At 37.8% G+C, this 72089-nt stretch overlaps 1 protein-coding gene across 1 annotated transcript; it reads left to right on the top strand.

Moving 5' to 3' along the window:
- Positions 1-3748: 3748 nt before the first annotated feature.
- TRHR (thyrotropin releasing hormone receptor) lies at positions 3749-56589 on the top strand. Its single transcript, XM_004457587.2, has 4 exons — positions 3749-4315; positions 4878-5755; positions 49367-49753; positions 53470-56589. Exons 2-4 carry the CDS (start codon positions 4967-4969, stop codon positions 53491-53493), a joined length of 1200 nt encoding a protein of 399 aa, XP_004457644.2. The 5' UTR covers positions 3749-4315; positions 4878-4966; the 3' UTR covers positions 53494-56589.
- The last annotated feature ends 15500 nt before the right edge of the window (positions 56590-72089 follow it).

The following is a 72089-nucleotide window of genomic DNA, read 5'->3' on the forward strand; positions in this document are numbered from 1 at the left end:
CAAAGGAGCCTGTGTGGTCTGATGCTTTTTTTTTTTTTTTTTAAGGAGGTACTGGGTATTGAACCAGAACCTGGTACATGGGAAGCAGGTGTTTAACCACTGAGCTACATCTCCTCCCCATGATGCTCATTTCTATTGATGCTAGCCAAGTGATAGAGTAGAAGGCCTACTCTACCATAAGTAAGTGGTAAAGGCATAAGTTCTGATGAATCAGGGCTTGAGAAGTCTGTATATGATTTGGGTTTTCCATCTACATTGCTGTAGATATGACTTACCAACTTTTTTGAAACAGATGCCACAGGACTATTTTCAAAGGATGTGCTTCTCTCCAGTCAGAAGTACCCAAAACATGTAATGGCCATAAATGATTAGAATTTAAAATATTATTGTGAGAAAAAATTATCAAGCCAATTGTACGGTTTGTTCCAATTTTATCCTATTTTTCTGCAGTTCCTTGTATGTGGAAAGAATTAATTATATATTAATTGTGGTTTAGCTGTAGTATTTTTTTAAAAAGCCTACTCTATGAAAACATAGCTACTTGAAAATATTTTTCTAAGAGCATGAAGTTGATTGGACAGACAAGATAATGACTGGCAGACAAGTCTGAGCTAGTTATTTCAGAAGTTTTGGCTCTTTCCAGTGTTTAGAGAAGAATGGTCAAGGGGGAGGAGGGCAGGAAAAGGAGGACAAGTTAAGGATGGCAGAGCTCCTTATCCAAAAGCCTGCTGGGTAGTCCTCAGATGGCTGTCACATCACCAGCTTAAACTCTTCATGATCAAAACAGAATCAGAAAATTGGTACCCCTGTCTCACAAAGCCTCACTGTTTTGCACAGCTAGGCCTTGCATGTCCTATCACGTCTAGTCAGAATGTCTTCCCCTTCATACCTCTGAAAAGAAAGCCTACTTTTTCTTCAAGATTGTTCTCAAATGATACGTTGCCTCTGGAGCCCTCTCTGACCCTGCAGGCTTCTACCCCCACCAACCATAAACCCCAATCCCCTGAACAAATGTTTCAGTGCATATCTTACTGAAATGCTTTTAAGTCTGCTTCCTCTCCATGAACCTTGACCTACTTGAAGACTGGACCAAATATTAAGTACTAGCTGCCTGGCATTTAATAGGAGCTTAACAATTGTTTGCTAAAAGAGTGGTTAGAGACTACGAAGGATGACCTAGCATAGACATTCTAAGGAATGCTGGTAAGAAAAAAATTGGAGCAGAAGTGGAAGCGACAGGACAAATATCATTATAGATGTTCCCTACTAGGTGTTTTCAGGAAGCCTGACTAAAATCCTGAGGTGAGGATTGCTTAATCAGGTGTGACTTTTCAAGAGGTATTTTGAGTGTAGGGTGGGATGGGATGCTGAAAGGACCTTTAATTCTAAAAAGCAGATGGTTAGGTAAGAAACACACTGTTCAGAGCAATCTCTGTCCTGTATACCAGGAAGAGTGGTAAAGGAAGCAGCAGGCATTGACCAGTCTGCTAAACCAGTTGGAGGAGCAAACTAGAACATGGGCAGAAATCCTTCTCAGGATTTTTTTAAAACTACATTTGGGAGGTCATCAGAGGGGTCACATTTATGCACATCTCAGAGACAGCCAAAGTAGATACAATCCCAGGTAGTGGTGCTCCTGAGGGCTACGGAGACAACCAGGTCCTATGGTCATGACAGTTGGCTCTGGAGTTCAGTGACTTGCCAGTGGGCCCTACTTATGAATTTGTGCTCCTGAGTATGATGGAATTGGACTCAGATGTGACCTCTCTACACATGCCTCTTCTGTCACTTTTACTGAACCTGTTGTTGGCCTTGGGATTGGCATATACTCAGGAAACTTGAACCTCTGGACTGTCCATGTGCCAGCTAGGCCCTGAGACTTAGCAGAGTTGCAACACCTACTCTCCAGTTCTTTGGACTTACCCAGGTCAGTTAACAGGGAGGTGAGGATGGTCAACCACCACACCAGGGAACTAAGAGAGTCTACAGTTGCAAGCAGAAGAACTCAATCCATCAGCCATGTGGTATTTAAGCCCCCTCTTGATTTAGAGGCGGAGTGGACATCACCATCCCAAGTGGACTTACTGGTATTCTACTATAGAGTTATTGTGACTCTAGCAATGAAAGAAACTGCATCTTTGACATGGAGACAGTGGCCACAGGAGTTGCTGAAGATAGGGAGAGGGAAAAAGAGGTGTGATGTTGAGGCATTTTCAGGACTTGGAGTTGTCCTCAATGATACTGCAGGGACAGATGCAGGACTTTATGTATCCTGCCATAACCCACTGAATGGACTGGAAAAGAATGTAAATACAACATAAACTATAATCCATGCTGTGTAGTAATGCTCCAAAATGTTCTCATCAAATGCAATGAATGTACCACACGAATGAAAGAAGTTGTCGATGTGGGAGGAGGGGGCGGTGGCTGGGGAGTGGGATATATGGGAACCTCTTATCTTTTCAGTGCAACATTTTGTGTGATTTATGTATATTTTTAAAAATGAACAAAAATTACATTTGGGGGGTACACTCTAGTTTCTCTGTCAGGAATTCAGATGTGATGAAGGTATCAAAACTCAAATGACTATAGAGGCCAGGTGTGCACTATTACTGAGAGAAGCTGGCATGTTTGACAGTTAAGAAGAATGAGGAAAATAGGAGAGCACACCCCCTCTATCAAGGGGCAACCACTCAGCATCAGATGATTATATCTATTGGAATGTGGGCTTGTGATTGCGGGACCTTTCTATTTTTTTGTGAGGAGGCAGAAATTAATATTTAATATACAATTTCTCAATTTTGAAAGATGAACAATAATGAAATTATTTTAAATCATGCCTGAGCCTACCTTATGCAGGCTAAATAAACATGTCTGAAGGTTGAATCTGGTTCACGGGCCATTAATTTGTAACCATGGATAATTTAGATGGGGGAAGTGGGTTCTCCCAGATCACCAGTGGTTCAAAAGGTGGAATTCACTCAATATGACCCAGAGCTTCATCTTTATCTCACTGTTACCTAATCATGAACATATTTTGGACACCACTATGGTCCTGTCCACTCCAAAACTGCCCTTCTATTAACCTCTTCTGGAAGGAAAGCATCTGAACTTCTTGAAAGAGAGATTTAACAATTGATTTTGTCCTGTTTTTCACTGTCAGTTCATAAAATAGACGTGAACAAACACCAATGTTTGTCATATTCAATTGGTGCATGGAGAAGGGAGACATGTTTTCTGAGAAAACTATAAATATTTACCATAACTACTTAAGAGAAATAAAAACCAGTCTGAAGAGCACTCTTTCTTAGAAGAACATGTGCCTATAAAGCTTCATTTCAGGTGTGGTACCAGAGTGACACTGGACTAGATTTCCACTAGAGGATTTTTCCACCTCTAAACAAACTGAGATAAAATGTTGCTGGGAAGTGTGATGAGTTGTCCAGAGGACAGGTGAAGAGGGGTGAGATACCCAGAGTAGTTAGAGAGATTCTACTAAATGGTCCAGAGTTGAAAAACAAACTCAGCAGTCCATATGCAGACTTAAATCAGGGTTCATAGCTTAAATCTTTTTTTTTTCCTTTTAATAGCTTTTATAAGTCTCAGAAGATTATAGCTGAAATAGTTTTAAATCAATTTTAATTCATTTTCAATTTATGTAATTTAAGAGCAGGGAGCCAATTTTACTGGTTCATTGAAGTAATAGTCTGAGGGTTTCCTCAAAAGAGAAAGAATTTGATTTCAGCTCAGACAGATATTTCAGGATTCAGGGGCTGTATCTGGACTGAGAAGAATCTGCTACCGACAAAGTCCTATTAAATAGGGAGTGTACATATATTTCAGGACTGCTCGGCTACTAGAGTTTCTGCAGAACTGCTTAGACTTAAGCAACTACCAGACCAATTGCTTGTGATTTCAGCCTACCAGATTGAGGACTGTGTCATTAGCACATTAAAAGTAAATGCTTCAAGTGAAGAAGACTATGAATCAGTGAGAAGTGACTGGCGTCTGTGAGCCTGAGTGAGTGTGTGTGTAGTGTGCGGGTGAGTGCGTGTGTGTTCTCATTAGGAGACGATCTATGATTTGACAGCCTCGCTGCTGCTGCTGCTCCTGCTGCTGCTTCTGCTGCGGCTGTATGGTCTGGCATTAGTTGGAAAGGCTGCGAGGGCTTAGAGGAACTGCAGTTCTGAAGAGTGAGCACTGCTAAGTGGGCTCCCCGTCAAATAAAGCAGATGAGATTTTCTTCAGGATTGGAAACTTGGACCCATTAGTACTTCATCTATCCAGAAAAATAACTAGCACTACGGAGGAAAAGGTAAGAGAATTATTCTCTATTGGATATGGAGGGCAGGGGGCAGGGGCAGGGGAAAATATGGGCTCAAATGCTTGCTATTTTATTATATAGCAAAGAGATCGCATCCTCTAAGAGCAAGGGAGGGCAAAGTTAAATGCTAAATCCCTACCAAGATTGATCATTAAGCCTCTTGGCTTTTTCTCCCTGGTAACATTTTCTTCTTCATTACACTTTCCCAAGCATCTAAAAGGTCTCTGTGTATTTATTTTTCAGAAAGCAGGTATTGTTTAGGTTTTTTCCATTGGGAACTCTTTCAAAACAGGGAGCTTTTTTTGCGCCTGTTTTCTTAAGCACTTTTCTCCATTAAGAGGGAAAAGCTTTCGTATGGTGGGCTAGTCAAAGCAGTTACTCCGTCCTTCATTAGAGCATCAATATGAAAGGAGTTTTCAGGAGTACATCTCAACCCTGTAACTGTAGAAAAATGGGACAGGAAAGGAGAAGAAGCGAGAGTTTCCAGGGAGTGAGTGTGACATGGTCTGAAATGGTGACCCTGTGAATGAATATGTACTCCACCTCTTCACAGGGGGCTAGAATCGCCGGGACAAAAACAGGGCATTGGAATGGAGATGTGCTGAGAAGCAAGTGATTCAGAGAAACTTCAAGCCACTGAAGATGGAAAACGAGACAGTAAGTGAACTGAACCAAACACAACTTCAGCCTCGAGCAGTGGTGGCTCTAGAATACCAAGTGGTCACCATCTTACTAGTGCTCATTATTTGTGGTCTGGGCATCGTGGGCAACATCATGGTGGTCCTGGTGGTCATGAGAACCAAGCACATGAGGACACCCACAAACTGCTACCTGGTGAGTCTGGCTGTAGCTGATCTCATGGTCCTGGTGGCCGCAGGCCTCCCCAACATAACTGACAGTATCTACGGCTCCTGGGTTTACGGCTATGTTGGATGCCTCTGCATTACTTACCTGCAGTACTTGGGCATTAATGCGTCCTCTTGCTCAATAACAGCCTTTACCATTGAGAGGTACATAGCGATCTGTCATCCCATCAAAGCCCAGTTTCTCTGCACATTTTCCAGAGCCAAAAAGATCATCATCTTTGTCTGGGCTTTCACATCCATTTACTGTATGCTCTGGTTCTTCTTGCTGGATCTCAATATCATCACCTACAAAGATGCTATTGTGGTGTACTGTGGCTACAAGGTCTCAAGGAATTACTACTCACCTATTTACCTAATGGACTTTGGTGTCTTTTATGTTATGCCAATGATCCTAGCCACTGTCCTATATGGACTCATAGCTAGAATCCTCTTCTTAAATCCCATTCCTTCAGATCCTAAAGAAAACTCTAAGACATGGAAGAATGACTCAACTAATCACAATAAGAATTTGAATTCAAAGACCTCTAATAGATGTTTCAACAGCACAGTATCTTCAAGAAAGCAGGTAAGCAAATCTGAACCTCCCAATCAACAGAGGAAATGTGGGATAGATTTCCTTGTAAGATAGGATCAACTTTGCCCTACTTAGTTGATAGTGGTGCCAAAATAAAACATGCAAATGTTTCACAGTGTAAATTTCTGCTTTACATAGTAAATCTATCTGTGAAGCTTCTGAAGATCTAAAAGTAGATGGAGAAAAATTTGATATCATATCAGCAGGGGCTATTCAATTAAGATATAAGGGAATATAAACAAAAATTCCAGAAATCCACCTTTAAAATGTATATGCCTCACTGGGAAAAGTTATCAAAATATTAAGACTATTTCTGTCTTCTGCAGGGAGCAACTATTTATTTTTAAGAATTCTTTTGCACAAAAAGGAGTTGATATGATAATCTGAGAAAAAAATAAGTGAAAACAATAATGAAACTTTTCTTGCCATTCTATAGTTGCTCACGACTCAGCCACATAACAGACAGAAGTTCCCGGGCTTATTTTTGTGAATCTTAGTGGGGGAAAATTCTATCAACCTCTCATCCTATCATCTCCTCCAGCTCCCTACATATTATCTAGCGTGTAGAAACTGAAAATGCACTTGCACAGGAAATGTTATAATTCCAACACCAAGCTCAATTTCATGTAATGAATGATTTTTTTCAAAATGTCTGTTTTCCCTGCTAAACATAACTAAAAATTCCTTTGTGTTTTCAGATCAGTTATAGTTGAATGGTGGTTTTACTAGTGAGTGAAGTGTAACTTCATTATAATATTTCAAAAGAAATATAAGAATAAAATGCTTTTACATCATATATACATCTATTCACACAATTTTTCTAAGTTATAGATATACTTGATTTCCAGGTCCTTTCCTTTACTGCTGAACAGAATAAACACTTGGTAAACATTTATTCTCATAGCTGTAAAAGCAAAGTTGAACAACCCAACAATACAGCTTCTTTCAAATGGGCTGAATTTTCTCAATTTTTCTGTAGGGATTACAGCTCTTCCTGTGTGCATTTTTTAAAATATGGAACATTCAAATTACCACTTCTTAAATTTTAGGTATGAAGAATATGGGCACATAGTAAAATAAGCTACTAATAAATGTAGGTGTTTTACAGATCTATGAATATGAACTCTGACTAAAACAGGAATATATACAGCACTTAAAATGTTATTATGATACTTGCTTTATGTAACATTTATTATTAAAAATACCTAGATGATAGAAAAGGAAGACCTGGGCAACTATTGCCAACTCTTAGATTTCTACCACTTTGTGTCTAGCAGTACTTCCTAATGTACGGCATTCTTGTCCATCTATTACCCAAAACTTGATTTATGCAAATTTAGAGAGATCTGTTGACCATCTGCCAAGACAAACATTAACAAATACAATAAGAGTAAAGAATGTGTGCATCTCAATTAGAGACCAAACATGGGTTAATGTCTTCGACAAGGAAGGTCAGCAAGTAAATTCATTCATTAGACTCCAATTTTCTTTCTTGTTATAAATTCTAAAAAAAAACATAGTTTGTCTGATCTAATGTCCTTTCTTTCAATTGCAGTCATTAGCAACTATCAGCATTAATAATATACTTTAAATGGCTAATTATGTTACACATTCAGACTCTTAATTTAAAGCTATTAGAGACATGCTGTCTTCATAGAGGGTGTGTGGCAGAAGAAAGAGCCAAAGATCTGGCCCCAAACAACACTGGCCTAAATCCCAAGGGCCCAGTCAAGCTAAATGACCTTAGATAAGCAGCACTCTCCAAGCCCAAATTTCCTCATCTAGAAATGGGCATTAGTGTGGAAGAAGTTTCTTACGACAGACACCTGAAAATGGAGTGGTGTGAACATCTTACAGTCAATTACCTTCCTTCTTATTTTTTTAATATGTTGGAACCTGTGAGGGAAGCACACATTTGTTCTTAAAGATATACATTCATTATTTAAAAAAAGATTATTCATTAAGCCGATGTGTATATGGTATGGTATGGTAACTTCTCTAGGAACTGTTAAATAATTAGGACACTTGGAAATGTATTCAGAGAATTTGGGGTTGCCCCAATAATATCACTGTTGGTTAGTTTCCAGGGATGTCCTACAATGTGCAAGAGAGTTCTGCACAGTAAAGAAGTATCCACCTGCAAATGCCAATAATCCCCTCACCAAGAAACATGGATGACATATAAGTCAATAGAATGGGGTTCAAATCAGATATTGTGTAATTTAGTCCTGATTATAAGTGAGATGGGAGTACAGAAAAAAGGGAACTTGCGGGCCTAGAGGGGTCAGAGAAGGCTTCCTGGAAGAAGTGGCATTTGAGGAGGATCTTGAGGGATTATTTAGAGAGTAAACATCAAGAGGGAAGTCACTCCACACAGAAAGGACTACCTGGATTGAGAGTGGGGGGCGAGGAGGGGTACATCGGTGCAGCTTTTAGGCGATCGAGTGACTTGGTAAACTAAAATGAATGATGTATTTGGGGCAGCAGCAGTAACAAGTAAGATTGATTTGGATAGAAGTGTGTGTGTGTGTGTGTGTGAGAGAGAGAGAGAGAGAGAGAGCGTGAGAGAGCGAGAGAGAGATACAGAGAGAGTGAGAGAGAGAGGGGGAGTTTGTGGAGGATCCTGAGACAGAGAAGGGAGTTTGAGCATAATACAGCTACAGAGGTAACAAAGCATGTGAGGGGTGAACAGGGAGCAGTGATGATGAACGTGTCCAAGTAATGTTTGTGGGTGAGTAATTGGACAGCTTTGGATCAGGCAGATTAAAAGGCCAGGGACCCAGTAGCAGAAAGTGCTTTTGAGTGTGTTGGGACTGATTCAGGCAAGAGGTGGCAAGGTCCTCCAATCAGCAGAATTTATTATTACCACTTTATATTAGTATTTTACATTTGTTATCTAGTTCAGGAGAAAGCATTCCCATATTTGTCCTGTTGACTCCAGTCCATCATCCACCACTGGATTTCCTGTGTTATACCGTCCCATGTTTTGTACAGTCCATTCAGAGTGTACACTCAGTGGTTCTCATTTTCATAACAGAGTTCTGCTGTCATCACCTCAGTCAATTCACAATCTTCATCCACCACCAAAATCACTATGTTATACATCCCCTAGATTATTCTTTAGGTTCCTTTCAATTGATATTTATGACCACAGAATACCACTTTCAGCCACAATCACATTTATAAATCAGCAGTGTTAGTTATACTCATATAATGTATTACTCTCAGGTCTATTCATTTCCACCCTTTCACAATAAACCTTAATAATACTAAGCACATTAAGCATCAGCTCCCATTTTCAACTCACACTCTATTTCCTAGTCACCTATATTCTAAAATTTACCTCCATGAGTTTACTCATCATATTTAATTCATATTAGTGAAATCATACAATATTTTTTCTTTTGTGTCTGGCTTATTTCATGCAACATAGTATCCCCTGGGTTCATCTATAGTGTCATATGCATCCCAATTTAATTTCCTCTTAAACCAGCTCTACTTCTTACATCACCTGTGATTCTGGGCCTCTGGCCAAGCTCCCTAAACAACTTACCTGAAGTCATCTGTGAAATGGCAAGAATAAAATGTCCTACCTCCTAATGCTTTGTGAGCAGTAAATGAGATAAGACCTGTTATTTGCTCAGCACAGTGTCTGGCACATGATTAACAAAGGCATAAATAAAACAGAACTCCTGTTAAAAAAATAAATAAAAATAAGTAAAGTAAGTTGTAAACCAGAGTAATATTTCAAAACAAGAGTAAGATAAAAAGTTACTGAATACAAGAGAAGGAAGGGGAATATTAACTATGACACCAGTGTTCTGAGTCTGAAGGAGCGGTAGAGCCTGATGAATGGGAATGAGAGCTGCCAAGAGCCAGTTTTGTCCAAAATCAATGACCTTTGCTCTGGCTTTTTTCTCCTCTGAAAGAATTCTCTTCTTAGACTGTGAAAAAGTTCAAACCTCCACCTCCTATAATCCATGGAATTTACTTTTAATATTTTCTCCGCCTCTTTTTTTCTTTCAGAAAACTTAAGTTTACATTTTAATAAACTCCCTGTCTGGGCCAGGTCATCTCTCTAACCAAGTTATTAAAGCCAAATATGTAGCCCAAAATAATGACATTTAAGAGAAAAATAAAAGCTTTTGTATGTGATAAATGTTTGGTTTTCCTTTAACTTGTGTCCCATATGCATAAAATTCAAGCCAGATTCTTTTTTCCCTATCATCCAGAAATTCAATTATATTTTTGGAAACCACATACATATTTGACAAATTCAATAAACTAAATTTCTCAGACTAATGGCTTGGAATTGTATAGACAAAAGAATTATCTGATTGACTCAGTCTTGCTTTACAATCGTTCATTTTGATATTGAGAAGTTAAGCCTTAAATTATGATATTTGTTTCATTTCAGCTCTTTCTACACAATGTGCCAACAATCCCTCAGTTCAGTCAATTGAACTCAGTTCAGTCAGTTCAGTCAGGTGTTCCACATTGTATACATAAAATGTCTAGGTTATTGACTATATATTTCTATGGAATTGATTGGACCCTTTGGTATTTTGATGGTAGTAACACCTGAAAACCTTGGAAAAGGATTAGATTATGAGTAGATACACTGAACTCAAAAATTTACTTGAAAAATTATGTTGCTTTCCACAGGATGCAGAGATTTACAGAATAGTTTATGAATTAGGCTACCAGTTTCATTTTCAGTTGAGTATCTCTAATGTCTATTTTTTCTTCTTTTATATAATTGGTATGCTGGTTATACAAGTGTATTGGTGGGAGAACTGTATTAACATAGTCCAAAAGAGGAGCTTCAAGAGTTTATGGGGAAAAAAAATTCTTACAGGTTTTATTTGACTAATCAGGCCTCAAAAACACCAAGTCATCTTTTTTACCATAACTGTCTTAAAAGCCTTCCGCCTGACTAGAAGGAATATTGGTAGCAAAAGAAACAAAAGCAGCTTCCCTTTTGAAAGAAATATTTGCCTTTTGTTATTGCTTTTGTTGTCACTGAATTATGAAAAATATGGAAAACTAGGAAGAAAAAAGCCACCCATCTCTTAAAGACCGCAATATTAGCGTTTTGCTTTATTCCCTTTCCTATGTTTTCACTCATCTTTTTTGCATAATTATAAACATAACATATATAAAATTTTGTATCCTTCTTTTTACACAAAATGTTGAAATTTGTATTCTCAAAGAGAAAGTACAGAGTAAAAGAAAGTAGATGGAATTTTAAGTCAGTTTCTCTGACCCTCAGTTTTCTCATCAATAAAATGGGAAGAATGACAGTTACCTCACAGAGTTGTGAGAATTATGTGAGATGCACCACACAGTATTGGTCTTTGCTCTCATCCCAAATGTCCCTTACTGCTCTCCTTGCTTGGGGACATCCCCACATCCTCCCACACCCTCCTGATTCTCTCTTCATCAATCCCCAGGAATACAAAGTGCTCGTGGAAAATGGAGCCCCTCAGATTAAGAAATGGCTTATATATGACTTTTCTCTGCTTCCCTTGTCTCCCTCTGATTCCTACTTCCAGTGTCATTTACTTTTTAAATAAGAGATCTTGAACAAGGAGAAACCTTCAAGATAGAAAGAAAAGGAGAGATAAGGTATAATGCCCACAGTGGGGCTAATATTTGGGAGCATGAAGTTCCTTAAAATATATCACATAAGCAGCTGTCAACACCATCTCCATCTCAACAAACCTCTGCCCAACCTGTTCGTCCTTCTCCCAGGGTAGATGACTTACTGATTAGTCTCACAAGGCTAGTTAATGGTACGAAACTTTTCAGCATCAGGCATAAATTGAGGGTTTCTCCAGTGTACTGGGACAATTTTTGCAGTGTTTTTATAGGAGCAGCTTTGATTTTTCATTATTGATTGTTTTATTTATTCCAATCGTCTGGGTTCAACTATATCCTTAATAGTATAAAAATCTCTAAGTTGGAAAAAAAATTCAGTGTTTATCACTTAGCACAAAGGTAGCTACATACTTGTGTCATTTTATTTTTATTGTTAATTCAATTTTCTGATTCATGTCACATGTAAGGAAAGACTTTGTAAGTGTCCCATAGTGATTCTGGGTCTTATCTGTGAACTTCTTCCCACTCACACTACCATTGTCCTGGTTTACCACCTCTCATCTGCTCTATTTCAATACACACCTCTGACTCCCATTCTACTCTCTCCAAACCACTCTGCACGTTGCTGATCAAGGATCTCTCTAACACACAGAGATTTGTTATCAAAATGGTTTTATAGCCCACTGAGACCTAGAGTTTAAAATCCTTAGCATAACAAATAAGGTCTTGGTCCCTTCCTACCTTTTCAGCTTCAACTCTTAAGTCTCTCCAGTTTACGATTCATGCTCCAGCAATCCTGAATTATTTGTAATCACCTGGCCTGCCATGTTTGCTCAGCCAGAAAGTCCCAACTACCAATTATCCTTCAAGTCTCAAATCAAATTATATCCTACCCCACCCATCCTAGCAAGCTTTCCCTGAATATCACGGGCAGATTTATATACACCTATAACTATACATGTTGGCTGTTCTTCCTCTGTTCCGCAGGACTTTGCATATGCTTTTGATTTAGTAATTCTTATGTACCCTAATTGTTAGCCTGTCTGTCTTCCATTGATACTCTCATCCTGAAGAGTCAGCCTTGTCTCCCCAGTATGCACAGCATGGAGCTTGGCATGTTGTAGTTGTATTTATACCAGGAAATATAGGAGCCAGTGAGTATAGGCTTGGCAAGAGCCAGTTGTTAACATCAGTTCCCAAATCTGTGTTCAATGACATCATACTGGTTGCTTAAAATTAGCCATGTCTGGAATACTTACTCAATGGAAATTGGCAAAAGGACAGTTTAGCCCCCTTCCTACTTTTTTTTTTTTTTTTTGGTCTAGAAGCAATTGTTAAATATTTACCAGCCTATCTCTTGTGCGTACAATTATATCATATATACACATAAATAATTCTACATACATAATAAATGAAAGGGTGAAAGAGTACTTGCATTCCTACTCATGGGCTCAATCAAAACCAGCACTGCATTTTGCTACTTGAAAAATCATTGCTTGTTTATGCAATATCCTCCTCCTTTTTCAATTAAAATGTCTTGTCTTTTATCAAATCTCTTTTGAATTCCAATGGTGGATATGTTGGCGGATGAGACATTTTAGGAAAGTTTCTCCCTTCCAAATAGGACAGGCTGACATAGAAATACGGCATTCACCAGGCGAATATGAAATATAAGACATTCGAACCAGCAGAAGCAGTCATTATAACTAAGGTGAGCCCAGGGCAGGACCGAGGAATGCCCTGCGTGTCATCTGAAGGGATCCAAACTTGATTCTAAGGCACTGGGGAACCAATGAAGTTCTATAATGACAGTGGCAAATGGGGTTCGCCTTTTGGGGACTTTACTCTTAAAGTTGTATGGTAGAGGCAGCTCAGATCTAGGGAGACAGGAACGAGGGCCTTGGACCAAACCCAGCAAGAAGCAAGGCAGGTTTGAATTAGGAGGTGGTTGTAGGGATGGTCAAGTAGGGTTATAAATGATAAATATTTAGGAGGTAAAATAAGTACGGTTTAGTGACTGATATAGAAGAATGATGTTCCTAAAGGGAATCCCAGACTCTTAGTTAGGGTAACTGGGCAGGCAAGAGTGTTCTTAAGCATGGATATTTATTGCTTCCCTACATAGTAAGATGTATATTTACTGCTTCCCTCTATGATAAGGTGGGTGGTACCAGAAGCCCCCAGACATACCAAGCTCATTTATACTTTATGACTTTACACAGGCAATTTCTCCCTACCTGTAAAGCCCTCCCTCCTCTTCACGCTTCCACACTTTTCTACAATGCTTAGGTTCCCAGCTCAGGCTGCAGCTTGATCAAGAGGTACCAAACCCTGGGTATACAATGGAAGGCAGCAGAGCATGCTCTCTGGAGTCAGACAGAAATAAAGTCAAGTCTCCATTCTTCTACTTTCCAGCTCTGTAACTTTGGGTGAATTATTTTACTTGTTGATACATCAGTTGGTTCATATGTAAAATTGGATACCAATAATATCCAATCATAGGGTTTCCATGAGAAAATGCCTGGTTTATAACAATCACTCAATAATTATTGGCTGTCTCAGTTCCAGTCTCATCATTTCCTCTCTGCTTCTGGGTGGGAATAGCCATCTAGCCACACCTGGCTAAATTGTTGTGGAGGCTTCCTAACTACTCTCCCTGCTTCTTACTTATCTTCCAGTTTCTCCCCCAAAGTACTGCCAAAATCATCTTCTAAAAAGCAAGTCTCATAATGTGACTCTATTGACTAAAATCCTCCAATCTCTCCCTTTCCTATAGGTGTAAATCCAAAGTCATTATCATGGTACCATAGGATACCCTAGGACATTTGTGATCTGCTTCTTGCTTTCTATTTCAAAATTCTCTTTCTGTCCCCCAATATAGCTAGATGATTTGCTTAAATGGCCTCACTTCATCATGTCCTTAAGCCTTTATGCATACCTCCCCAGCCTTAAGCACTCCTCACCCTCCCATTCGCCCCCAAAATTTCAATCCACCCTCCCATAGGTCACCTCTCAGAGCAGACTTGCCTGACCTCTGCTGGCAGGGTTTGTTGTTTCTCCCTTCCTCTGTAGTATTTGTTTTTCCATCTTTATAGTCACCTATTTTTTGCAATAATTTGTTTGAATGTCTATCTCTTCTACCAGATTGTGGACCGCACAATGGCAGGAAGATTATTCCATTGATTTTGTGTCCTCAGTGCCTCCAGCGGTGCTTAGGGACATACTGAAAAATAACTAACTGCTAAAGAATGGGTATAGGGGATAGAAAAGATGAAAGACTTGAAAATAACTCTAAAAATTTAATTCAGGAAACAGAAATTGGTGAATTTGCTGAAACAAATGTTGGGTTTATGTTAAGAGATGTTAACACTGTTAGAAATGTTCAATTTAGGATGAAGAGCTGTGCTTAGGAGTTGGAAATATTAGAATGTAAATTAGTGCTCGGGATCAGATATATAGATTTGGGAATCATTTGAATAAGGGAAAGAATTTAAAAGAGGGAAGGACAGACTGGCAAAAGCTGAAGTCTAGAGGAATGTTTACATTTTGGGATATAGAAGTTAACATTTTAAAAATGTGTTTTTCCCTCTGGGAATATGGCCAGATGGCCAAAGACAGAGTTTTACTGGATGCATACAGTTGGGAGGGAAAAATAAAGAAGAAAGAATGAGCCAGAGAGAGAGAGAAAAGGTACAGTGTAAAGAATAAATGGATTTATCTAAAACTGAGAAGCCATGGCCTTGCCACCAGAATCAAACACAGCTCTTCAGAGCTGCATGAGAGGCATATGAGAAGAATTCAAATAAATGAAAAATTAAGTCGGCTCTGAAATTTAAACAAAGCCAAATATATTTGCACATGAAATGGTATGAATAATGAAAAGCACCTGAGAGCCATATTAAGTTGAAATAAAAACAGATAACATTATTTTGGAAGAGAAAACACTACAACCTTGTCTATACAACACTAGTGGCTTTTGGCTATAATCCTCAGATAAATGGGCCTGAAAGTAATCATATAATAGCTGCAAGTTAGTAAAGCATCCTATGCCTCTCCATTCTGTGCCTTTGTTGTTCATGCTTTATGGGGATTTATGACTATGGGAGAACTCAGCATATTTCCTGCAGGCAGCAGCTTTTAGCTGAGAAAATAAGGCAGTGACTCAATGAGAGAGGTGGCCCTATTGCAAGAGCAAGAGAGGACAGAGGCAGGGAAAGACAGTGCACCCAGTACATTTTTAAAGAGGATTTGTCAAGTTTCTCAGGCTTCTGCCAACATGCAGGACTGACACCTTGGCATGCTCTTTCCGGTACTAGTCTCACTTTGTGATTGACTCTCCTTGGCACACATTTGAAATATTATTTATATAAAAAATTTGAGTGGTATGGGGAAGTAGGAAGGGAGGGAAACATAGCAATAGGCTCAGATTCAGGGTAATTTATGGGAAAGTATTAACCAGGGATAAAAAGTGCTAGTATGAGCCAGGTATTTCCTCATGAATCAATTAAACATCTCTCTGAATAAATGAAGAGCAATAAAGTCAATATTTTTGTATAGACCAACTGTGGTGGACAGTAGAGATACTATCCTGGAATTAAGGATGATTTAGTTAAATTATCGCAACCTCTTCGAAAGTATTATTACATGAAATGGAAAAATAGTGGAAACAGGAGCAGCTATTCATATTCAAGACAGATTTGCATCTATTCACCTATGATTTAATGGAAAGGCTATTATTTGTTAGACACTGTGTTTGGCAATAGGATATTAAAATGAACAAATCAGAGTCCTGCTTATAAGAAGTTCACAGTCTAAAATAGGAAAAACAGAAAGTTAACTATAATTAAAGCCCCAAAGGAGTGCATAATCATAGCAAAAATCACAGATCCAGATGGCTTGGGGAGAGGTAGGCATCAGAAAGACTTGCTGGAAAGAGGACTTCTACACTGGGCCTTGCAAATTAATAGAATTTTCATTGTTCTATCAAAAGAAGGGAAAGATGTTTCAGAGAGTGGGCACCAAACAGATGAAGGTCAGGAGTCTAGAACAAACATGAACAGTCCAGAGAAATGCAAGTTAGCGCTATTAGGGTGCACAACAAAAGATAATGTTAAAGATGTAAGCATGGACTAGGAAATAAGGTCATTATCTAGGACTTGGACAATATTCTAAAGGCTATGGGAAGTCATTGAAACATTGCAAAGCAAGGAGCTTTGTAATCAGATTTATGCTTGAGGAACATCACTCTGTCTGCAACATAGGCAAAAGATCGGACCAATATCAAGAACCTCAGTTAGGGGGGTGCTGGAATAATATGGGCAAGTTTATCTGAATGATTCTGCAAAGAGCCAACATGATTAGTTTATATAGCAATGAGGATAGAGAGACATTTGGAGTAGAATCAATAGACTCACACAGAGAGTGGAAAAGACAGTAGTCAAAGTTTAGTTGCTTGAACCATTGAGAGAGAAAGTGGTGTGGTAATTGAAAGCCTGAATTCTGAATCTGGAGTCAGATTCAGGGTTGAACACTGACTATGTGCTATGAACAAATTAATTTGTGACTCTGAGCCTCAGTTTGCATACCTGAAAAAAGGATGATGATAATAACAGTACCTATGTCACAAGGCAAGTATTAGGATTTAATGCAAAAAAAAAAAAATCCATACAAAGGAAGTACTTCATGGTGCCTTAAACATGGAAATAATAAATGTTATTTATAAAATAATAAATAACATGGTTATTAATTGGATAGTACCTTCTATCTAAAAGAGGTCTAGATGTAGAGGAACGGATTTCAGAGGGGTTAGGAAGGTGTTATGTTTAGTTTTTCCCAGATTGTATTTGAAGTATATATAGAATATAAAGGTACAGTTAGAAACACAGATCTAGAGTTTGGAAGAGAAATCTTATCTGTAGATATAGATTTGGAAGCAATAAATGTTTGGATGATTTGTTGAAGACATCAGTGTGAATATGGAATAGAAAAGGAATTCTAGGCTATTAATAGACTTCTGGGGAAAGGAGGATGGAGGACACAGAGAAGAAATGGCCAGAGAAAGAAAAAAAACAGGAGAAAGTAGTCACAGAGGCCAAAGGTAGAGACTTTTTCAATAATTGTCAATAGAAAGTGCTAACAATAATGGAGAGAGCACCCACAAAGGGCATTGGTAATCTTTGCAAATGTCATTTCCATTAAATGTTGGGGGAATATGGGTTGCACAGAACTACTGAATGAATAGATGCGGGGGAGGGGAGTGGAAAAAGAATAAGAGTAGACACCTGTTTGCATCACCTAGCACAGTGTCTGGCGTATAGAAGCATCCAATAAATGCTGTCACATGAATGAACTGATGAATGAATAAAAGAAGTACTGAATAAAATACAAGGAAAAGAAGTAAGGATGCTCAAGGTTGCAAATACATTTTAGCTTATGAAGCAGGAAGTGGTGCGTTATTACAAGCTGGTCTCTATTTTCTCACTGATATAAAATGTAAAGTCATTAATTGAGAAGGAGAAGGGCAATGGCAGGAGCAAGGGCAAGGGTAGATTGTGGTCATTCATTGTGGTGGATGGGAGAGGTATTTGACAGGTAGAAAGAGAACAGCATCAAATCCCATTTGTGGTTAGGAAAAATAAACTGATATGGTGGTAAATTATAAGTCATTTGAATTTCTTATTGATATCTAAACACTTTGCAGTGGATCTGCTCTGGAATTCCTTTTGAATAAACATCTTACTCAAACTAATTAAGAAAATGAATCCCTTCATTTGGAGAATCAGAAGCACTGGTCCTGAAGGTCTTTACAGGCAGTGCCTATGGTTAGTGCCTATCTTAGTCAGCCAAAGGGGTGCTGATGCAAAATACTAGAATTGGTTGGTTTTTATAAAGGGTATTTATTTGGGGTAAGAACTTACAGATACCAGGCCATAAGTCACTGCCCTCAATAAAGTCTGTTTTCACATGTTGGAGCAAGATGGCTGCCTACAGCTGTGAGGGTTCAGGCTTCCTGGTTCCTTCCTTTCAGGGTCTTGCTTCTCTCTGGGTTCAAAGTTCCTTCCTTCCCAGGGCTTGCTTCTTCCTGGGCTCAGCGTTCCTCTCTTCCTGGGGCTGGCTTTTCTTTCCTCTGTGAGCTTACTTCCTGGGGCTCCAGCTTAAGATTTCAGCATCAAACGCCAACATTAAAACTCCAATGTCAGAAAATTCTCAGTTCCGTCCTTTGCCATGCCTTTTATCTGTGATTCCCCACCCCTTGGTGGGGGGGAGGCAATCAAAGCCCTAATCGTAACTTAATCATACACAGGTAAAGATCAGATTACAAACGTAATCTAGTATCTATTTTTAGAATACATAACCATATCAAACTGCTATAGTGCCATATTTAGTTGAGCCATTTTCATTGACCCAAAGCTAACTGGCATTGTCCTCAGGGTTGTTTCATTTTCTGCTGCAGTTAGTGAAGACATCCCCAACCAACACATTTTCGCATTCAGCCCTTCACTCCTTTCTTTTAGACAAGGATCCCATGATAAAGGGCCAGATGGAATCAGATTTGAGCACTGCCACAGGGAAAGGATTTTTACATTTGCCCAAAGTTCTATCAGATGCTCTGACCCCAAATCTATAGAAGCAAGGTGCTTCAATGGATCTTTTACTCAAAAACAATGTAAACAGGACCAGATCATTGCTAATAACCCCTTCCTCCTTGTAGCAGTTTGACATAGTTATGAATTCTAAAAATAGATATATTGGATTATGTTTGTAAACTAGTCTGAACCTGGGCATGATTAGGTTATGATTAGGGCTTTGATTGGGCCATGTCATTAGGGCATTAAGTCCCCACCCCTTGGTGGATGGAGACTCACAGATGAAAGGCATGGCAAAGGACAGATTTGAGGGTTCTTAATGTTGGAGTTTTGACATTGGAGTTTGATGCTGGTGTCTTAAGCTGGAGCCCTGGGAAGTAAGCACACAGAGGAAAGAGAAGCAAGCCCCAGGAAGAAAGGAAGCTTGAACCCAGAGAGAAGCAAGACCCTGAAAGAGAGGAATCCAGGAAGCCTGAACCCTCACAGCCAATGGCAGCCATCTTGCTCCAACACGTGAAAATAGATTTTGGTGAGGGAAGTAACTTATGCTTTAAGCCTGGTATGTGTAAGCTCCTACCCCAAATAAATACCCTTTATAAAAACCAACCCGTTTCTGGTATTTTGCATCTGCACCCCTTTGGCTGACTAATACACTTCTATTCTTGAGGCAAGTTTCTCTTGTATCAGCAACCCCAGCTAAAAGTCTACTTTTCCTTCCTGAAAATAACTTGGTTTTTTCCACTTCTCTCTTTGAGGGATTCTGGGTAAAAAGCACATTTAGACAAATGTCGTAGTCTCCATTTTGTACACAATTCTTGACTTTGCTACTGACTTTATCACAAAGAAAGATGTTATCATGAGGTGCAAACCCTCTTAATAAACAGGATTAACACACTCAAGGATGCTTGGCCCTTCTTGTTCATATGCAGGCATATTGGTTTCATGTTCCTCATCAAGAGTCTTGAGAGTGCTAAAGGCAAAAGCCAGAGAGGCTCTGCATGCTAATACTTTATTAGTGCACACTCTGCACACTTCAGCATCATGCAGGATGCTAATTCTTAGGGGAGTTTTCCCAACTCAAGGGGTTTGGACCAGCCACTCCAAACACAGAGCAGACCCAAAATTCTGACAGGTGGAAAACTGCCATTACTGACCATAGCTTTGAAGCTAATGAGTGAATTTCTGTTGCTTGCTACTCCATACCACTATCTACTTTCTCAGAATAATTAATCAAGTTTACTAAATCACACCAGGCTTATTGTCCCCATCTTATAAATGTTTTGAAATTGACAAATGTCAGCACATACAACTAACGTATAGAAAGCAGTCTTGATTTTCTTTTTTTTAAATCATGAAGACTGCACCGTCAGGAAACTCATGTCCCAGTTATGCCGTTAGTCAAAAGACAGAAACTTCTGGGCTGTGACAGAATGAATTCACATCTCAAATAGTTTTTTAATGGTCATTAAGAAGCTCTTGGTAGCATTTAAGGAAGGCATATTAATTTCTGCAAACTGTTACCTAAATGTAAGCCCACTGTCTGATAAGGCTGCTATCTTTTAAAGAGTTACAGGGTGAAGCTGTTATAATTAGAATTCAATTTATTCAGTAAGCGCACCTTTCTGGTTCAGCTACATCTAGTTAACAGGAGCACAATAATTAAGGATATAGAATCAAGTTATTTAGTAACACCTGGGAATATAAAGCATTCTTTCAAAAACACTGATAATTTATCATAGAGACAACGTGAAGCATGATAGTTAGCAAGGAAAAAATTCACAAAACCAGTTTTCCCTAAAGAGAAATAGAAATGTCTGCATTCAGAAGTAAATCATCTCGGTAAGCTGTTATATAGTAGTACTATGGGAAATGCTATGCACAAAAGCCCTTAGTAATGAGTAGCAATTTCCTTGTTTACTAACTAGCGAACATTTTTTATATGTGCCATATTTATAGTCACAATAAAGATTTGAACATATTGTGTCTTAGTAATGTATTATAAATTTATCAATATTTATTTCACCCCAAAATACCTGAAGAAGAGAAAATTTCCCTTTGGGAGCAAAGGCACATTCCAACACAAATTGTAAAGATGTGGCAGTACTGCAGACTCTCTAAAGTGCATGGAAAATTTGGAAAATTCCAACTGATTCCCTCAACCTTCCTCAAAACCTCCCATACCTGTTTAAGAATCACTCTTTAAATATTCTAACATAGTTTTTCCAGTTAATATCCCACAAAGACAGCTTATAAGAATATTTCAAGATATCAATTATAATCAGATTTTCTGTCTTTGAAGACCCAAAGTAGAAAGTGCTTGAGTTCAAAGTACATTCAATTCGAAGGACAAGAGTGCCTGAGAACACTGGTCCTTCCTGGATGGGTAGTTCCATGAAAGGCCTCTTGGCCACATGGTCCTCCCTGTCCCCAGACATTTGACCCAACCTTCCCAGGGCAGCAACAGCAGCAGTGGTTCTGTGTACAGCAAGGTCAATTTGTCTCCCTGAAAAGGGGTCCCTTGTACCCTCCTCCCATTCCATAAAAATACAATCCTAGAAGCCCCTGCAACATGGGAGAATATGGAATTAAGACTCCTATCAAGAAGCAAGCAGATTATTTTATAACAAATGAGAAGGAAGCACTTCTGGAAACTTCTTTGTAAGGGACTTAAATATTAACTTGCATCACTGGTTTTTCCACCATTGCCCTCTCATCCTCTCTGGCTTTGTGGAATGAAAAACTTTACTTTCTCTGGTCTTCCTCTTATCAATGTAACCTGGATTTTTGTCCCATTTGAATGGGTGTTGTTCATTCATTAACCTTTATGATAAGTAACATTGAGTTCTTATAGTGTGGCAGGCATCATGCTAAGTGGTTTATGTAGAACATCTCATTTGCACCTATGATGTTGGTACAATTTACCATTTCTATTTTAGAGTTGATGCATCTGAGATTTAGTGACATTAACTTCGAAGTCACCCAATCAATATGGAAGAGCAGAATCCAATCCTAGCATCTGATTCAAAGCTTCTAATATACTACGCTTCTACTTCCTCACACACTAGCCCACAATACTAGTATCTTGGAAATAAGGCACAGAGTGGACTATATCTACTCAACAGAAAGGGAAATTTTTCTTGTATTCGTGACTATTAAATTCATTCATTCATTCCATCAAAACATGTTGAACACCCTCTTGAATATTCCAGACTCTGTTTTGGATCTTGGGGACTCAGCAATGAATCCCTGTCCCATGGAGCTTACATTCTAAGGGGGAAATGGAGAAACAGCAATAAAGAAACAAATATACATAGTATAGCAGATTGTGATGCATCAGAATGTGGAGAAAAATTAGCAGGTAAGAGGGGGGTATGAAATGGTAAAATAGGAGGAACACAATTTTAAATAGAGTAGACAGAGATATCACATAAACAGTCCATTTTCAGAGTGTGTTGTTGTCTTGATTCTGTCTGCAGGCACTAGCAAATACCATGTATAAGTCCATGCCTGGAACCCAACAGGCTTTTCCACATGGATGCAATGTTACACAGGCTGGCAAATGTAAAGTGTTTGGCTTTCATGAACAGGACAAAGAGCATTAATGATACTATTCATATACATTTCACAAACTTTTTGTAACATCCATTCTAAAGGAAAATGCATTCTCCATTCTACTTCAGAACTGAAACGCTTCCCAGTAGTTTCAGTGGTAGGACTAGGCACGTCAGGGTAGGTGAGTGATTGAACGAGGTTCGTGATAAATATTCCTAACCCAAATGCAGTGTTAGCACTCTTCATTGTTGTAAGAGAAAATTTAACAATTGTCATCCAGTACAGTTACCTTTTAGGGAAAGATGGGACAAGAGCCTCTTCTATAATTAGTGGCAACTGACCAGAGTGGTTAAAGCACAGCTTGGGACCAAACCGCCTGGGTTCAAATCCTGATTTTACAAACCTTTGTAAGATGAGTTCCTTGATTTTCTGTTAGTGGATTCCCTCATTTGTAAAATAAAGATAATGACAGTACCTTCTTCACTTCATTATCATCAAGATTAAATAAACTAATATGTTGAGATTAAGTAAACTCTGAGCCCTGGGATTAACACTTGATATGATCATCTCATTTATCCACACAACAACTCTGTGGGATGAATAAAATTTCTGTCACTATTTTCCTGGAGAGAAAATAGAAATTCAAAGAAATCATAAAGGACCCAAGTGCTAATGAGTGGTAATTTCTGGAGCCAGGAGACCAGCGCAGACTGAGAGCCACTGCTGCACTAGGAAAGGTCCTATATATAAACCAAGAGACTGAGAAGCGGATTTGGCCCAACGGATAGGGCATCCGCCTACCACATGGGAGGTCCAAGGCGCAAACCCAGGGCCCCCTGACCCATGTGATGAGCTGGCCAAAGCGTAGTGCTGATGTGCGCAAGGAGTGCCGTGCCACACAGGGGTGTCCCCACGTAGGGGAGCCCCATGCACAAGGTGTGTGCCCCATAAGGAGAGCCGCCCAGGGTGAAAAAAATGCAGCCTGCTCAAGAGCGGTGCCGCACACACACAGAGCTGACATAGCAAGGCGACGCAACAAAAAGAGACACACATTTCCAGTGCTGCTGACAAGAATACAAGCAGACACAGAAGAACACACAGCAAATGGGCACAGAGAGCAGACAACTGGGAGGTGGGGCGGGGAAGGGGAGAGAAATAAATTTAAAAAAATAAATCTAAAAGAAAACAAAAACCAAGAGACTGACTTACTCAGGGCCAGGAGGACCAACAAGCGTCCTTCCCTTCTCCATCTGGCCCCTGTGCTGGTTCCTACTCTGCTGCTGATTTAATCAGCCATAAATCCATAAGGGTGCATGTCTTCTGGAAACGAAGCTTCCAGGGTTATTGAAAGTGCAGTATTATCATGATATTGTTAGATGTTGGTAGAGAGATAAGGAAAACCATGATTCTGTTACAAAAGAGATCAGATTTGAAATGCAAGCTTTGGTTCACAAGCTTAGGGCCAGTGTTATTAGGCCCATGTATTTCATAGGCTCTGTTCACTTTTTCCCTAATTAGATAAATAACTTGAAAAAAACATAAATCACAGTAGGAGTTTGAAATACCTTGTATGCCATTTGTCTGTTTTACTAAAAGTGTTCGACTATTCCAAGCATTTGCAAACTATGGCCATGGGTCAAATCCAGCTCTACTGCTTATTTATCTAAAAAAGATTTTACTGGAACACAGCCATGCCCATCCCTTTACATTTTGTCTGTGGCTTCTTTCACATCTACAATGGCAGAGTTGAATTGTGACAGAGACTATATGGCCCACAAACCTAAAATATTTGTTCTCTGGTCCTTTATATAAAAAGTTTTCTGACTCCTGAACTATTCCTATTTAAAAGTTTATTTGTGAAAATATTGTGTACTTAGCACAGGTACAGGAATATGATCGGGGTGCTCAAGAAGTAAATGATAAATAAGTATTAAATAAATATGTTTCAACTCCACAAAATTACCAACAAAAGGAAAGTTCAAGATTTTTGCAGGCAACCTAAATAAACATCTAATGCATCCCCTGCCTTTATTTTGGCTCTGTGATTCCTAAAGAAAATGCCTTTTCCATTATCAGAAAATACTTGATTTCAGTGGGCTCTAAAAATAAAAATTTTTACTGTAGAGAGGCAGGGTGACATCTAGAAAAAACAGTTTCTATGGCTTCATTATTGACAAGAGTGGTCATAAATGAATGAATGTGACAGTAGACAGATAAGTCAGAACAGGAATGTCTGTCAAAAGTGAGACTTGTGCATTTTGGAGACAAATTCTCTCTGACTTTTGTATATATTAACATAGTGTCAATCAACATCCAGTAATGGGAAGTCAATTCAGCATAAATTATAATGAGTTAGCATTTCCTTAGCACTTTACATGTCCTAAGTTCTTTGTAACAATATACCCAACAATTACTTAATTCCACACAATAATAGACTTTCCCAGAATATTTTCTACACCATAATTTCAGTCTGATCTAGTATGCCTCTTATTGAGAAGGACTACGTACACATTGATTTCAATTTTTAACTTCACGATTTTTGTTTTGATGCCTAATATAGTTTTAGGGACTAGAGGTAAAAAATAAATAAATAAAAATATGCAATAAATATTATTCCTGCCACCGTCATCTCACATTCTAGAGAAGAAACCAGACAAAATAATAATTACATTTGTTAATGGGTATGGAAGTATCTAACAGCCACATGGAACTCCATGGACAAAGTGGAAGTTAGAAAAGCATTAGTGCAGGGGTTCTTAACCTTTTTTGTTCCATGGACCCTGTAGCAGTTTGATATTATTGATGAATTCCGAAAAGAAATATTAGATTACGTTTGTAAACTGATCTTTTCCTCTGAGCATATTAGATTATATTGGATTCATAGGTTTACTTGATTAAGTAATTATGTAAACCTCTTGTGCCTGTAGGACATTAAGTCCCCACCGTTTGGTGGGTGGGGACTCACAGATAAAAGGCATGGCAAAGGACAGAGTTAAGGGTTTTTGATGTTGGAGTTTTGATCTTGGAGTCTGATACAGAAGCCTTAAGCTGAAGCCCCAGGAAACGAGCTCACAGAGGGAAGAGAAGCAAGCCCCAGGAAGGGAGGAACCCAGGAAGCCTGAACCCTCACAGACGTCGCCAGCCTTCTTGCTCCAACACGTGAAAATAGACTTTGGTAAGGGAAGTAACTTATGCTTTATGACCTTGTATCTGTAAGCTCCTACCCCAAATAAATACCCTTTATGAAAACCAACCAATTTCTGATATTTTGCATCAGCACCCCTTTGACTGACTAATAGAGACCCCTTTGCCAGTCAGGTGAAAACCATGGACACTTTACTAAGTCCACACTGTACTGTGTATTATTTAATAACTACCACACCCACACCAACATGTCCCCACAGGAATAATTTTTTAAAATTTCAATTCAAGCTCACAGACCCCTTATTAAGAACCCCTGCATTAGTAGTTTTTTTCTCATTCATTTATTTATTACCTGAATATTCATTGCACCTGATCAGTACCAGACCCTCAGTAGAATTTTGCTCCTCGCAGTAGGTAGGGAAGTTATCCTCAAGGACTCCTCATTCTAAGGAAGACAGAGACACAATAAATAGGTAAACAAATGAAGGAATAGGTTCCTTTCAGACTATGTTTAATAGTACAGTTGAAATTAAAAGGGAGATAAGAGAGAAAAGAACTTAGAGAAGGGTTAGCACCCACCACAATCTCCAAAAACATTTACTTCTCTGGATCTCCTTTACTTCATCCAAAAAATGAAGAAAATATCTACCTCATAAATACTAGACAGACTAAATAATTCTATAAAGTCCCTGGTGCTGTGTTTGTGTTATAGGCAATGTTCAATAAAATAACATCATCATCATCATTGCCATCAGAAGTGTGTCTCTCTTTCTGTTTAAATCCTCCGCATTTCACCAGTAAAGGGAAATCTCACTACCCAAAATGTAAAATTATAATAGCTATCACTTATTAATAATAATAATATGCCAAGTGCTTTACATATAAACCGCATTTATACTTCATACCTGCTCCTGTTTCACAGATGAAAACGGTGAGGCTTAGATGGGTAAAAGTTCTCTCCCAAAGTCATAGAGCTAGTAAGCAGACGAAAATCCAGCAATGACTGGTCTCAGTGTGTCCCCTTAACCACTAAATTAATGCTGCAAAGCAACACAGATAACAGCATCCAAAAGAGACTCTGATAAGTTAATAATCCATGTTAAAAGCACAGGCTTCTAGGCAAATAGGTAAAAGAGATAAAGGCTTCAGTCAGTCTGTTAAGAGGATGATAAAGCAATCTTTACCAAATATGCAGATTTCAAGGTGGAGTAAATAACACAGCAACAGCCCCTTATTTAGAAAGGTACAGTACTTATTACAATGTGCTTTCAGGTCCTCCTTACAATTAATCCTCAAGTGTATAGAGTCATATATTATACGCAGCCAGCAAAGCTTTGAATGATGATGACTGGTAAAGCTGAGATTAAAAACCAATTCTCCTGATTCCTTGGTTTAGCATACCATAAAGCTAAACACAGTGGAAAACACCTGAATTATTGGTTACTGGAAGAAAGAAACAAACCTCCTCCATTTTGGCTATCTCTTCTATCTCATTTGGGACAGCGAGCTAGAAAATTAGCTCTTTAACTCCGGACGGGACAAAGCATGGTACTGGCCATCTCTCCTGGGGAAGGCACAGGTGGATAGAGTTGGCTGCTTCCCAGGAACTCTCAGCCTTCTGATGCAGGAATTTGCCCAAGATCTTTAGAAGCAAGACAACTAAATGCCACTGAGAAATTGGCAGTCCTTAAGTTTTCCTTCTATTAAAGAACACCTCTGTCCCCCTGCATCATTCTCATTTTATATCTTAAGACGTCTTTGATTTCCCAGCCCCTGCTGGGTGAGCAGCTGAAGGGCCACTTGCCTATGAGGCTGTATAGCCAGGAAAGCACAGGAAAGAGATGAGGTTAGGCAATATATCCCCCAGAAAGCAAGAAGTATTATAGCTGAATTCCTCCCCCAGAGACTGCCAAGATATCCCATTCAAAATCTCTAAGGTGTGGTTCCAAAGAGAACAAAAACCATGATAAGCAAACATCCTCTGGAGAGCAGAGGTAAGAAAACTAAAGAAAAATGCATTAGGACAAACTGTTCAGCCTGCTTAGCCATTCACTGATTATTTACCTGGAAGAGGGAACACTTAGAAAAGGCTAAATAGCAAGTTCAATTCACTGCAGATGAACTGTAGCATTATTCCAGCTTGGCTCATGAAAGAATTCACAATGACATTTTATTTTCTAAATCGAGATGTTATTGTAATTTGAATCCCAATTCTGCCAGCTGATTTTTTCCTTCCCAGCATGATTCCAAATATCTGTCGTTTGTGAACAAGAAAACATCCAAGCAACAGGCGGGAAGCCAGCCTTGCATCCTGTAATCAATACAGTAGTTGCTGGTATTGTGGAAAGTTTTTTATCTATTCCCCAAGTCTAGAAGCAAATGTTACCTACACTTTTACTGAACCTATGGTTGGCACTAGGATTGGTGCATGCTCAGGAGACTTGAATCTCTGGACTGAATCTCTGGACTGTCCATGTGCCAGCTGGGCCCTGAGCCTCAGCAGAGTTGCAACATCTACTCTCCAGTTCGTTGGACTTACCCAGGTCAGCTAACAGGGAAGTGAGGATGGTCAACCACCACACCAGGGAACCGAGAGAGTCCACACCTGCAAGCAGGAGAATCCCATCCATCAGCCACGTGGAATCTAAGCCCCCTCTCGATTTAGAGGTAGAGTGGACATCACCATCCCAGGGTCTGCAGGATGGAGGGATAAAATATGGATTAGAGTGGACTTACTGATATTCTACTATAGAACTATTGTGACTCTAGCAATGGAAGAAACTGTATCACTGATGTGGCCATGGGAGTTGCTGCGGGCAGGGAGAGGGAAGAAGAGGTGTGATATGGGGGCATTTTCAGGACTTGGGGTTGTCCGGAATGATATTGCAGGGACAGATGTAGGACATTATATATCCTGCCATAACCTATTGAATGAACTGGGGGAGAGTGTAAACTACAACATAAACTATAATCCATGTAGTGTAGCTATGCTCCAAAATGTATTCACCAAATGCAGTGAATGTGCCACACTGATGAAAAAGGTTGTTGATGTGGGAGGAGTAGGGGGACGTGGGGAGTGGAATATGTGGGAACCTCTCATATTTTTTAATGCAACATTTTGTATGATCTATGTATCTTTAAAAAAAGACAATAAAAAATAAATTTAAAAAAATGTTACCTAGTGAACAGTTGCTTTCCTCTCTTAGCAGAAGAATCCTGAATTCAGAAATATTTTTAAAATTTCTTCCAAAAGGACTCATTGTCACAGTGTGACTAGGAATATCTTTGTTAAGTGCTATAGCCATAAACCCTTGGATAGATTAAGAATTAGTTTTTTCATTCTCCCTTTTTCTTCCTAGCACACATACCCAGTCACCACCTATTCCAACCTTTACACAAAGGTCTTGTTTCTCTTTTTTCTTTTTATTTAGTTTTGTCAACTTTAGGAGCAGTGTTACTTCACCAAATACAAGGTATTATAGTAAAGGTAAAAAGGAAATACTTTGGAGTCAAATATATGTCCTTAAAGTATGATTTCACTGGCATGTGACTTTTCTGAGGACCAGTCTTATCTGAGGATAAAGTAGGGCTGTTATAAAGTATTAGGAAACACATTGCCTGGTGCTTTCATTACCTTAAATCTCTTCCTCCCCTTTCATATGCTAATTCTTAATCCAAAAATGGAGCACCTTTCATTTTCACCCTGCTTTCCTTGTTCTAGACTGAAGCATGTTCAGAAGGAAATACGGCGCAGTCTATCTAACACAGACCTCTGGAGATCCTCAGAACATGAGGCTTATAACCACTCAGGTCTGCCGTTCCCCTGGGAGATTTTGTTAAAACTTTGACCTGAACCCTAGTTCCACTAATTAGGGCAGCTGAAAGTCTCATCACTTTTTCCACTCCTCGTGTGTGTCCCTCTATCTTACTTTGCTCTTAGAAGTACAAGAACAGTTCGCATCATCTCACATCAGACATGGTGCAAACCACTGTCTATTTTCCACTAGTAGTACATTCACACTTGATATTCTGCCATACTTAGTAATGTTACTAGAGATCTGGGGATGTCACAGGGAAAGGGTCATATCGCATCCTACACAACAATATCTCATCCTGTAATTCCAACTCTTGTTCATGCTCGGTTATCTTCCCAAAGGCTGTTCCAACTACTGGCACACGCAGCCCCTCTGGGATATATCATCTTGTTTCCTGTCCTCTCAAAAGTCTTACCCATGAAACAGTTCTGCCTGGCAAGGCTACCTTCCTCAGCATCGCCTAGAATTATGAAGAAAAACATTTTTTTTCTATTTCATTTCATACACCACATCCATAAATTTATATTTTAAAACAATTATCTTTTTTTCTCCCTATCTTAAATTCTACTTCTTCCCCCAGCATAACCAAATATAGCCACAGTTTCTCTATTGTGAATTTCTTCTAATATTTTCATGGACGCTTTTAATCAGAGTAGAACCCAAAAAACACATTGCAAATTCTGACCACAAAGGCACTTGACAGATGAAGTCAAGAACCTGCATTAGCCTCCCTAGGTGGCTTCTTATCAAGAAATTCATAAATAATCCACAAACAGGGTATAATGGTCCATAATCTCTCTGCAGTGAATAACCATTCAGACTTTTATTCAATTTTATTATATTTCAACTTATTTTGAGTTGGTTCCAAGACCCATTCTGGCCCCTTGTTCAGTTTGTAAACCTCACCAGTTATCTCACTCCATGATATGAAGACTTATGCATTGATTTTGTCTTTTGATTTTGTCCAGCCACTTACCAAATCAAAACAAAGGAGAACAATCTGCAAGAGGAATTCCCAGATCCCCTGCAAAGGGCAGAAGCTTGGCTAATTTCAAGTTTATTTAATTATCAAGTCAAGTTTATCCTTCAGTTGGCTCAGTTAATTTAACAAGATGTAAAGTGTCATTGATCACTTTGCCGAAGGCCTTCCTAAAAGCAAAATTTCCCAGCTGTGGAACACTCTGTTAATATGCAGCAGTGCAGAAGGACATGGACACTGTCCAAACACAGAATGTATTGTTACCCTTCAAAGAATGGCATTAGAATACTGAAGGCTAGCTTTTATATCCATTAACCCCCAAGAGATGTTTCCAGAAGGAAGTATATTTCTGAAAATGGGAGTATCCGGCTAGAATACATGCAAGAACTTGAGCGCTTTGCTAATTTAGAGGGCACTAAATCCATATACTATTCCACAATCTTATTTAATGTTGGGAACATAAGTATTTATGCGATAACAACTCAGTGATGCATTTAGCACTGACATGGCAGGCATAGATGCTAAGGATTTCTCCCAATCTTTTCTGCAGTAGAGATGGAATAAAAGTTTGTTGTTGGGGTGACATCACATCATGGCAGAGTGAAATTCTCCAGGGCTCTGTCTCCACACTCAGAATTTTTTAATAACAAGCAAAAGCTTAGACAGCCATTTTTCTCAGAACTCCAGAAAAAAAACAGTTGCAGTAACTGGGCAAGTGCCTACTCAAGAAAAAGGCAAGTCAGAATTGTGAGAAGACCTTATGGTGCCTTTGTTGGCCCTTCCCCCATTCCTTCCCTAGTTTAGAGCACAGCCTGTCACACTCCCACTGCAGGCCCCTGGTGCTGGTTCCAGAAAGACAGAGTAACCCTCACACACAGAAGAGGGAACGTGTGTGTCTGTACTTATCTGATGGCACCCTGAAGGACTGCAGTAGGATGCTCATCTCTCTCTTGTACATCATAGAATTTCCTCTCAATGTAGATGGGGCTTGTAAGGCAGCTGAAGTACACCAAGAAAGCAATCACACCACCGCTGCTTGTGGCCAAGGATTATCTGCTTTAAGACATAAATAGGGCACCAAGGACAAGGAAGAAAGATTATGAATTTCCTGGGGAAAGAGTGGCATTCTAGAGGATTCATATAAATGGGAATTCTAAAGCCACGCATCTGCAGAGGACAAGAAATAAGCTCAGAAAAGACTGGAAAGGACCCTATGCTTTCACCTCAGGCCATTTCATAGGTTCACTGTAAAACTGGCCAAACTCTGAAAGAGAACTCCCACAGAGAGCAAAGCATACCAAGATATGCATTATAGGAACACCAAAAGGAGCAAGAAAGAGAGCAGAGGGCAAAAGGAATATTTGAAGAAATAATGGTAGAAAACTTTCCAAATTTAACAAGACATGAATATACACATCCAAGAATCTCAATGACCTCCAACTAGGAGAAACTCAAAAAGTCTATATAAATTTATATTATAATCAAACTGTCAAATGCCAAAGACAGAGAGAATCCTGAAAGCAGCAAGAGAAAAGCAACTTGTCAGGTATAAGGGAACTTCAATAAAATTAAGTGCTAATTTCTCAAGAGAAACCATGCCAATGAGAAGGGAGTGAAATGACATAACGTGCTAAAAGCAAAAAAAAATTTCCAGCCGTGAATTCTATATCTGGCAAGACTATCCTTCAAATGTGGGTGAGAGATTTAGACATTCTCAGATAAACAAAAGCTAAAGGAGTACATTGCCACTAGACCTGCCCTAAAAAAAAAAAAAAATACTAAAGGAATTTCTTGTGGTTGAAACAAAAGGGCAATAGGCAGTAGTTTGAACTATATGAAGCAGTTAAGATCTCCAGTAAAACTATATGAGCAAATATAAAATTCAGTACTATTGTATTTTTAACATTTGTAACTTCACTCTTTATTTACAATTTCTAAAATATAAATGCATAAAAGTAATGATATATCTATATTTTGAAAACAGGATGTATAATGATATAATTGTGACAGGAACCAATAAAATAAAGGAGAAATGAAGGATTATAGGAACATAGTTTGTGTATGCTCTTGAATTTTTTTTTTAATTTTTTCTCTTTTTTATTTTTTAAAAGATATTTCAATTATATAAATGTTACAGAGAATATATAGGGGATTTCCATATATCCTGCTCCCCATACCTCCCACATTTTCCCACATTAGAACATCTTTCATCAGTGTGATACATTCACTACAAATGATAAACACATTTCGGAGCATTGCCACTAAGCATGGATTATAGTTTACATTATAGTTTACACTCCCTCCCATTCCACTCTATAGGTCATGGCCAGATATGTAATGGCCTGTATCTGTTGTTGTAATGTCATTCAGGATGATTCCCAAGTCCCAAAAATGCCCACTATTACACGTTTTTCCCTCTCCCTAACCCCAGAACATCCATGGGTTACTGCCTCCACAACAATGGTATTTCTTCCATTTATGCTGTTGAATTTATATTGGTATCAAATGAAACAAGATTGTTATAGACTTATGATGTTAAATTTAACTTCCATGGTAACCACAAAGAAAATATATGAAAGAAATGAATAAAAGGGACTTTAAGAAGCATACTACAGAAGATCAACTAAATACAATACTAGGTGGTAATTGAGAAATTAGTGACAAAAAAGATATGACTTATGAAAACCAAATAGCAAAATGGTTGAAGTAAGTTCTACATTATCAGTACTTACTTTTTTAAAACATAAAATTTTATTGAAGTATATATTCATACATGAACATATGTAAATAATAAGTATATAATAAATGTTGTGAACTTACAAAAAACATGCATATCTTCATACAGGGCTTCAACCCTGCCACAAACCCCCTGCATTGCTGTGAAAATTTGTTACAAACTATGAAATAGCATAATCAAAATATTACTACTAACTATAGCCAATATCTTACATTTGGTATAGTTTTTCGCCAACACACTCAAATATTAACACTCTGTAGTAGTATTACACATTTGTTCATGAGAGAACGTTCTTATATTTGTCCTGTTAACCAGAGTTTGTCTTTCACCACTGGATTCTCTGTGTTTTACAGTCCCATGCTTTCTACAATTCATTTCAAGTGCACACTCGTTGGCTCTTATTTTCATCACAGAGTTGTGCTCTCATCACCTCAGACGTTTTAGAACTTTTTCTTTACTCCAAAAGAACAAATCCCGTAGTCCTTATAACTCCCTATAGTGTCACTTAAAATTGAGATATCTTCTCTGCCATTGCTGCAAAAATATTATGATATTACTGTTAGTTATTGTCCATAAGTTAAAACTGTTGTAATTTCCCCACATATCACCGCATTTTTAACACTTTGTAAAAGAATATTCTTATATTTATACTATTAATCACAATCTTCATCTGCCACCAAAATCACTGTGTTGTACATACTCTAGATTATTCTCTAGCTTCATTTCAATTGACTGTACCTTTCAGCTGCAATTTCATTTATAAGTTAGCAGTGTTAAATATATTCACTGAAATGTTACTACCAACTGTATTCATTTCTATACTTTTACAATAAACCTTTTTAAAAATTCTGTGTACATTGAGTATTGGCTCCCATTCTCAATCCACATTCTATTTCCTAGTAACTTATACCCTAGAGCTTACCTCATGCGTTTACTCATCATATTAGGTTCATATTAGTGAGACCATACAATATTTGTCCTTTTTTTGTCTGGCTTATCTCACTCAACATAATATCCTCAAGGTTCATACATGTTGTAAAATGCAACCCCATTTCATTTCTTCCTACGGCTGAATAGGATTCCATTGTATGTGTATACCACATTTTGTTTAGCCATTCTTCAGTTGATGGACACTTGAACTGGTTCCATATTTTAGCAATTGTGAATAATGCTGCTATGAATATCAGTTTGCAAATGTCAGTTTGTGTCCTTGCTTTCAGTTCTTCTGAATATATTCCTAGTAACAGGATTGCTGAATCATAAGGCAGTTCTATATTCAACTTCTTGAGGTACTGCCAAACTGACTTCCACAGAGGCTATACCATTCTACATTCTCATCAACAGTGAAGGAGTGTTTCTGTCCAGCACTTGTAGTTTTCTGTTTTGTTTTGTTTTATGATGGCCATTCTATAAGTTGTGAAATGATATTTCATTGTAGTTCTTATCTGCATTTCCCTAATAGCTAGTGATGTTGAACATTTTTTCATGTGCCTTTTGGACCATTTGTATTTTTCTTTGGAGATATTTCTACTCAAGTCTTTTGCCCATTTTTTAATTGGGTTGTTTGTCTTTTTATCATTGAGTTGTATGATTTTTTTAATATAACATGGATATTAAACTTTTAACAGATATGTTGTTTCTTAATATTTCTCCTCTTGAGTAAGCTGCCTTTTTACTTTCTTGACAAAGTCTTTTAAATAATAAAAGTGTTTAATTTTGAAGAGGTCCCATTTATTTTTTCTTTGTTGCTCATGCTTTGAGTTTAAGGTTTAGGAAACTACTGCCTATCACAAGATCTTGAATTTGTCTTCTTACATTTTCTTCTAGGAGATTTATGGTTGTAACTGCTAAATTTAAGTATATAAATGCTCCTGATTTTTGTGTTTTAATCTTTCATCCCACCATTTTCTTGAACTTGTCTAATATTTCTAGTACCTTTGTTATGGATTTTGGGGGGTTTTCTAGATATAAGATCATGTCATCAGCAAATAGCAGAAGTTTTACTTCTTCCTTTCCTATTTGAGTGCCTTTTATTTCTTCTTCTTGCCTAATTGCTCTAGCTAGAACTTCTAGCACAATATTGAGTAACAGTGGTGACAGTGGTCAATCTTGTCTTATTCCCTATCTCAATGGGAAAGCTTTCAGGCTTTCACCATTGAGAACAATGCTAGCCATGAGTTTTACCAAGTTAAGAAACCTCCTTTCTATTCCTCTTTTGGAGTGTTTTTATCAAGAAAGGATGCTGTGTTTTGTCAAATGCCTTTTCTACATCTATTGAGAGGATCATGCGACTTTTCTTCTTCAATATATTAATGTGATTTATTATTCTAATTGATTTTCTTATGTTGTCCTACCCTTGCATTCCTGGGATAAACTCTGCTCAGTCAGGGCATATAATTCTTTTTAACTACTTTTGGATTTGGCACCATGTATTTTGTTGGAGATTTTTGCATCTATATTCATTAGAGAAATTGGTCTGCAATTTTCTTTTTTCATTGTATCTTTATCTGGTTTTGGTATTAGGGTGATGCTGGCTTCATAGAATGAGTTTGGTAGCATTCCTTCCTGTTTAATTTTTTGAAAGAAATTGAGCATGATTGGTATTAGACTACCTTTGAATGATTGATAGAATTCATCTGTGAAGCCATCTGGTCCTGGGCTTTTCATCTTTGGGAAGTTTTTGATGACTGTTTAAATCTCTTTATTTGTAATTGGCTTGTTTATGCCTTCTATTTCTTCGAGGGTCAGTGTAGATTTTTGGTGCATTTTCAACTACATTGTCTAGTTTGTTGGCATACAGTTGTTTATAGTATCCTCTTATGATCTCTCTTATTTCTGCTGGGTGAGTGGTAATGTGCCCCCTCTTGGTTTTTATTTTATTTGTGTCTTTTTTTTCTTTGTCAGTCTAGCTCAGAGTTTGTCAATTTTGTTGATATTCTCAAAGAATCAACTTTTGATTTTGTTGATTCTTGATTGTTTTTTGTTGTTGTTCTAAATTTCACTTATATCTGCTCTGATCTTTGTTACTTCTTTCCTTTGGCTTGGTTTGGGATTAGTTTTCTGTTCTTTTCCTAGTTCCTCCAGGTATGCAGTTAGGTCTTTGATTTTAGCTCTTTTTTTTAATTCCTTTTTTTTTAATGTTACATTAAAAAAATATGAGTCCCCGTATACCCCCCACCCCCCTCATCCCACTCCTCCCACATCAACAACCTCTTTCATCATTGTGACACATTCACTGCATTTGGTGAATATATTCACTGCACCACATGGATAGTAGTTCACACTCTCCCCCAGTCCACCCAGTGGGCCATGGCAGAACATACAATGTCCAGCATCTGTCCCTGCAGTACCACCCAGGACAACTCCAAGTCCTGAAAATGCCCCCACATCATATCTCTTCTTCCTCTCCCTACCCTCAGCAGCTACTGTGGTCACTTTCTCCACATCAATGCTACAACTTCTTCCATTACTAATCACAATAGTTCCATAGTAGAATATCAGTAAGTCCACTCTAATTCATACTCTATTCCTCCATCCTATGGACCCTGGGATGGTTATGTCCACTCCTCCTCTATGTCAAGAGGGGGCTTCTTCTTTTTTAATGTAAACATTGAAATTTCCCTTTCAGCACTGCCTTCACTGTATCCCACAGATTTTGATATGTTGTGTTCTCTTTTTCATTCATCTCAGGATATTTACCTATTTCTCTTACAATTTCTTCTTTGATCCACCAATTATTTAAGAGCATGTTGTTTAATCTCCATATACTTGTGAATTTTCCCTTTTTCTATCTGTAATTGATTTCCAGTTTTATTTCATGATGATCCAGAAAGTGTTTTGTATAATTTCAATCATTTTGCATTTATTGAGATCTGTCTCTGACCCAACATATGATCTATCCTGGAGAAGGATCCATGAGCACTTGAAAAGAATGTATATCCTGAGGTTTGGGGGTGTAATGCTCTATAAATGTTAGGTCTAATTCATTTATCATATTTTTCAATCTCTCTGGTTCCTTATTTATCCTCTGTCTAGATGTTCTACCCATAGGTGATAGTTGAGTATTGAAGTATTCAGCTATTATTATAGAGACATTTTTGTCTCCCGTCAGTTTTGCCAGTGTGTGCATCATGTATCTTGGGGCATGCAGTTTAGATGCATAAATATTTATTATAGTTATTTTTTCTTGGTAAATTACCTCCTTTGTTAATATATAATGACCTTCTTCATCCCTCATAACAGTTTTGCACTTAAAATCTATTTTGTCTGATATTAGTATTGTTACTCCAGACCCTTTTTGATTACTATTTTGTAGGATATCTTTTTCCAACATTTCCTTTTTAATCTGGTCTTGCCCTTATGTCTAAGGAGTCTCTTATAGACAGCATATAGGATGGCTCATATATTTTTATCCATTCTGTCTTTTGATTGGGGAATTCAATCCATTAAGGTTCAATGTTATTACTGTAAAAGCATTACTTACTTCATCCATTTTATCCTTTCACTTTCCATTTTCATATCTTACCATTGTCTATCTTTTTACACTCTAAGTTACCCTTACTAATAATCTACATTTCTACACTCTTCTTCAATCTTCTCACCCTTGTTTTCTCCTTTCAGGTTGTAGCATCCCCCTTAGAATCTCTTATAAATCTGGTATTTTGGTAACATACTCTGTCAGTTTTTGCTCATCTGTGAAGACTTTAAACTCACCCTCATTTTTGAAGGAGAGTTTTCTTGGATAAAGAATTCTTGGCTGGCAGGTTTTCCTCTGAGTACCTTAAATACATCATATCACTTTCCTCTCACTTTCATGGTTTCTGATGAGCGATCAGCACTAGTCTTATTGAGGTTCTCTTGTTTGTGATGCATCATTTTTCTCTTGCTGCTTTCAAACTCCTCTCTTTATCTCTGGTATTTGTCATTCTGAATAGTAGGTGTCTCTTTTCCATTTTTTCCATTATTTTCTCTTTCTGTTCTCCTCTCTCTTCAAGTTCAGATCTTGTACCCTCAATTTCCCTAATTCTATCCTCAAACAATTCAGATCTGCTGTTACATGTATTGAATGTATTTTAAATCTCATCCATGGTGACTTTCATTCCCATAAGCTTTGTTACTTTTCTTTGTATGCTTTCAATTTGCTCTTCATAATCACCCAGTGTCTTCTTAATATCTTTTATCTCTTTAGTTATATTTTCCCTCAACTCCTTGACTTGATTAAGGAGATTTGTGTGATTATCATTGATTAGTTGTCTTAAATCCTGTGTCTCCTCAGGACTTTTGTCTTGTTCCTTTGAGTGGGTCATATCTTCCTGTTTCTTAGTAAGGCTTATAGTTTTTTGCTGATGTCTAGGTATCTGAATATGTTGGAGAATTTACTCTGATGGTCAATTTCTTTCTCTTGTCTAGTGGTTTTGTTTCATGGTTCCTCTTTGATTTGGGGTTCAACTTATCTTGTCTTTATCATTGATTACCCAGCTTAAGTTATCAGAGTAAGACCAGGGCCTCATTAATAGGTTGCAGATCACCCCCATCCCCAGGAGTTTGGGACAAGAGGCACCTAAAAGTAGTTTTTCTCCTTGCAGTTTCCCAGCCAGCCAGTAGATGTCACTCATTGTTAAACCTTTCAACAAAGTTGTCTCAACCTCCACTTGCCTATAATTCTGGGCTGTCTAGAGCCAAATTCAAAGTGGGCTTTGCTGGTCAAATTCACTGAAGAGAAACCTCTCTCCAGGGAGGAAGACATCTGTCCCCCTTTCAGGTGGCTGCAATAAACCATGGGTTTCATCCAGACTGTTTGCCTTGAATTGGGTGGATGCATGCCATTCCTGGGTAAGAGATTAGAACCTCACAATTTTCATTTTGGCTTCCTCTCCCTGTCACTCACTCTCCTTGGGTTTGCACAGCCTTCTTCTGATCTGTGGAACCCCAAAACAGCTCTCTTGGACAGCTTCTGCCCGCCCTCCTTTGTTTTAGCGAGAGAGTTGAGACCTGCCTACCTATTTGGATGTCATCTTCCTGGTAGTCCCATCAGTATTTACTTTGTAAATGTAAATGGATTAAATATTCCAGTCTAAAGGCAGATACTGGCAGAATGGATTTAAAAACATGACCCACCTGTATACAATTTATAAATTCAAAGTATCAAAGAGGTTGAATGTGAAATGATGGAAAAATATTTCATGCATATAGCAACCCAAAAGAGACCTGGGGTGGCTAAACTAATATACGACAAAATAAACTTTAAGTAAAAAAATAGACTGTTACAAAGGACAAAGAAGAACAACATATAGTGATAAAATAATCAATTCACCAAGAAGATATAACACTTATAAACAAAAACACCTACCTGCCTTGTTATGACAACATTTTTCTTCCTAAACAGTACTTTCTTAACTGTAGCACTCTGACTTTGGGACAAAAAACAAACCCACAAGTGATCCCAGGGATATCATTTTTTCCTAGTAACAATATTAATAGTATCCTTTCCAAGTATTTCATGAACATTATTACAATAATTAGAAGTCTCAACCCAAACTCACTATAGGTTTTGATTTTTGCAACGAAGATCTTGGGTCTATAACTAACTTTGCTATGTATACACAATTTGTATGACCTTATTTAGTCTCTTGCTTCTCTGAACTGATTTTCCATTTCTTGATCAATGAAATGGGAATAATAACACTTGTCCTACAGATTTCCCTGGGATATGAGCACAAATGGTTTAATAGAAATGAAAATATTTGGTTCATTCCAAAGAACTGAAAAAACTGCTATAGACTCCATTTGGGATTCAAGGAAGTCACAAGATCAGTGGCATAGTTTCTTATGGTTTTCCTGATCTCTTAAGTGTAACTAAGATACTGAAAAAAGTAACTTTTCTCAAAAGTAATACTCTTGAGAAAAGGCCAACTCCAGCATTTGTGCAGTAGAATGTATCCCCTATTTAAGAACACAGTTCCTCCAATTGTCTCCTTTTCCTCACTCTCCAATCATAAATTTGCCTCTCTATGGAATTGTTCATTAAGCATAAATACATGCTGTAACACTTTCCATCTTCAAAAAAATAAATAAAACCTATACTTTTCATCCCCCCTCTGACAACCCCTCTAATTCTTTATTCTTCTTTTCAGCAAACCTCTCAGAAGATATATTTTTCCTCACTATCTTCATTTTTTCTTCCATTCTTTCTCAAAACCCTTAACCCCAGTCTACCCATGAGCCACTCCAAACAGGCTTGCTCAGTAAATTATAGTTTTTGTTAATAATATTATACTAAATAATAAATGTATTCAAAATGCCCATTTTTTCCTAATCATGTTTTTCTGCCTTGTAATTATTCTCTAGTTTTCAAGGATAGCCTAGGAATGTGTTCTGACCATTTTGGTTTTGATCTTTACTCTTTATCTTTCTTGAGCCCTAACTGTCTATAAAATTAGTGCTTTTTACTAGGTATTTCTAGGCATAATTATCTCTCAGGATTTTTTCAAAGACTAAATGCATGTTTAATGTTTATGAGTATTTTATAACTCAAAAAGTAATACAAAACCCAGTAATTCCATTCCTGGGTATATACTAAAGAGAAATTAAACCATAATCCACATAAAAACACAAATGTTCAAGCAGCATTATTCATGACAGGCAAAAAGTGGAAACCACCCAAATGAATGGATAAATAAAATGTGGTATAGCTATACAGTGGAATATTATTCAGCAACAAGAAATTAAGTGCTGATATATGCTACAACTTGGATGAACCTTGAAAAGTTACTAAGAGAAAACAGTCACAAAAGACTATGATTCCACTCATATGACATGTTGAAAGTAAGAACATTTATAGTGACATAAGTAGATTAGTGGTTGCCTAGGGTAAAGGGGGTGGGTAGATGCTGGCGGGTGAATGTTAATGGGTAGGGGTTTATTTTCATTACGATTAAATGTTCTAAAATTAGATTGCAGTGGTGGTTACACAACTATGAAGGTACTAAAAACCCTGAATTGTACCCTTTAAAGGATGATTTTTACAAATTGTGGATTATATCTCAAAAAATCAATATACAAGGTTAATTAATATCAGTAGTGATAAGTCCTGTTTATAACATGTATCTCCCCGACATGATGTTTTGAGAAAGGTACTTCACTTCCCCAAAACCCATAACCCTAGTCTACCCAAAGGAAACCAAACTCAAATTAGGGGATGTTCTACAAAATGCCTGACCATTATAAAACTCAACAAAGTTCATCAAAAACCAGGAAAGTCTGGGAACTGCCAGAAGAACCTAAAGGAGACATGACGACTAAATGTAACATGGTGTTCTAGATGAGATCCTGAAACAGAAAAAGGACATTAGGGGAAAAACAAATGAAACAGGAATGAATTATGGAGTTTTCTTAATTAAAACGTAGCAATACTGGTTCATTAATTGTAACAAGTGTACCATAATAATGCCAGATGTTAAAAACAGGGGCCTGGGTGCAGGAGTTGGGAACCTCTGTACTATCTTTGCAACTTTTCAATAAATCCATCACAACTTTTTAAAAAAGCAATAAACAATTCTTAGTTAATAGTTTCAGAACTTGTAGTACTAGTCATGGTACCAGTAATAGTGATAGTAGTAATAGAAGGCTCGTTAGCAGGATAGAGGAGAGACTTCAATTACCCCCCCCCCCTTTTTTTCACATGAAACACACATATACAGAGATAAGATTGTGCCCTCTTGAGGAAACATGATCTCAATTTTAACAATAAGATAGAAATCTACCCAGTTCATGTAAAAGAAAACATTCATGATCTTTTGTTAGAAGTTATATAATGATGACAGCACTCTGCCCTCTATCTGGGTCTCCTTTAGCAGCTGCATCTCTCTCTCTGCACTGGCACTGGAAAGCCAAGTACCCTATGGAGGGTCATATCTTCTCATCATAATAGAGATAATGGCATTTGCAATGATTTCTACAGGTCTATTAAGGAAAGATGGAGCTCCATTTCTTTACATGGAACTTGACATATTAAATGACTTCTAGTAGTTATGATATGCCCTGCTCTCTCATATCTCCCGATCATCATAAACGAAATCTCTGCAGGAACATTCTCCCCTCTTTCTCTACCTTCAGATTTTGGCTTAAATATCACTTAGACCAGGAAGCTCTTGTTAATCACCTTTAACCACAAGCCCAGATCAGACACTCTTAGGGAACCAAAATATTTCTCTGTTATAGCATTTATCACAATGTATTATAACTGCTCATCAGCTTATAAAGTGCATAAGGCCACTGGCAATTCTTTCTGGGTCACTGTTGCATCCTTAGGAGCCAGGACATGGACCAGTACATACTAGGTATACAAATGAATACTTTAGAGTGATTGGAAATATTCCTTCCCAATCAAAAATATATTGAAACATCATTTGCCCCCATAAATTGTGTGATGCTATTTCCCAAGGACCTTTATTTATACCCTAGGGCAGAGGCTGCTATGAAGAAGCAGGCTTCCATATTACCACATACCACGTGCACTGCTCAGGTGAAAATGTCGATGTTTAAACACAATAGCCCAAAGGTGTTTCTCAAATATGAATTTTTGCACTTTATTTAGGAAAAGGAATAGTAACAGAAATTAAGCTGTAACAATCACAGTGAAATTAATTGGGTATGAAAGCCAATCCCCAGGGCATTTCTTTCTAGAAGCTTGTTCCTATTTTAAGTAAGAGCTATTAAAATCCAAAATATAGCTATACTAAAAACTTGTGAACATTTTAGAAAGTGACAAAACTCATTCAAAGAGAGTTGAAATTAACTGAAAGCAGGAGGATTGCATCCAATAGCCATGTGGAATCTAAACCCCCTCCTGACATTGATGTGGAATGGACACAACCAAGCCAAGGTCCACAGGAAGGAGGAATACAGTAAGGATCAGAGTGGACTTAATGATACTCTATTCATGAACTATTGTGGTTAATAATTGAGAAAATGTGGGATTGATGTGGAAAAAGTGGCCATGGTGGCTGCTGGGTGTGGGGAAGGGGAGGAAGAGAAGAGATGTGGAGGCATTCTCGGGACTTGGAGTTGTCCTGGGTGGTGCCCCAGGGACAATTGCCGGATGTTGTATGTCCTCCCATGGCCCACTGGATGGAAAGTGGGAAAGTGTGGGCTATGGTGTGGAACATGGGACATGGGGTGCAGCAATGCCTGGAGATGTACTCACCAGGCGCAATGGATGTAACATGATGATGGGGAAGAGTGTCGTTGGGGGGGAATGGTGGGGTGGGGGTGGTGAGGGCGAATGGGGATCTCATATTTTTTTAATGTAATATCTTTTTAAAAAATGAATAAATTGAGTAGAATTTGGAAAAAATAAAATAAAATATAATATAATTATGGGTGGAATCAAGATGTATTCGCCAGCATCCCACTAGAGACATAATTTCCTCTCAGTCAACCTTAGAGATGTCATTATATTTGTTTCATTTCACAACTCCTTAAAATTTTTAAAATATATTTCAAGCAAAAAACTGAAATTTATTAAGGATTCATTTTACCAATTTACCTAACCACCACTTAAAGGGTTTATTTTTATTTTTAAAAAATTAAATGTTTTCAAGGACCCTCTAGCAAAAATTTGGAGTATTAAAACCCAGAAAAGGATCCTGGTTATACGTTTTGAAGTAATTCTTTCCATTCCTGAATTTATTCAACATTTCCCGAGGGCTACCTTATGTCAGGAACAATACTAAATCCCTGAGGAGAGAGAAATGAATAATCTTACCTGTGCCCTGAAGAAGTTCATAGTCTATTGGGGAAACAGACAGAAACAGCTCATTGCAGTAAAATGTTTTGGGAGTTGTATTAGTCAGCCAAAGGGATGCTGATGCAAAACACCAGAAATTGGTTGGATTTTATGAAGGGTAGTTATTTGGGTTAGAAGCTTACAGATACCAGGCCATAAAGCATAAATTACTTCCCTCACCAAAGTCAATTTTCACATGTTGGAGCAAGATGGCTGCCAACGTCTGCGAGCATTCAGGCTTCCTGGGTTTCTTCCTTCCAGGGTCTTGCTTCTCTCTGGGCTCAGGTTCCTGTCTTCCTGGACCTTGCTTCTCTTTCCTCTATGAGCTTACTTTCCAGGGCTCCAGCTTAAGACTTCAGCATCAAACTTCAACATCAATACTCCAACATCTACTCAAATGTGGCCAGTCTCGAAGCCAAACTCAGCATGTAAATGCAATGCCTTCCCCCCAGCGTGGGACATGACACCCGGGGATGAGCCTCCCTGGCAACGAGGGACCACTATCAACTACCAACTGATGATGCAACTGGAAAATGACCTTATACGGAAGGTTCAATGCGGATCAGCAGAATATCCATGTCTACATAAAATACCATGACTTTAAAATGCTGTTTGACCTAAAGTAAGGGGGAAATGGAAAGGAGAAATGAGTTTATATGGCTACGAGTTTCTAAAAAAGAGTCTGGAGGCTGGCAGAAGGTTTGCCCTCATGCACAACTGAGCAGAGTCAGAGAGACAGATAAAGCAGATACAACCCCCAGATATTGGTTCCTTTGAGGGCTAAAGAGACCCATGGGAGTTATGGTCATGGCCGATGGGGTTAACTACCAGGGCAGATGGCCCCTCTTTGGAAATGGTGTTTATGTGTGATGAATCTGGACTCAGATGGGATCTCCCTTCATAAGACTTTCATGCTAATGTGCTGGAGGTGCAGTTAATGTTGGGGTTTAAGATATATTTAGGGGATTTGAATCTCTGGACTGACAATGTGATAGCCAGATCCTGAGCCTCAACAGACTCCAGCACCTACAATCTGATTTATTGGACTTACCACACTCAGCTAAGATGGAGGTGAAGAAGGACAACCACCACACCATGGAGCCTAGAGTGATTACAACTGAAAATGGGAGGATTGCATCCAGCATCCAGGTGGAATCTGAGCCTCCTCTTGACATAAAGGTGCAATGGACACAACCAATCCAGTGTCCACATAGAAGAGGTGGCATTGGATTGGGAAAAGTGGACATAATGGACAAAGGGTATGGGGAAAGGCAGGAAGAGATGAGAGGTGGAGGCGTCTTCGGGACATGGAGCTGCCCTGGATGGTGCTTCAGAGGTAATCACCGGACATTGTAAATCCTCACAGGGCCTACATGATGGAATAGAGGAGAGTATGGGCCATGATGTGAACCAATGTATATGCGGTGCAGAGGTGCCCAAAGATGTACTTACCAAATCCAATGGATGTGTCATGATGATGGGAACGAGTGTTGTTGGGGGGGGGGAGAGGGGGGGTGGGGGGGTGGGGTTGAATGGGACCTCACATATATATTTTTAATGTAATATTATTACAAAGTCAATAAAAAATAAAAAAATTAAAAAAAAAAAAATACTCCAACATCAAAAACCCTTAACTCTGTCCTTTACCATGCCTTTATCTGCGAGTCCCCACCCACCAAGGGTGGGGGCTCAATGTCTTACTGGCACAGGAGGTTTGCCTGATTACTTAATCAAGGAAACCTCTGAATCCAATATAATCTAAGATGCCCAGAGGAAAAGATCCATTTACAAACATAATACAATATTTCTTCTTGGAATTCATGTTAAAGTATGCATGGGAATCTATGGCAACACAGTAGAGAGGAGTTACTAATCTTTAATCAGGTTGCAGTTCTTTCTTAAAGAAAGAAAGAAAGAAAGAAAGAGAAAATGTGCTCCCCTCACTGCCATTAAGTGAAAAGAAGTAAGTAGATATTAAATGTCAATTCAGTGTTTCACCTGACAATTGTAGGGAAAAATATGAAGGTGGATGAAATTTAATCCTTTTAGTTATGAAATTTAGCAGAAGTGTGTTGCATACTTAGAAGAAGCTAAATATTTTGATGGCCATAGTGGGACTAGCACAGTAGATAGCTCATCATTGAAAATGCAAAAGACTTTCATAGGGTAAAAATGTAAAGGAAAAGAGAATGGGCTTTGGCTTGAGTGGACCTAGGTTTAAATCATGACTCTGTCTCTTATTAATTTTGTGTTTTAGACAAATCACCTAAACTCTCTAAACATCAGCTTCTTCATACGTAAAACTGAAATGATTCTAGTTTATTTATTAGACTATTATAAGCATTAAATAAAATAATATTTATATTGTACTTAACAGATTGCATGGTCCATCAAAAAGGGCAATCTAATTGTAAATCAAGCCAAGGATTCAAATGTAGGGTGCTTAGTCCTTGGCAGGGAGTGAGAGGATGTTGGCAAGTGTGAAGCAGTGACTTGGTGTCAAAGAACCTGGAGTACTATGAAGGGGACAATGACAGAAATAAAGGAGATGATGATTACTATAGATCCTTCCAAAGCTCAGAATATTTATCACTGAATTGAGCCTTATATTCCCTGTGGTCAATTAAAGTATTTACTCAATCTGAAAAGTCTGCTTGGGAAAACTTGGGCTTCAGTCAAGCTCTTGGCTGAGTAGACCCTCCCTATCTCTAAAAGAAGTCAGAATCTCTGGAATGTGACAATCACACCTTCCACTGAACAACTCCTCTGCTGCCAGTGAACACATATGGAGTGTTACTATCCTAGACATACTGAGTCAGACAAGAAGCTCAATGAGCACTAAGTGGAGTAGACCAGGAGGAACTAGGATCCGAGGTGGATCGCATTCTTGGAGGACAGAGAAAGCTTGCAAGAAAGTAAGAAAAAGGTCCTGGAAGCAGAAGGGCATAATAACTTGAAATAGGAGAATGCCTTATAGGTGCCATTGCAGACAAGCAGTAGAAATAGGTGTGGCTCAAAAGAGATAAGGCTGGGTGGACTGGGGAAGAGTGTGGACTGCAACGTGGACCACTGTCCATGTGCTGCAGCAGTTCTTCAGAATGTATTCACCGGGTGCAGTTGATGTGCCTCAATGAAAGAGTTTGTTGATGTGGGAGGGGTGGCATGGGTGGGGTGGGGGGGTATATGGGACCTCGTATTTTTTTAATGTAACCTTTAAAAGAAAATAAAGAAGAAGAAGAAGAAATTTAAAAAAATTTTTAAAAAGTTTATCAAGCAAAAAGAAAAAGAAAAAGAGATAAGGGCTATGTGTGACCACAGGTGAGAAAGTCTTAGAGCAGATGACATATGGAGAACCAGGAAAGGAGACAAACAATTTCTGTTGATCCAGAGATAGATAATAACAGCAAAAGAATAACATGATCCTCACTTCGGAAGACTTGCAGAGAGTCCTTAGCTGGGCGGGAGGGGGGGACAGAGATGTGGTCAGGGATAAAGCAGGGCCCCAGGATCAGAAGACTCAGAGCACTGGGTAACAAAAGCAGACTTTCCATCATAGGAGACCAAGATGGGTTTTATTACCAGGATTAAGTACAAGGTTGGGACCTGAGTTTAGAATAAGTACTAATGATGGAGCAGGTACCTAAATGCAGAATCCCTGCTTCTACACTAAAGACCTCTCTAAGGACACGACAACCCCCTCTATGCCAGGACAAGATAGAGGTTGCTTAAGTGAGACAGCTGGGAGATTAGGACGATGAGGAAGGAAGAGGCAATTCATTCTATCTTAGGTACTTTTTAAGGTCTAGAAAATCTTCATTGAGGAAGCTGAAATCTCTCAAATTTCATGACACTGACGATAACTGAAAACTTCTCTTAAAATGTATAAGGAACCAAGTGCTATTCTTGCAGAAAAGCAGTTATCTCCCCACCAAAAGACAATCACAGCTACAATTTGAATTTGTCCTTCATATAGTAGGAGTAGCATAATCCCTTCTTGTTCTCATTATTCAAAGTATAATATTTTCTTTATACTTTAGTGCTTTACAGTTTCTAAGCCCTATCACATTTATCATTTTATTCAATTTTCTCAATAACTCTATGAAGTAAATTAGACCATATGATCAAGTATATTTTTAGATGTGGAAAGAGAGGTACAGATAAGATTGATTTATCTCATTAAGGTCTTAAGACCAATTAAGGAGTCAAAGTCAAATGATCTAATGCTGAGTCCAGGGCAATCCTCAGAATCTCACTGAGCATTTGTGCGAGAGTGAAATATGCTTAATTATTCCCATTGTTAATCTTATTCCTGGGCAATCTTTGATATTAACCTCATCCCATTTAGCATCCTACATACTGTGCATTGCTTTACATGGGAATAGGGACAGGTGTAGGTAACATTTCAGAGTTTGCTTTCTGTGTTCTCTATCTCCCTTTATCCTGCAAGAAAGCTGTGCAGTGAGAAGAGCAAAAGCTTGGAATTCAGGCCAACTTGGATTCCAATCCCACCTCTAAGACTTCACCTCTTCTGCCAAAGTACCTGCCTACATTATACCTCAGTTTCCAATTTGAAAAATGGAGGACATAATACCTATTTTGTAGGGTTTTGAGTTGTTTAAATATGATAACATATGTAAAGTGCCTCATCAAGTATCTGGCGCATAGCAGATGTTCAATAGTCATTAGCTTTTTGTTTTAAACAATTTATCCTTTTCTAATTATTACATTGCCTCATCTGAATAGGGGATAACGTTGGGTCAGTTTTACAGGGCAGCTGTAAGAAAGACAAAGATAATTTCTCAGGTCCACACGTAAGGTGCATGGGGATGGTATTAGGCCCTAGGTCTCCCACCGCTTGTCACAGACATTTTTGGTGCCCTGTGCCACGTTCTTTTGCCTGCTTTGATTTCAGGCATTGCTATAGAGGGTAGTTCCTGCATGCCAACAGCATCCACATCAAGCACCCACTGTCCCCTGTTTGTCACTCTTCTTTCCTGCCCCAGATTCTCTCTAATGCCGCAGGCATGCAGGGGACATTTAGAGGTATTAAGATCCTGAAGGGCACCCCTCAACAAATGGGAAATGGCAGCCAGTGGATAAGTGCTCCAGCCTCTCCTCCTTCCTTCAAACAGACAACTCGGAAGTGCATTGCTTGAGCTTCCACTGCCCACAGTGGTAGCTAGCTCAATAATGCCCTCTGTTTGGTTTTTCCTCCTCTGGATTACTCTCCTCTGTACTTTCAGTCCTACTTCATGAAATCACCTCCCAAATAAACTACCTGCACTTAAGTATTACCTCAGACTACGTCTTGGGGACTAAAGGTTTGGCGGGGACAGGGTGAGGGGTTATTTTGTTTTGTTTTCATTTGTGTTTACACTGCATTTCTCTTCATTTCTCCATAGGTCACCAAGATGCTGGCAGTGGTTGTAATTCTGTTTGCCCTTTTATGGATGCCCTACAGGACTCTTGTAGTTGTCAATTCATTTCTCTCCAGCCCTTTCCAAGAAAATTGGTTCTTGCTCTTTTGCAGAATTTGCATTTATCTCAACAGTGCCATCAACCCAGTGATTTACAATCTCATGTCCCAGAAATTCCGTGCAGCCTTCAGAAAGCTCTGCAACTGCAAACAGAAGCCAACAGAGAAACCTGTTAACTACAGTGTGGCCCTGAATTACAGTGTCATCAAAGAGTCAGATCATTTCAGCACAGAGCTTGAAGATATCACTGTCACTGACACTTATTTGTCTGCCATGAAAGTGTCTTTTGATGATACTTGCTTGGCTTCTGAGGTAACAAAAGTTGATTCATGAATTCAAAGATAATGAACCACAAATAATATGAGAATCTGTGCAGTTACCAACAAAGGAAAATGGGCCAATAATTTTATGTGAAGACAGAGCAAATAAACTCTTTGCTGATGCTCTAACAAGTCCTGGCCCAAGATATTTTAATCATCAGAATGATTCATATTTTCCTTCTTACCAAACTAGTATCACAAACCATAGAACAGAACCGGAAAATAATCAAACTGTGGAAACTGAAAGTATAGCCCTTTCATTTAATTTGAAAAATTCTCTGAATTTTCTTGGGCCTTGCAGTTTATATAAAATCTAGACATCATTTTACATAATTTATAAATAACCTTATCGAATGTGATTTCTTAATCACCCTTCAAAACTCATCTATACTTTTGGCAACATGCAGATTTTTAAATGCTTGCATTTAGTATTTCATTTTAACAAAGTACAGTGCTACTTTATGAATATCTAAGACTTTATGAGAAAATAGAAAAAACACATTTTTTGAGTAAATATGTGTTTTCAGGCAAACATGTTTGCTGTATTAAAAACAAATAAACCAAATGTCATATTTATTTATAAAATTCAGAGATAATTTTTAGATCTTACAGAGTAGGTGGTTATCATTCAATTTTAATATAAAATACACCTCCAAATTATCCAAAATTACAAATTAAGAAAAGCTGTAAATTTTATTGTGAGATAAATCTAGCTTTTGTCAGCTCTTCAAGACTTCTAAATGATAGATTGGACAGGAGAAATAGCAGGATTAAATAACTGTGAAAACGCAAACTACTGTGCAATTAATATTGAAAAGTAGAGCCAAGACAAGAATACGTATTTGAAATAGGTTTTAACTTTTCTCAGAAACTTTCAAGGAAAAAAAATCTTTTTTGAACATTCTTGTGAATAAACTACTGAGCCTTGTCAAGTGACTCCTGCTAGCTGAATCTAGCTTAAAAGTCTGAAACATTGTTGAAAGCTTGGTTGTTTTTCTAAGTCTGCCAAATTCTGACTTTCACATTTCCCAGCAAAGCCTTCCACTGAGCATGGAGCCCAAGGATTTTTAACTTGTCTGCAATTGTCTCTCTTTCCTGCCTTGCTTGTCCTTTGTATGTTCTTCTTTTTTTTTTTTTTTTCCCAAATGTTAGTGATATTTATTTTGTTTACAGATTCTAAACTAAAACAATGCAGAATTTCTGCTGGATTTATTTTCAATAGAGTTAAAACTGATTTCAACTTACTATCGCTATCTCTTCTTTCTATTGATCAGACTTGCTATTCCAGTGATTATTAGGGAGGTGTGAATGTGAATCTGCCCAGGACATTGTCAGGCCCTGCTTTGCTCTCTTTCAAATGACTCACCTACTGAAATCTGGCCAATCAACATCTCCAAGTGTATAAGTTGCCTTTGGTGATCATTCTGTAACAATGAATTTTAATCACTGGGTCAAAAAGTACCAGGTATATGCAAAAGCATATTTTGAGTTGTATATATATTAGTACAATAAAAAGTTTTAAAACAAAAAAAAAGTACCCTGTATCTTTAAGTGTCCCATAAGCTGGCATTTTCCCTCTCTAGCCTATATCCCTGTTGTGGATTTTTCCTGGACCCTACTTACTAATGATAGCTATCCCACCCTACCTTCTTAATGAAGAATACATCATTCTGTTTTGGAAACTTCTGCTTTAAAATGCTGCTTCATGAAGACTCTGCCATCCAGAACCCACTCCAGGATATGCTTTTTGAAAACTGGCCTCATCTATGCCAGGAAGACATTCTTATTCAGTCACAGTATCAGTAAAAAATCCAAGCAAATATTTATAGGAAATACCCTAAAAGTCTATCTGCTTGACTCTAAGCAATGCATTTTATCTGCTTTTTCATCCTGAATTAAATATTAATCTTGGAATCACATAGATAGAGTACCAGAGTAACGCAACCTCAACATCAGGCATGCACAAGTGCAGGCACATACAAGCACATAAACATATGCACATAAATTGCTTAACCAAGAGATTGAAGTACAGTAGATTTTTAAAAGTAGGGACAGAAACTAATATCATGTAGCATCTACCATGTCCCAAGCAGGCTATTAAGTACTTAATGATATTATCTTCATCACAGTCTCACAACAGCTGTGATTTCTCTAATGATCAGATCAGGGGTCAGGAGACCCTAAATTTATAAACTATAAGGTTCAGAAATAGAGAAAATTTGGTTTTCTTTTTTTCTCTTTGTTAATACCAGCATGATGATTAAAATTTCTGTGACTTGATGGCCTAATTAGCAGAAATACTTCACAGAGTGGTAATATCAGATGTTGAAAAACATTTACACTTTGTTTTACATAATGTACTCAAAACATAATATACTCTTCTCCTGTTGTAAATTTAATACATGGGCTCAGCTTTTTCATTTTAATTTTTTTCGAAGTTATTTGCTAATAATCTGTTAGCTTTGAACCATCTGGGAAATTCAAAAGAATATAGTCCTTAGTGTTTCAACTCTAAAGCAAATGCCATTATAAAATTAAATGTTTCCATGCAATATCCAATGGACATTTGAGTTTACACATAGGAGATATAACTTTTTAAAGTTTTCTTTATCACACAGCACTAAATAAAAAAAAATTTCCATAAATAATTAAAAATTTAATATAGCATCAAATGAAAAAGAGCTAGATTAAAAATTGTTATTAGAACAAAATAATACTATTAAGGGCCTTCCTTATTCATATTCCTTGAATTATTTTATTACTTCCTGTTTCATTAATTGCTGAGCATCTTTGCTTAGATCTTGCATCTGAGGTAATTAGATAAAGGGCACACATCATGAATAAAGCAAGCAAACATAAATTCTTTCTCAAGACTTCTTCGTCAGTGTCAGGAGTATATTTCTAGAATATATCTTCCAAAACAAATATTCTAAATGCTGAAGAGAAGTGGGAAAAGTCCACACTGTCATTCTTAAGCAGGTTAAATGCATAGAATTTGACAGTATACCAAGACATATGACTAGTTGAGTAAAACAACTGGTGAAGTCAAAGGAAAAACTGTAACATGGAACATAGTTTATTGTAACCAAAGTTTAACGGAAACTTGATATTTTTTCATTTTTAGAAGAATGTGTTGAAATAATAAGAACTATTATTTTAGCAAAGTCGATCTGGTGTGTTCTTAAAGGACAACAACAACAAAAAGTTATGTCATTCTAACCTATGTTAAATCTGTAAATATGATAGTAGAAAGAAAACATTAATTTTTTAGGGAAATTAGATTTTTAATAGTTCAAAGATTTGAAATGGATACCCAAGGTTCTATGAACTCTACAAGTATTATATTCAACTTGCTTTTGCCTCAACTGCAACTCACAAAGGGAGGGATTGGAATATTTGTGTGTGAAGTAAGGAAATGATATATAAATGGGGGAGCACCCAGAAGCAACTAGTCAGCACCAGGTTCAAAGAAAATTATTTTCAAAGTTTGGAATCACTGGTTACCCTAGTAAGAAGCAAGCTTGAACATCTCTAGGAATTTATTTTCTATTTATCTTAGCCGTCTACAGTTAATTAGCCACCAAACTAAAATTTGACTAAGTAAATACAAATTTTCAAAGTAATGCACATGAAGAAATCTTACAGAACTCTGTAGTAATAAGTATATTTTCTTTCCTTCCCATTTCCCCATCAAAATTTTCCTCGCAGAGCATTGCTTTCCTCAGGGCATGAAGATTCATCAATCTTTATTCAAGACTAAAGCTGGATAGGAAGTACCTTAAATAAAAGTGTAAATGTTCTTTCTAAAGTACCTATGTACAAGAAAATGTGTTGTTATTCTGAAAACTTTCCTGTTTTCATAAAATCACTTTCAAATTATGGAAAGATTAATGCTCCTAAGAATTTTATTTAACTTAAGTCCCCATTTATACTGTAGGAATCATATGTGGGATCCAACTGTTCAATGTGGCTTTTCCCTACGAGCTTAATTAACGGTTTGGCATTTCAGAGGTTTCAGTCAGAAACCAATAAAAGAGCAGCCAATATATGCAAAACTGCTGTAGAAATTTGTTTAAGAAAATGAAAGCCTCTGCTCTTTCTTGAGGAATTAACAATGCAATGAGAAAAAGAAGAACAATATAACATCACTTTATAATGTAAATCTGTGGTAATATTTAGAATGTGAATTAGAAATGTCAGAAATAAGTTTTAAAGAATCAATTGTTATAAGTCTATTTGGAAATGCTTTAATATGTCTTTTAAGGTAAAGATAATTTACATGTTGTGATTTCTATTTTCATGGACTGTAATTAGAAACATCAATTAATTTAATTCTTAACTTCCTTGATTATATAGGCAAAAAGCATAGAATAAATCCCTGCAATATTTTATTTTTATGCTTAGCTGATACATATAATCTAAAATCACACAGCAGCAAATCTCATTTATGGGAGCTGAGCGTTGGGGAATAGTTTTGTTCCTGAGGTGGTTAGCATCAAATGGACTATGCTGACAAACTAATTTTATATGCTTCTGATTTTTTACTCAAATAATCTTTTGGAAAGAGTGGCCAAAATGTTTGTACACAATGTTTTCATGCCTGTTTACATAGTTTTACACCAAGCACAGTCCAATATAAATCCATAGGAGGTAACTGATTCGTATTTCAGAAATTACATCTGAGAAAATGAAATAAAGGGGCTGGATGAAGTAGCACAGCCGGGGCAATACATTGTCGGAACTCTCATATCCAGGTCCAGCAAGAAAAAAAAAGAGATAGTTTTATGATCAATAAACAGCAAATCCGCAAAATAATTTGCTGTATGTCCTCATGGAGGAATATCTAGGTCAAGTCCATACCATAAGCTCTCAAATGGAATAATGGAAATGAAAGCATTTAGAAAAGTATAAAATTTAAACAGATGGGATGAGCAATGGCGTTAGCTACATCTCCTGTAATTTACCAAGGTTTGAAGAAAGAACCTATAAGTGATGATTTCATTCTTCACAGAAATATGAGCTTAAGGTTTGTACATATGGCTGTTCTCTGACTTACAAAGAAGAGTATATGAGCTTTCTCAAGAATGTTATAAACTTGAATTGATAAATATGGACCCTTTTCAGAAAAGAAAAACAAACACAAGACAATAGAGTAAGACTACACTAATCAGAAGGTGGAATACAAAACTCAGTACATTCTCTGTATTCCAGAAATGGCACAAAATGCTCCAGTAAGGAGGCCAAATACCTCACTACCTAATCAGGGATAATAGGTCACTTCCACCGTGGTATATGTACTTCCTTTGACCCTGCCTCAAGATACTTTCCTTTAGTATGTGATTCTGATGCCTCCAGTCTTCTGATCACATCTTGAAAACCACTGAGTCCTTCATGTATCACATAATTCTTAATAAGCCACTAAATGGAAAACTCCTTGAGGCTAAGTCTATTTTATTGTTCATATTCCATAAATCACCTAAATATGGATGGAGTCCCTAAGTATCTGGTAAACTAATGAATAAACCAGTGAATCCCAAACTAAGGATTGACAACATTCTAAAATCTTTTGATGTCACCCAATTTGCCTGCAGATGTATCCTCACAATGAGATAGTTTTTGTTTGTTTTTATTTCTTTAAACAGTTCTCCCAGCTCAGTGAAAGGCACTGCATCAAGTGTGATAGCTGATGAACAGAGTAATCCTTACATTTGCACCATTCTTGCTGATTTTAGTAACACTTTCGTATCCATCTCCTAATTTAATAAGAACAAATAAAGAAGACCAAAACATTGTCTCTGTCTTCAAGGAGATTACATTTTAGCGATAACACATTAGCAGAGCAACATATAAGAAAAATAGAATGTATAATTCAAGCTAAATTGTGTGATTTCAGACTACAAAAAAACTGAGCACTTCACAGAAAAGAAAGCATCAATAAGGCCTAGAATAGTTAAGGAGCACTTTGTAGAGAAGGCAGGACTTCTTTGAAGGGAAGATCTCATTTAATTAGTTAAAAAAGACAATCCATGGGAATAAAGAGAATTGTTGGGGGAAGGGAGACATTTCAAATTTAAGGGCAAGGCTCTGATCACTAAGGATTTGTGTTCAAAGCAAAACTGGTCCATTCAGGATTGATTAAGGAAGGCAGCTAGTCCTTTGATGTTTGCCACCACCATTAACACCCCAAGAAAAGGAAAAGTAAACGAAGCTGAGAATATACCTGTACTGATATCTGATAAGGAAATATGTACCCATTCATAAGAATAAAAAGTAGAAATGTATATGCCAGCTAAGCTTAGTTTCTAAACTTTATGAATATCATTTATCTATAGAAAATATAGTATGTTATTTGTTTTCAGGTGTTATAATTCTAAAAAATATTCTTGTAGTCCTAATTTTCCAAATGAAAATAATATATATCTTTGTTTCTGTATTGTCATCATGTATTTAAAAATATGTGAACATGTGCATATATTTCAGGGGTCCTTAACAACACTATTTATCCCATTATGCTAAATATAGAGATCAGATCTAATTCAGTCCCTTCATAAACCTGAGCTTCAGCATTAAATATGAAATTGAAAATACATGCTATTACTTCAGAGTACCTGTGACACACTTGCTAACTTGCATGTAGCTTATGATGTGCCTCTGAATATTTTTAAATAGTTTTAGAAAGTTGTACTCTGATTCACATCATCACTTGGGAACTAACCATCATGGTCTTGTTGGACAAAGACTTTTCTTTAAGCAAGCTTTGTATTCTGCAGTGGGAAATCGTGTCTCTATTCCAATGTGTACATTACAAGCAATAAAGCATCAAACTGAGATCTGGCTCTTTAGTTTTCTTTTTCTCGCACATTGTTTCCAGTGTAACTTGACCTCAATTCACTTAATCCAGTGATACCCAATGTGTAGAAATATACAACTGCCAGTTTTTGGAGATGATTATAAGTAACACAAATAGACATTTAAATTAAATGTGTATTGAAACAAATACGACTATTTCATCATGTCCATGATTTCACTGTTATAAGTCCATTTAATATTAGTATTAGATGAGGCAAAAATCATAAGAGTTAAGAAAGTGACTGAAGTCTGGGCAACACTGTATAAAAGAATTGTTTCCAATGTCTTTGTTCCTTTTTGAATGATAGCAGCACAGACTCAGATAATACACTTATGTGTTATTGTAAAGCAAATTGATCTGTTACTTTTGTAACTCCAAACTATCTCTAACTTACATGGAAGAGGCAGGGTAAAAGTGCACAGATTATAAAGTTCAACTCTGTGTGAAAGCAGGTTTGTCTAGTCCCTGGGGCCACTGGTAGAGTACACAGCAGCATTTGATAAAGTTCATTTTGGCAGGTGAAAGGAAATGCTTTCTTAAGTAGATCTCAAGCTTTGCTTGAATGACCTCATTCTTTCACACTTGGAGAACACAAGAAATAAAACAAAATAAAAAACATACTTAAGCACTGTAGCATTCAGTGAACAAGAGAAGGTTTATTTAAATGATTCAAGAATAAAGCAACCTTGCCATCACTAACACTATCTACTGTTCAAAGCTTTTTTTCCTTTATATTATTTTGTGTAGCATTGCCTATTATGTAGATTTTCCCTCAATTCTCCAGGTAATTGGTTTAATGGGATTTTACCATATTCCTCTTCCCCAGCTCTCCTGAATATGCTATAAAAATCAATGAGGATGGTCGCAGCAAGGTGTCATTGTTGACAATTAGTGATCTGCATGGAAGCCCAGCTAGAAAAAGAGAATGGGAGGGATGAACTATTTCCAGGAAAATCAAAACATTTGTCCCAGGAGCTTTGCCCTTAATAGGAGTAGGGGGGGAAATGGAGGAGTATCATTGCAGGAATGTCCAGTTAAGTGAAGACATTTTTTTTTATTTTTAAGATACCATATATTTGAGCATGTTTCTGAATTGATGAGAAAGATCCAGAGCTACAGAAGTTGGCATTACCTTCCAATGTCATGAAACATACTTTGTGGCATGTTCTCTCGAGATGTATAGTCACTCAGAAATATAATGGTTATTTATTTGATGTTATATAGGTTATACCAAAAATCTTTAATTTGAAATTATTTCTTTTCTGTTAAGGCTGAATATATTTGAGGTTGTATGAGCCATTTACTTCCTCTATCACTTTTTCTGTTCATGTCCTTTGCTTTGGAATACTAGAGTATGAGAGTTTTTTTTCTTGCTTTTGATGGCATTCATTCAAACAAACACTCGCATTTCTTTTCACCAATGCTACTATTTGCCATTTAATTATTTCAGATATATAGATGTATTGGGGAGAAATGTGTGAGTTTGTACTTTTTATGTGCTCAAATCTATCAGTGTTACATATTATGTTTTCCCCGTTGCTTCTCAAATATAGAAAGTTCAATTGCACCCTTTGTGTTAATAAAGTGATTTCCATTCTTTAAAAAAATCAATGAAGGCAGGCTTTTGTTCACTATGGGGAGCAAAGTACAGTGACTAGCTCAGTACCTGGCACATGGATGCAAATTTTTAAATGAATGTTCTTATTAAAGAATTGAATTTCATGAACAAGAAGCACTGTATTAACAGTGCAGACACTGAAAGGTTGTAGGCTTCCTCAATCTGAAGCACCGTCCAGTTATTCATATTAACCTTAAAACACATTCAGCTTCATGATTCGGGTCTGTTTTCTTCTTCTGGCATGAAAATCCACTAAATGTTTTCACCCCATCCACTCCACAAAATTGCCAACTTTACTGCGGGATTTGTTCTAAAAAGTAAGGCAATGTAGATGAAGCTATCCAAATAAGCCAGCCATAGTAGCCACTTGTGGTGCTTTGTATCACATGTCCTTGACCCTCCTTGTGATTTCAGCACAGTGGTGGTGGACAGTTCCACACATATTGCAGCTATTCCACTTCCAACAAAGCAAGGTGTTTTTTTCTGCATTTCCATCTCAGAGTTTTCTTCAAAGCTGTGGAAAGCCACTCAGCATGACTTTAAGTAGTCTAGATTTCTGGGAGTTACTGCTCCTGGAGGACATCCTCAATCACTGGCTGGACAAATATTCCAGCCTCTCATCTTCAAGTGTATTACGTCTGCAATATCAGAGCGTCCCTAGTAGGACTGAGGCCCAGTTCTCCATAGTGGTACCCAGCTGAAAAGCTCTACCCTCATTGGCTTTTCCTCCTTTCTGGTTCCACTCTGTCAACTTCCTAACATCTGCTACCAGAAATCATCTCCAAAATGTTCCATTTGTACCCAAGTCCTTGTTTCAGGCTCTGGTTTTGAGAAACATCAGTGCTACAATTTAAAAATAAACAAAATAAAATAAAAGTGGATGATGGGAAACGGACTTGGTCCAGTGGTTAGGGCATCCGTCTACCACATGGGAGGTCCGCGATTCAAACCCCAGGCCTCCTTGACCCGTGTGGAGCTGGCCCATGCGCAGTGCTGATGCGCGCAAGGAGTGCCCTGCCACGCAGGGGTGTCCCCCGCGTAGAGGAGCCCCACATGCAAGAAGTGTGCCCCATAAGGAGAGCTGCCCAGTGTGAAAGAAAGTGCAACCTGCCCAGAAATGGTGCTGCACACAGGGAGAGCTGACACAGCAAGATGAAGCAACAAAAAGAAACACAGATTCCCATACCGCTGACAACAACAGAAGCGGACGAAAAAGAACACACAGCAAATGGACACAGAGAACAGACAACTGGGGGATGGGGGTGGGGGGGGAAGAGGAGAGAAAAATAAATAAATAAATAAATCTTTTTTAAAAAAGTGGATGTCTGGTGAGTAGTGGATCATAAATATCATCTTGAAGATGAAAAATCATTAAGTGGAACTGAGAATAGATTTCACTGTATTTCCCATCAGAGATCACCTTCTAAACTCTCAACAAGCTGACATAGTGTATGTGTGTCAATTATAATACTTCTAATATAGCACAAATTTTATGAATCACAGAAAAAGAAGGTTGTTTCTCTCTACTCCAGAACCATAAAGAACCCTGTCATTTCAATACATCTTCATTCTCCTCATTCCCTCTTACATAATTTGTATTTTGTTCTTAGCACCCAGTCATTGTATCTGTAAAATAGAGATAGAAATATTTACCTCATGGGAAAACTGTAGAATTACATCAATCTACTTTTAAAAGTAGTTACGAGATACATGCCCCATGGTATGAATTAAGCATTTCCTAACAATAATTGAGCAGACTCAAGATACAGAAATCTAACCACATCAAGCCACAAATATTCATTGAGAAATGCTATATACAAAGCAAGTTCCTAGGTACTGGGATAAGGCAAAGAAGACAATAGGAGTTGACCTTAAGAATCTTACAATTGGACTTAAAGAGACCAAATATAAACATTTTAAATTAGATAACAGTGCAAATTTTAACTAGAAGTCCAAGAAGGCAAGATAAGAAAAGGGAAAGTGCATGGTCAATTACCCAATTACCGAAACAGACAACAATTGTGATGAAAATTCAGAAAAGAGAGAAATCACCGTCTGTTAAGACAGCAAGATGAGACCTTGAAGAGAGTGAGTTACGAGCTGAATGTTAAGTGGTGGTAGGATATTTTGTTAGTTAGGGTTCTTCAGGGAAGCAGAATCAACAGAATCTGTAAATAGTATGAGGTAAATAGTATAAGAGTCTCTCACATAACAGAATCTGTAAATAGTATAAGAGTCTCTCACATGACCATAGGCATTTACAGTCCAGGTTCCACAAGTAAGCTGCAAACAAGGGGCTCCAATGAAAGTCCAATGAAAGTTCTTGATGAGTTTCTGGGAGACTTTGGCTGTCCAAAGTCGAGCTGGGAAATTCTCTCTGAATGCTGAATCACTTCCCCTTTTAAGGCATTCAACAGATTGGATAAAGCATCACTCATTGCTGATGGCAATCTTCCTTGATGTAGATGTAATCAGCTATCTATGCAGTAAAGTCACTGGTGACTAAAGTCCATAAATGCCCCTGTATTATAATTAGCCCAGTGCTTGTTTGACCAAACAACTGGGCACAATTACCTGGCTGAGTTGACACATTAGCCTAACCCTCACAAATGTGAAAGGGCAAAGAAGGTGTGAGGTGATGAAGACAGAAAGGGAGGCATTTTTTTAAAAGCCTGCACAAAAGTCATGAGAAGGGGTAAGATAGCATGGAGATGATACTGTTATAGAAACCATGAGAATTAACTTGTTTAAACAGAAGATTAAGAATTGAATAACCCTTTAAAGTCAGGTAGTACTCATTCAGAAAGGGAGTTTAGTTGGGCAATGTCTTACATTTAAACTAAGAAAATTTTCTGAAAAAAAATCAAACTTGAAAATAAGTATATGATTTTGCTTAACTTGTGTCAAGTTTAAAATAATGGTAGTACTATCTTTGCAAGTTTTGAATAATCTAAAATTATTCCAAAATAAAATGTTTACTAAAAGAATAGATGTTGGTAGTGAAATTCCAGAAGGCAATCAGTCTGATATGGAATGTTTCCTCCATATTCCCCCAAATGAATATGGCACTAAGTTTTTAAAAGTTAGCCAAATGCCAAAATTAGGCAATTCTCCTTTTTGAAAGGTTTAACAATGTTCATAACTGTTGAACTATAATTAAAGCACAACAGAGCTTTTTCTGCAAGGAGCTTTATGAATACCTCTCCCTTGAAACAGTTATAATCATATTTTGTGATGTAGCAGCAGAAAAGCTCATCTTATCTTATCCCAAAATACTCTCTCTCTTTCTTCCTCCTTTCCTCCCTCCCTCCTTCCCTCTCTCTCTCTCTCACACACACACACTCCCAGATACAGAAGCTTATAAAATAATAGGAAGTTCTAAGTCTCTAAAAGACTGAAATACTGAACCATAGCATACTCTAATATTCTGATAAAACATAAAACCAGCAAAGAGATAATATTTTTGCAAAGTTGTGAGTATGCTAATAGTGTATAAACATCAAGATAAGTACAGTAATAAGAGATACCTTTCTTCATTCCATGCACATATTTATTCATCAACAAAAATATATATCTATTATACTACATGACTTTGATAGTTCTTGGGTATTAAAAAAATCAACACAAGTTGACTCCAAGGAGCTTCTAATGAATCTCTTTGCCAAATAACTATCAAAGAAACTCCAGCATTAATAATTAAAATCATGTTTCAAAGAGACACAGCACACCAGGGAGCTGAGGTGGTGCAAGAGAATGAGCACCTCTCTCCCACACCGGAAGTTCCCAGGATCAGTTCTCATAGTCACCTAGTGTAAGAAGACAAGTAGACACAGAACACACAGCGAATGGACACAGAGAGCATACAATAGTGGGTAGAGTGGGGTAGGGAGAAATAAATAAATAAGTCTTTTGAAAAAATTGTTTCACCTTTGATGTCACACTCCAAACTTGAATGTCACATATCTCATGCCCTCAGCTATTATGGCAGGTGACAAGATTGTGGCAACCCCCAAGTTTTAAAAAAAGCGAACTCTTGGGCTAAAAAAATCCCTGAAAAGTAGATGAAAAGACAACAATTATAATTTGTTTGTTTATTCATTTCACTTATAAATCTCATCAGCTACACCTGGATAGAGATTTACAGAAATATCTTGAGACATAACCTCAAAATTCAGATAAAGAGAAGATAAAAGAAAAAAAGAACAAAGGTAAATTAAAATTCCTCCAAAAAGCATATTCTGTGTTGGATATATTGGGAAAACAGTTCTTTAATATTTAATATTTAATATGAGCACTTTTATTTTATTCACATTCGTTTTCTCTGGGAGGAATGCAATTGGCCACCAGAAGGAATTGAGACAGCCAAAAGAATCATTGCCTTTGCTTGGAACATTGAACACATTCTTCTCAATGCCAAGATTACTACAGCCAAATGTTGAGCTATACCGTCCTTAAAATTGGGCAACTACTGAGTTTTCCTATATACATATTAGTAGCCTAGACCATATCTCTTATTCTCTTATTTACTGATTAGAAATGGCAGTGTATATAATTAGTATGAATTTCTTTTCATTTTTTGTGCCAGTTAAATGTGTTTGGGATTTTTGGGAAAATTAACATGACTATATTAATGATGTGCATGCTATAGTCAAATACAGTGACACTTAGAAGACGAGGAAGGATTGGACCTGACATCAAAACTGCCGTGTGCCCATGGAGCCTAGAGTGATTACAACTGAAAATGGGAGGATTGCATCCAGCATCCATGTGGAATTTGAGCCTCCTCTTGACATAGAGGTGCAATGGACACAACCAATCCAATGTCCACATAGAAGAGGTGGTATTGGATTGAGAAAAGTGGACATGGTGGACGATGGGTATGGGGAAAGGCAGGAAGAGATGAGAGGTGGAGGTGTCTTTGGGACATGGAGCTGCCCTGGATGGTGCTTCAGAGGCAATCACCGGACATTGTAAATCCTCACAGGGCCCACTGGATGGAATGGAGGAGAGTATGGGCCATGATGTGGACCATTGACTATGAGGTGCAGAGGTGCCCAAAGATGTACTTACCAAATCCAATGGATGTGTCATGATGATGGGAACGAGTGTTTTGGGGGGGAGAGGGGGGGTGGGGGAGTGGGGTTGAATGGGACCTCACATATATATTTTTTATGTAATATTATTACAAAGTCAATAAAAAAAAAAAAAAAAGAAATACAAAAAAAAAAACTGCCGCGTGCATGAGGCAAGCAGAAAGGAAATTCAGTCCATCAGGGAAAATATGGCATCAGCATAATTCAGTTGTTGGCAACAAATGGATGATGAGCCTTTACAATGTGACCAGTAGCATACAACATACATTATATATACTGGATATTGGGGTGTCCAATGTAAAGTTATTCATTGTCTTTAGAGGAAAGTAGAGAGCACCTGAAACCCACAGAAATTGGTGACATGAAAAGACCTAAGGGAGCAGATATCAACTAAATAAACAGCCACACTAAAGTAAGTATGACTAGATGTTGTACACAGCAGTACTGAATTGTAAGTGCCAAATAGACCACCTGAGATCACAACCAGTAAGAGGGCCTGGAAAGAAACTGCGCCAGCAAGGCCAGCTCAACTGAGCACAGCCCTGGAGAAAAGACTGCAGAGACACGACCAAGCAGACCTGAGCAATGTTAGGTTTCTATTTTATCACACACCTGAGCATTTTGCTTAACTAGTCAGAAGAAGGAAAAATTCAGTCTGTCTTTTCAGGGAGGGGACACACAGAAACACGTGTTGTGCCAGCTATATTGTTTATGTGTTTGCCAAAGCAAAACAGGAACATGCTTGAAGAATTTAACCATCAATATTTTAAATGCTTTAAATGAAAAATATTTTAAGAAAGATACAGAATCTCCAGAAACCACTAAAATTTTTAAGCAAGATATAGAATCTCCAGAAGCCACTAAAATTATCAAACTCAGATATGGCTGTGGCTATGGACATGAGTGTATATTCTCATACCAAAATCTCTCCCAAGTAGAAGGATCCCAAGTACTGATCAATGTAGTTTATAAAGAAGAACTAAAGGAATTGTTTGGTGTCAAATCATTTTTTACAATGAGACTTATATAGAATTTTCAAGGGAAAAAATATTTTTGTCATTATGGTGATGGTGGAAGAACCCACACCTCTTGTATGGTTCTGCAAAAGGGGATTGTGTCAGGAATTAGAGTGCAGTCTCAGAATTCCAGACAGTAGGAGAAAGAATCGAATCCAAGAGAAAACAACTCCAAGAGAAGACAATCTCAACAATTTCTTCAATATCAGATGCTACAAAAATATCAATACCACTTTCAGTAAATAGTAAATCATAACCTGAGAACTGTCAAAAAGATTTTGAGACTTTGGAATAGAGCAGACTCAGTTTGAAATTCTACCTCTGCACCTATTAGTTATGTGATCTCAAGGCAATGACAGGATTTCCTTCAGTATCTATAAAATGACCAAACCAAATATTTAGGTTATTGAGAGGTAGTGTATTAGTCAGCCAAAGGGATGTTCCTGGACATTATAAAAGATATTTATTTGGGGTAGGAGCTCACAGATACCAGATCATAAAGCATAAGTTACTTCCCTCACCAAAGATTATTTGGAGCAAGATGGCTGCCAACACTCCGTGAGGGTTCAGGCTTCCTGGGTTTCTATGTTCCTGGGGCTTGCTTTACTCTGGATTCAAGGTTCCTTCCTTCCTGGTGCTGGCTTCTCTTTCCTCTGGGTTCTGAGTTCCTGGGTCTTCAGCAACAAACTCTAACATCAGAAATCCCCAACTCTGTTCTTCGTCGTGCCTTTTATCTGTGAGTCCTCACCCACCAAGGGATGGGGACGCAGTGCCCTAATCATAACTCAATCATGCCCAGGTACAGATCTGATTACAAGCATAACCCAATATTTCTTTTTTGGAATTCATCAATTATATAAAATTGCTACAGGTAGCTATGGAGGGAAAATGGGTGTAAAGTATTTGGCACAGTGACAACTACATACATAGTCGGCACCAAGTAAGGGTAGATTAAAATAGGTATGGTCATTGTGAGCAAGTTTTGAACATTCCAAAGTAATGTTCTTCTCACCATCATGGACAGAACACAAAAAGACTACATATCCCAGGTCTTCTGCAGTTTGGCAATGTCATGTGACTAGTTGTGGCTAAATGAGCTAACATGCAACCTAAACTGTGTTGCTTCCAGGTTAGAACTACTCAAGACCCAGTGCACAATTCTCCAGGCTCTCTCTCCCTCTAGCATTATGATGACACTTGTCATAATAGAGGTGATACAAATCAAAAAGCCTGACTCACTGACAATAGATGAAGGTCAAGTGCTCCAGAGAGTCATCTAGGTTTGTAGGTGACTTTGTGTGAGCAACAAGTAAACTTTGTTGTGTTAACTCACTGAGATACTGGGGCTGTTTATGACATCAGCATCACTTACCCTGACTGATACCAGGATTTAGTGAAGACAATGACAAACTACAGACAACAGAGAAATTAGAGCACCTCTGTGCAAAGAGGTGTGGACATTAGGGTCAGTTAGACCTGTGTTTGAATACTTGCTCTACCATTTATTACCTTCATGTCCTTGGCAATTTATTGAACTTCAGTTTCCTCATTTGCAAAATGCAAATTATAATTTCTATTGTGCAATGTTGCTTTGAAGATTAGAGAAGATCTGATACAATGTGGGCCATTATTATTATTATTATTGATATTATTACTATTAACATTTGTAAATAAAATAAGCAAGCACCACTCTCATTGCTTTCTGCTTTTCCTGGCTTTTAAGGATCTTCTGACATGCTGGGCAGATTTACACAATTGGTCAAAGAAGGTCAGTGCACACCAGTGGAAGATGGTCAGTGTACTCCCTAGGGGAAGAGGAGTTGGAGGGACGATGTGAGGAACTTAAAAATAGTTCTCAAATAAAATTCACTGATACTCATTTAACAAGAAATTTCCCTTCCTCAACAATATTTTCAAGTTAGTTCCTCCTTTCTCTAAACTAGAAATTTACGAAAATCTTTCTTTGCCTTCTACAAACACATTACAAAAAAAAAAGCTTACCTGTTTTTAAGAACGTATAGTAATAACAATTAATAACATTAACTGAATATCATATTCCAGGCATTGTGTTATGTGCTTTATATGCATTGTCCCATGTCATTATCATAAAAGTCCCATAAGATATGCATTATATAGTTCCTTTTGTGAATGAAAAAACTGCACCTTAGAAAGAATTGAGAACATATCATGTCCCAGGGACTATGATTAGAGTTTTGTATGCATTGTCTCATTTGCTCTTCAATACCATCAGATGAGGTTTTATTATCGTAACTCATTTACAAATAAGGAAACTGAGGCTCAGAAAGATTGACTACATTGCTTAAGGCCACACTGCTTGCAGAGAGTGAACTGTCATTCCCACCGGGCCATCGGAGTTGAGAGCCCTGTTGTGGACCCCACACTATGCTATAGATGCCCAAGAACTCAGGGTGCATGAGCAAAGGCGGATACCAAGCCCAGCCTTATTGCACCCCAGACTCTGGGATCATTAAAATCTTTAGCAACTCTGAGTACTAAAGTTTATATTCCCTCCAATACATACACATGTGTAATTCAAAATTAAAACTGCCCTGAATTATAAAATCAAATTTATGTGTATATGTCTGCTAAAATTAAAATAATTTCTCTCTAAATTTTTTCTGGTGGCAAATTTCCGATTAACGGTATATAAAATAAACTTTTTTTTTATGAATGAGCCCATGCTTAGTTGGCTTATTCTGAAATCCAACACAGGCCCAACAATTATTCTGTCTTGCTTCCCTAATGTTATGTGATTCATCCTCCTCCTTTCTCTTTGTTTCTTCCTCCTCTTCCAAGAACATCTTGTTATATTCACTTTGCAATGGTCACTGTGACATCGCTGCTCTTTTGACAGCATCACCTTGAGAAAAGGACTCTACAATAATGTAACATCACTGTTATATTGTTACTGCTACTACTACTTACTACTATACTACTAGGACTGAGTAATAGGCATAACAGAAAGCACTGACTCCTATTTCACAAACAGAATTTTTAAGCCCTTTATTTTTAAAATGTCTACATTATTTGGAATTTTCATAGATGCATAATCTTCCTTATCAAAAGAAAGAATAAATAAAATAGTCAGAAGTCTGTTGGTCTCTAAATCAATCCATTTTTCCACAAAACAGTCATTTTAAAATATTCTGAATGTTGTTAAATAAGTGAGGAGATGAGAGTTTCGTCTCACCACCCACCTTCCCTGCCTCATCCCCTGATCAACCCTCATTTCAATCCTTGGGTGTGGCATTTACTGTGGCCAAGGTAAAAAAACAAACAGGAAATTTAACAATATTGTTCAAGACAGAGCCAGAGACCAAGAAATATTTAGCCTCATCTTATCCAGAAGAAATGCAAATAAAATGCCTAACTTAACAGCATTAAAAGTCTGATTGCCTTGCAGATCCTTCAGTAAAATCATGGATTCCTCCACCCTGTCTACTTGCTTTGAGGCAGCAATTCACAGTGGGACCGGAGGCTGGGATACAGGAAAGGCAAAGGGAACTGAGTGGTTAAAGTGAATATTCACTTCTATTCAGAGGAGAGGGAGTTTTGGTTTCCTAGTGTCCCTGGAAGAGACAGCCATGTGGGATAGCTCCAAGAACTAAGAATGACTCAGAACCTTCAAGAAACTCAGTGATGACAATGGGAAACTGTACTTGAAACCTGCATGCTCATGTGGGCCATATGAACTGGAAAATGCATTTCTAACATGATGTAAGAGGCTCTTTTATGAATTATTCTAGGTGTGCATAATTGCCTGTAATGATTACTTAACCTCCCCCCAATAATTAGTAAGGCTAGAGCACTAGAATTAGAAATATGAATGAATGTATTTTTTTAATATTATTTAAGAATTGCTAGAGGGAAGCAGATTTGGCTCAATGGATAGAGCATCCGCCTACCACATGGAAGGTCCAGTGTTCAAATCCAGGGCCTCCTGACCCATGAGAAAAGCTGGCCCACAAGCAATGCTGACGCATGCAAGGAGTGCCATGCCATGCAGGGGTGTCCCCACATAGGGGAGCCCCGTGCACAAGGAGTGAGCCCTATAGGGAGAACTTCCCAGTGTGAAAAAAGTGCAGCCTGCCCAGGAGTGGTGACACACACACACAGAGTTGATGCAGCAAGATGATGCAACAACAACAACAACAACAAAACACAGATTCCTGGTACCACTGACAAGAATATAAGAGGACACTGAAGAACACACAGTGAATGGACACAGAGAGCAGACAACTGGGGGGAAGGGGGAGGGACGAGGAAGGGGAGAGAAATTTAAAAAAAAAAGAATTGCTAGAATATTTAATTGCTGATGCTCTATACAGTTTAGAAATAATTTTAAAAGTTCTATATTAGCCCAATGTCTTAATTTTCCCTCTCCTCTGGTGCCAAACATATGGCAAGTAAATTGAAATTAGCATAAATTAAGAAGACTACCTTGAAGTCATCATGTTGAGGGGAAATAAACCAGACACAAAGGGACAAATACTGTATGGTCTCACTAATATGAAATAAACAGATTAAACAAACTCAGATTCTGAATCTAGAATCTAGATTACCAGGGGGATGGGGTGGGGGTAGAATGGGGAATTAATGCTTAAGTTGTTATTTGGTTGATGGAAAAGTTGTGTTAATGGATGGTATATTAGTGAGCCAAAAGGGTGCTGATGCAAAATATCAGAAATTGGTTGGTTTTTATAAAGGGTATTTATTTGAGGTAAGAGTTACAGATACCAGGACATAAAGCATAAATTACTTCCCTCACCAAAGTCTGTTTGGAGCAAGATGACTTCCAACATCTGCGAGGGTTCAGACTTCCTAGGTTCCTACTCTCTGGAGCTTGCTTTTCTCCTGGTCCAAGCTTCCTATCTTCCTGAGGCTGGCTCTTTTTCCTCTGCGTGCTGACCTCCCGGGGCTCCAGCTTAAGTCTTCAGCATCAAACTCCAACATCAAAACTCCAGCATCAGAACCCAGCAACTCTGTCCTTTGCCATGCTTTCATCTGTGAATCCCCACCCACCAAGGTGCAGGGACTCATTGCCCTAATGATGTGGCCCAATTAAAGCCCTAATCGTAACTCAGTCAGGCCCAGATCAAATTACAAATTTAATCCAATATCTATTTTTGGAATTCATAACCATATCAAACTGCTACAGGTGGTGATGATGGTAGCACAATACTGTGAACACAATTTACAGGACTGATTTATACATTTGAAGGCAGTTAAAAGAGGAAATTTTGTGTGTTACTAGAACAAAAGTTTAAGAAAAAGCACATGGTTGTATAACACTAACAGTGAACCCTATTCTAAATAGTTAATATTACAATTAGTAAAACGTTCTTTCATGAATTTTAACAAATGTACCATACTCATACAAGGTGTCAATAAGGGTGGTAAAGGAACTCTGTATATAATACATAACTTTTCTGGAAACCTACAACTTCTCTATGAAAAAAGAAAAAAAAGAAGCATTCAAATAGCTGAACTGTACATCATATAACTAGTTTATCAAATACAAAATTAAGTAATCTAGTTATTACCAATCTATTTATTGGTTTAAGTAAGCGAGTTTGACCACAGTAAAAATCAAAGATTTTGAGATGGGGACCATTTTCTATTCAAGGGAATTATCCAAGGTTGAGCAATTTTTGCTTAGAATAATTGACGTTGCATTCTGAGATTAGCAAATAAGCATTTCTCTCTTACTTTTGGGTGCTTTGTTTCCAGGTGGTGGCTAACCCCCACCCTCTTGTTCTACTCAGCCTTGAGTTTCACTCTCCTCATGACCTAAACTCAAGGGGGTGAGACTCAAAGATGGGAGTTAAGATGTCTGTTTCACAAATTGCTTGATTTTGAAATCTACTGATCATTTCACAATTTTTCCTTCCTCAGATTGAGTAAAAATGTGCTTGGACCAAAACTACTCAGACAAACTGCAACACCAAACTATTGCCTGGACCTATGAGACACTTAATATTGGCTGCCTTAGGGCAGCATAGTAATGGCATGTAATCTTCCTCCTCCTTAGAATCTTCGTGCTTCTTCGCTGCCTCTTCTCTACCATTTATCTCCTTTTCAGTCTCCTTGTCTTATTTCTCTTCCTGGTCCTTCACAGAGGATCATTAAGGTCATGGTTCTAAGACATCAGGGTGGGGCAAAGGGTTAATAGAGACTTCCTATACTTCAAGACCCAAATAGTGACTATTTCCCAGAAAAGATTAAAAATTTGACTCAATTCACCACAGTTATCATTGTTTTAAAAATCAATATGTCAGAAATTAAATATCACAATTTTTTTTGTAATTCTTTTAAATTATTTTTTCAATTTTATTTTTAAAGAAGCTTTAGATTACATAAATATAACAAAAAATATAAGGGATCCCCATATGTCCCATCCCCTCCCCCTCCCCAACTTTTCTCCATTAACAACATCTTTCATTAATGTGGTACATGTTTTACAATTGATGAGAACATACTGAAGCATTGTTACTGACCATGGTCTAGAGTTTACATTATGGTTTAAACTTAGGACCACACACAATTTTACAGGATTTTACAAAATGTATTAATGGCCTGTATCTGTCATTGCAATATTAGGCAGAACAATTCCAATGTCCCAAAAATGTCCCATATTATACCTATTCCTCCCCTCAGAAATTCTGATGACCACTGTCTTCATACCAGTGTTATAAGTTTTTCCCTTACTAGAATAATAAGTCTATTTTGGTCCATAGTTGCATTCCCCTCTTATGTTTGTTCATTCCTTAGTCTTGAGGATTTGGGGGTGGTGATGCCCACTCTGCTTCCCATTGAGAGGGGGCTTAGATCCCATGGGGCAGATGGGTGGACCTATTTTGCTGGCAGTTGTAGAAACTCTCTGTGTTTTGGAATGGGTGTTGTCCACATCATCCTCTTGTTAGTTGTCCTGGGTGAGTCCGATGAACTGGAGAGTAGGTGTTGGCTGCAACTCTGCTGAGATTCAGGGCTCAACTGGCATATGAACAGCCAGAAGATTTAAGTCTCTGAGACACATATTTAATGATTATAGTGCTAATTATGGGTTCAAATAAAAAGAACATAAAATCCATGTGTAGGAAAATGATAAATTAGTCCAACTCCAATACTCTGGGGGATATGTTATCATATATTCCAAGGTAAGGCCCACTGACAGGGTGCCAAATTCCTGGGGTTGTCTGCCCTTCCTATAGTGTCCAGATGTCTCTAGAGCCTTTAGGAGCCCCCGTTTGAGGCGCTATTTACTGTGGCAGTCAATGAGATCCTGCTGAGAAATGCCTAAGTGTAACCGCTGGAATAACTTTCCAAATCACTTTGAAATCTCAGCGATAAAAAGTCATTTTTATTTAATATTTCCTCCTTTTGGCTAAGGTCTTTTTCCATAAATATCACAATTTTAATCTAAAAAATATGAAGCTTTAATTTCTCTGTCTCTGGTACTACAACTTGGAAGAAAGATCCTTATAAAAATATTAAAATCATATATTTAACAAGGATAAACATGAAAGAAGAAGACACAGACAGACAGATACCTATTTGAAAATTTAATTTACTAAAAGAGGGCTTAAATACCTTCTTTAAACTTCCTAAGGGTTACTCTCAGAACAGTTCTTCCTCCTACAGTTGTCATTGCAAATTCACTTTCTGGAAGTCTCATGAAAACTCCCCCTTGTTGCCCTTCCCAGGTCCCTCATCCTTCTTTCTCAGCAGAA

Source organism: Dasypus novemcinctus, chromosome 14 (genome assembly GCF_030445035.2).
Source record: "Dasypus novemcinctus isolate mDasNov1 chromosome 14, mDasNov1.1.hap2, whole genome shotgun sequence".
Taxonomy (NCBI): Eukaryota; Metazoa; Chordata; class Mammalia; order Cingulata; family Dasypodidae; genus Dasypus; species Dasypus novemcinctus.

Excerpts from the sequence above, each read along its gene's own strand:
- TRHR (XM_004457587.2), top strand. The coding sequence starts at position 4,967 with ATGGAAAACGAGACAGTAAGTGAACTGAACCAAACACAACTTCAGCCT. Across the intron at positions 5,756-49,366 it reads CAGTATCTTCAAGAAAGCAG|GTCACCAAGATGCTGGCAGT; the intron begins GTAAGCAAATCT and ends ATTTCTCCATAG. Across the intron at positions 49,754-53,469 it reads ATACTTGCTTGGCTTCTGAG|AGCATTGCTTTCCTCAGGGC; the intron begins GTAACAAAAGTT and ends TTTTCCTCGCAG.